At 44.3% G+C, this 60,837-nt stretch overlaps 2 protein-coding genes across 8 annotated transcripts; one reads left to right on the top strand and one right to left on the bottom strand.

Moving 5' to 3' along the window:
• Positions 1 to 2,204: 2,204 nt before the first annotated feature.
• On the bottom strand, positions 2,205 to 21,868 carry Las1l (LAS1 like ribosome biogenesis factor). Of its 6 annotated transcripts, none has more exons than XM_071606639.1 (15): positions 21,549 to 21,864; positions 20,694 to 20,819; positions 19,645 to 19,714; positions 18,771 to 18,852; positions 17,736 to 17,921; positions 17,459 to 17,505; positions 16,499 to 16,608; positions 14,178 to 14,263; positions 13,805 to 13,855; positions 13,277 to 13,483; positions 12,785 to 12,932; positions 7,164 to 7,735; positions 4,386 to 4,536; positions 3,751 to 3,953; positions 2,436 to 2,526 (listed from the first exon to the last, which is right to left on the bottom strand). In XM_071606639.1, exons 1-14 carry the CDS (start codon positions 21,752 to 21,754, stop codon positions 3,764 to 3,766), a joined length of 2,232 nt encoding a protein of 743 aa, XP_071462740.1. In that variant the 5' UTR covers positions 21,755 to 21,864; the 3' UTR covers positions 2,436 to 2,526; positions 3,751 to 3,763. The 6 variants fall into 6 exon arrangements, with proteins under 6 accessions (XP_027791580.1, XP_027791578.1, XP_071462740.1 ...); XM_071606638.1 differs by having other exon boundaries at positions 17,640 to 17,921; positions 21,549 to 21,863; XM_027935779.3 differs by lacking the exon at positions 3,751 to 3,953 and having other exon boundaries at positions 2,205 to 2,526; positions 17,640 to 17,921; positions 21,549 to 21,860.
• A 153-nt stretch (positions 21,869 to 22,021) lies between these two features.
• On the top strand, positions 22,022 to 60,464 carry LOC114093087 (voltage-gated potassium channel KCNC1-like). Of its 2 annotated transcripts, XM_027935781.3 has the most exons (6): positions 22,022 to 22,195; positions 47,538 to 47,607; positions 56,274 to 56,494; positions 56,742 to 56,896; positions 57,510 to 58,043; positions 58,275 to 60,464. In XM_027935781.3, the coding sequence occupies exons 3-6, from the start codon at positions 56,359 to 56,361 to the stop codon at positions 59,100 to 59,102; spliced, it is 1,653 nt and encodes a 550-aa protein (XP_027791582.2). In that variant the 5' UTR covers positions 22,022 to 22,195; positions 47,538 to 47,607; positions 56,274 to 56,358; the 3' UTR covers positions 59,103 to 60,464. The 2 variants fall into 2 exon arrangements, with proteins under 2 accessions (XP_027791582.2, XP_027791581.2); XM_027935780.2 differs by lacking the exons at positions 22,022 to 22,195; positions 47,538 to 47,607 and having other exon boundaries at positions 56,038 to 56,494.
• The last annotated feature ends 373 nt before the right edge of the window (positions 60,465 to 60,837 follow it).

Here is a 60,837-nt window from a genome sequence, read left to right as displayed (position 1 = left end):
CTGTTGTTGACTAATATAATATATGCTCCATTTCCTTGACACACATCACTGTTAAATGGATGCAGTTCAAAGACTTTTCTAATCAGTCTCTGATCTCTAATTAGAAGGAAAAGGTCCAAGAGCATTAGACTAAGTTTGTTTCATGGCAACTGCATACCCCCACCCCCACATCCACCATGTGAAGTCCTTCAACCTGACCTCTTAACTCCCAGGTTTAAGAAAGACAACTCTCTCTGGACCTGCACTAGAAATGAACTAATGCAATCTGATCCTTATCTTTAGACGAGTCTTTGAGGGCCAGAGGAAAGCATTATCCAGCATTCTATGGGACTTGAGACCTGATTTCAAGACTCACTAACCCTGGCATAAATCCACACCACTCACACATATAAAGCATGATACACATTAGAGAGCACTTTCAATCCTACTGTTTTGACATTTACAAGTCCATAAGGCAAATACTACCCTTCTTCTACAGATGAAGAAACTGTAATCAAAGGTTGCTCTCATTAAGCAGTGGAGCTTGCCTGGAACCCAGATCTTTGAGCAGCTTTTTCCCCTTTCCAAGTATATCTGAAACTTTTGTGTGCATCAGAATTACCTGAAGGATCTGTCAAACTATAGAGATTGTACCCTCAACCTTTCTGATTCAGAAGATCAGGAGTGGGGTCCAAATATTTTCATTCCTAACAAAAACCCAGGTGATGCTGACATTGTTTTAAAAAAAAAACTGATCTATATCAACCTAGTAACTGCTTTATGGCCATGGGCAAATAATTTCCCCTTCTATCTCAATGCACTTAAAATGAGGAGGCTAGACTAGAACCATGATTTCCAAACCTTATTTTAACAACAAAGCCATCTTTCAAAAATAATAATATGTAGAATCCAAATACATACCATAGTAAATAAAGTCAGGACTCTGGTGAAGCAGTGGTGGGGAAACTGAGAACTCACAGCACCCATTTCCCCAGACGCTGGGATACCTAACAGAATACATTTTCAAATCCCTTTCTTAGATGGTATTTGAGGGCTCTTCTACCTATGACATTCCAGTATACTAGAAAACTTAGCCCTTGCTATAGCGAGGAAAGAGAAACTTTGCATTAACCAGTATACAAGAGTGCACTGCCCATATCTAGTTCTTGGGTCCATACAGGAAAGGAAAGCTTAACTCTGTTGGGTTGGTAGATTCATGGACCCTTTGACCATCTGTGGACTAGCTCACTAGAAAAATGACAATGTACACATACACACCAAGATTACTTAGTTTATCCTTTCAGGTGTTATGGACTCTCTGGGGATCCTAATTCAGGTTAAAACCTTTATTGAAGAGCTGGGGCTTAGTGTTATAGAGTGATCCCCTAGCACACACACATGAGACCTTGGGTTGAATACTGAACACCTGGAGTGCTATGGAACCTTGATTTCACTCTGGTAACTGCATTTCCATCAAATCCTTCCTTGGAATTTTCAGAATGTTAAGTCTTCTCCTTCATCATTTCTTGCCACAGGAACTTGCAGATATCACTTAAGGTGTCAGATTATCACTTGGTAACTTTCCTTCCTCACCAAACTAAGGTTCCAAGGGTTGAGAACATAGTTTATTTGTCACCTATCTCTTGGCAGCTCAGGGCTAACACAGGGTAGGCACTGAGGAGACAGTGTGAGATGAGGACCCTAGGGTGACCACAAAGAAGGGGCTCTGGATCAATCCCTAAGGCATTACTCTAGTTCCAGTGCCCACCACAGGGAAGTCCACTCTATCTTTCCTAGGTAAAAGGATAATCTCTGGCTTTCAACTACTGCTTGGTGCCCAGTGAGGGCAAGACGAGGAGATAAACAGGAAAACCTGGATCTCCTTCCCACTGTCAGTAAGGCTTTGAGCAAAACCAGCCTCAACAAACACATTTCATTTGCTGGGTAGACTCTGTGGCCAGCAATGCCTCTCCTCTGAGGCCTAAAGCTTCAAAGTCAGCTGACTCCACACTAAAGCTGAGTGGTGCAGAAATGGTCAAAGGAACCAGGCAGAAGGTATGGGTGGAGTCTGGCTGTGGAAGCAATCAGAGCCAGTGGACTCAAGAGAATCCAGCTCCTGCTCAAACCCTAGTTATTAGTCCACCTTCTCTGGAGTCCCCACAGTAAAGGAAGAACTATTCTAGTCTGTTCCAGCACATCCTCCCTCATCTCACAAACACCAAAACTACAGTTGCCTGTTTATTGTTTTTCAAAACAAAGCAAAATAAAAAGGGGAAAAACGTTCAAAATTCCATTCTGGTGGAAAGATGAGTTGCCATGACTGATTCAGGCTGTCTCCCAATTGTATCATGGAACATCAGGTGGACTCTGGGGTGGGCTGTTGTCCTGGCAGGGATGGATGAACACTTGCATCAAGGCTGGCATCAGAAGAGCTGCAGGCCAGTTTTGAGCCCATGCAGCTGCCCCTGGCTCCAGAGAAGACCCTCAAAATTGGTGCTGCTATTGCTGCAGTTGCCACTGCCAACACCACAGCTTAGGCCCAGGGTGCTGTGGAAAGAGTGGGGGGGTCAGTGAGGAAAGAAGTCACTTTAGGCTCCTAGAGGAGCTAAGAGTACCTGATATGTGCACGTCTATGAGAAGGGCCCACCCTCCTGCCTGGCTTTTTATAAAAAAGACTGGAGCAAATCTAAAAAGTGATTTCAGTTGGGCTCCACGGGTGATTTTGCCCTCCCCACAGTTGAGGGAGGGAGGGAAGGAAGAGTAAACTTTTCAAAGAAAACACTATACAAAACCCAGTACATAAACCAGACTAAAGCCCATAGAGAGCTGTCTGGGTTAAGGGAAGGGGTCCCACACAACTTCACCCCCAGGAAAATAATGAAGTGGCTGCCTTAACAGGGCCTCCTTTCCAAATTCCTGAAGCTTGGGGACCCAAAAGACTCTGTGCTGGATCCCTCCCACATATAATACCTGGTTAAAGGGCCCAAGGCCAGGCTTGGGCTTTAGGGACAGGCCCAGCACCCATCCCATAATTGCAAGGCTGCCTGAAGGAGATAACTGCCCTCCCTCTCCCTGGCCCAGCTCAAAACACCCTTGCTTCCCCTGCTTCTTGCAGGTCAAAGGTCCTTCCAGCTGGATGAGGTGACAGCTGAGAACAAAGCCATCATCCTTCCCCTCAGGCAGATCCATGGTTATACTACTGCAGCTGAAAAAACCCTTTGAGATGATCTAGTCCCATCCCTCCCATCACCCACAATTTTACAGACAAGGAAACTGAGGTCCAGAGATGAGAAATGACTTACCCAAGGCCACATAGCCAAGTCAAGGGTGGAGCTGTGGTGGGAATGCCCAGCTCCAGCCCAGGAAGTGTAGGAGCTGGGCAAAATCTGCTTCCTTCTTGATTTAACAGGTTACTCCACCTGCCTATACCTTGATACCCCTGATACCCTGGTACTCACTAAGCCAGCTTTACCCAGGGCCAGGCTAGCTGGGACTAAAGAGAGAAGGGGTCTTTCAGACAGGTGAATCCCACTCTCATCTGGCTTCCCCAGCTATCTCCTCTCTTCTCCAAGAGGCCTACTGCCCCCTTGCCTCAGATACAGAGTCCATGGCATTGTCTTGAGCCTGGCCTGCTTCTGGGACCCCTGGGATCCACAGCCCTCTCCCAGAATGCCCAAATGAAGAGGGGCTCATCTCCCAGGGAGTCGGCAAACAGCACAGGGATGGACTATTAATTTCAGGGGCCCAAAGGGGTCTCTCTCTGGTACTCACAGGATTCTCCCGGTCACAGTGGCCCAGCATTCCGGAAAGTATAGGCCCTCTGGACGGGCTCCTTTGTGTTACCAGCATAGCCCTTCAGCAAGGGCTGCTTGCTTCCTGGCTCCCTGATGAGCCCAGGGCTCTCCCGCCTGTGATCCAAAGGCGAGTTCCGAGGGAGAACATGGAGCCCTGCGCAGGCCTTGCTACCAAAATGCCTGGACAGTACGGGGAGGCCTACTGATTATTCTATGCACCTTTGGACAAATCCATTCCCCTTTCTGGGCCTCAGTTTTCTCCTCAGGAACAGAATGAAGAGCATCTGTTCTTGACCTTTTAGGAAAGGTGGACCCTTCAGAGAATTCACTGAAAGCTATGGACCCCTCTCCTCCCAAAACACACATGCAAATGTGAGCACGTGCATACGTGTGTGTGCACGTGCACATACACAAACACACAAAAAAAAACTGGACCCAATCTGCAAAGGGTGCCAAGCCAGTGCTATGTGCTTACTTCAATGGCACTCTATTCTAGGGGCAGGGAGTCCTAGCAAGGGCCCAGCCACCTACCTACCCACCCCACTTTGTCTCCTCCCCTCTTGCAGGCAGCAGACAAAGGGGGTGAGAAATCTTGCTGCCATGGGCACTCACCCAGCTTTGCCTGTTGGGGGTTCCAGCCGCTGGTCTAGCACAGGCTGGTCCAAAAGATACATGGTGTCATAATTGTCCAGCATAAGTTCTGCTGGGTCCTCAGTCTGACCTGGCATTCGGCCTAAGGGGAACGTGTCCCATCGCACATCCTCTGTGAAGCAAAGAGAGGCATAAGAAGAATAGGCTTATGAGCTGTTAATCTAACTGGTGTACAGGACTACCCACCCTGTCCATCCAACCAGCCCACTCAGCCATCTCAATATGAGCTTTCTGCATACCCCCACCCTCACTCCTCTACATATATCCTCATAAGCATAAGTGGTGACATTTTGTTTCTGGTGGGTGGAGGAATGAACCTAAGGGTGCTATCACTAAGCTATATCCCAGCCTTTTTTATTTTTTGAGACAGGGCCTTATTTAGTTGCCCGGGCTGTCCTTGAACTTGCCAAGGATGGCCTGAAACTTGCAATCCTACTGCCTTACCCTCTGGAGTTGCTAGGATTACAGGTGTGCACCACAGCACATGCTCACCACACATTCTTCATGGCCCTTCTTCCTTCTCTACCTCAGGGTGGGCCCTCAGAGGTACCATGTCCTACCTGCCCCATTCAAGGTCTTCTTGCCCCAGAGGCTCATACAAAGAATACTTTTTTTTCCAGGAAAGGGCAATCTCACATGTCCCATCCCCTACTGCCTCCCAAGCATACAAAAGCAAACATACCAAGCCCTCCATTCAATAAATGTCCTCCATTTCACTCCCTGCCTTCCACACCTAACATTCACAGGTATACAAACCAGACAACTTCAAGTTCCCAACTTTGCACACATGCATAGACACAAAAGGAATAATGGCCGAGGGAAAGAAGGAAAGATTTAACACACTAGCTTTTTGTAGTTTAAACCAACAGCCTACCCCCAACATGCATATGCGCACGTGCATGCACACATGCGCGCATGCGCACACACACACACTCCACTTTAGGATGGACCATGCCAGGCCCTTCCTATCCCTGTCTTATTGCTTCAACATCCCCCATAGTATTATTTTAAATCATTCCTCCCCATCTTTACACAAGTACATCCACTATTTTCAAGAGAATCCTTTGCTAGTTAACTCTTCCACACATATTCTGTTTCTGACTTCTGACTTCCTGCATCTTCCTGACACTCAAAGAATTCTCCTTTTCATAAGGCCCCCTTCAACATTCTATAAAGTATCAAACCTGAACCAGCTGTTTATGTAACACATATAGAAGCCCATCCAAAAGTACTGTCTGCATATTTTAAACATGTATCAAATTATTACAGTGCATCCCATACATATGTACAATTATGTGTCAGTTCAAAACAAGATTATGGGCTGAGGGTGTACATTAGTGGTACAGCACATTTCTAGCATGTGCCAGGCCCTGGGTTCAACACCCAGCATTGAAAAAAAAAAAAGCTCTTCCTCTCTTACAAGCATTTGTTCCTGTGCTATAATACAGTTACCTTCAGGCACAGGTACCACTCCACCCATGGGCTATGTGACCTTACCATCCACCCCATTGCTAACATCCCCAACACTGTCTACATCACTTGCCTATCTGACACCTTGTCCAACTCCAGTCCTTCAACATGGACACACAGGCCATATCTAGAGGGCAGTCTCACACCATTTCATAGGCTCTCATCTCTCACTGCTACCATTTCTTTCCCTCATACAGATAACTCTTGGCCCTCATGGGTCTCAGTGACCCTGCCTCCTCTTCAAAAACAAGACATATGACTATGAGTGTATGCACACACAGCTACAGATACACTACGGCCCATTTCACAATGAGTTCTTCCCCTACTTTTTTGGTCCCTTCAACATATACACACAATTCTGCTTGTACAAACATCCTTCCTTTTGCTATTTACAAAGACATCCCCCATATACCCTTTCTTGCCCTAAGAGATATCTCTGTGCCACAATTTACCTAGTAGGTACATACACACCCCCAACACACACACACACACACACACACACACACACAGAAATAAAATGTGTTCACCCATCCCTAACACTCCTACCCAGGGCCTTTATACCCTAGCCCTTCCATAAACATCCACAGAAAGGCGAAAGATACAGCTCTCCCCATAAGCTCATTCACTGCCTTGTCTCTGGTTCCATCTCACTCCCCATCATGGCCACCTTATACCACTCCCAGGTCCAGCTGTTATCCCTCCCCCAGGCCATAGTACACAGGACATGCCCTTTTCTCTTGTGTGTATATCACCAACCTTCCCTGTACCTCCATTCCCCTAGGCTCTAGACTCATGACCTTGTGTGAACATCTAAAATCCATATCACTCTATTCTCTTCTTCTGATCATACTTCCTGTGTCTCTAACTTAATGCCCTGGGTTCCTTCAGGTGGCCTTACCAGATTTTGTTGTGTCTCACAACCAGCCAGACTCCATGAATATACAGAAAGTACTCCTTTCTTACTGCATATTGAAGCAGAATCATACGTATACTTCCTCCACTTCTCACTTTCTCCTGAGTGCTGCTGCCTGGTGGTCACACCCACGCGGTCCCCTCTAAATGTTCTCTACAAATGAAACAGCAAGCACCCAACAGTGGTCCTTGGTGCTTACATGCTCCATCCTCAGAGGGAAGAAAGTCACTTGTCATCCATGTACCTGACTTTCTCCCAAGCTTGACTCATACTGGCTACCTCCTGCCACTTTCCATCTCTTCCCTAGTTCAAAGAGAAACAATCAGTGAGGGGAGAATGCATATCAGGTTCCTTACCTGAACTAACTTGCCATGCAGAACCCTGCAAAGCTCCTCGTTTCTGGACCAGGAGCCTGGCATTCTCCACTGTAGGGGATTCCTGCACAGTAGAGAAAGGTCCCACCTCCATTCTGTCTTCATCTTCATCTTCTTCCTCGTCTTCATCATCCTCATCATCATCGTCATCGTCATCATCATCATCGTCGTCATCATCATCATCTTCATCACCATCTTCATCGTCATCTTCAATTCCCTCTTCATCTTCCAGGTTATCGTCATCATCTTCTTCATCGTCTTCTTCCATCTGGTCTTGCAACACTTTTTTCTCTTCCTTCTCTTCTTGATTGATATCATTATGGCTGCCCTGTTCCCCCTGCTGCTGGGCCTTTCCTTCAGAACAACAGTTAGAACCAGCTGGTTTAAGACCCCAGTATAGGCTATCCAGTGTGTATGGAGACTTCACGCAGGGGGGAGCCTCTGATCCCTCTTTCACCTGGCTGTTTTCTCCATTCTGAGTATAAATGGAACAGATGCGCAGCAGCTTCTCCTGCTCCCCATCTGGCAGGACCTGTCCCATGGCTTTGAAGACACTGAGGAAATGGAGGGATGGGGTAGGAAAGATTCAAAATCTCAAGTCACTTCCTACCCCAACACTCTAGGGTTTGAACTTGGTCCCTGAGCTTCTACACCAGCCTCTGAAAGGCAGTGAGTAGAGCACACAAAACACAGAAACAACAGGACCATGGAACCTGAATAAGTTCTTTGGTTCATCTCTGTACCTCACTTCCATTCTCAGTAAAATGAGGACAATAATGATACCTAACTTCTAGGTTCCTTGAGATGAGTAAATAAGAGAGCTCACATAGAATGCCTGGCACAGTGCCTGGCACATAGTGGGCATGCAATAAATGATAGCTATTAGTCTGTACTGAAACACTACATAGAAACACAAACTAGCCAACAGGCCTGTCAGGCTGGAAATGAGAATGGCAGATCCCTCTCTCCTCTGGCCTGGCTGAACAATCTGTCCTGAACTCCAAGGATATGCCTAATGTGTGCTGGGCTCCTTCTGAGTGGAACACAATATGTGATCCCTTTATGGAACAGCTACAGCCTAGCCTGGAATGGAAAAAAAGAAAAAAAAAAGCAGCAGTTGACAAGACAAAGCAGGATGTGAAAGGGAGGCCTGATGAGCATCATAGACCTTCTAGGGGAACTACAGGAATGGGGGCAGGCAGAGAGCACAAGGAGGGAGGAGCAACTGAGGGCAGGCTTTGTGCTGGAAGTGAGACCCAGGAGGACCAGACAAGAGCGAGCACACTGCATTGCTGCGTGTGGTGAGAGTATCCTGGCTAGAGGGCAAATCCTGTGTTGAGGATCTACACCAGGAAGAGAGAGCTGGGAAGGGAAGTGTGTGTGTTGGGGACTAGGTCGCCTGCCAACTGAGCACAGGTGAAGGCTGCCTGTCTGAAGATCACCATGGTCCCCATGGTGGGGGCTGGGGTAGGGCAGCATTGAGGCAGGGCAACCAGGGAGGAGGCTGTTTGGACAGCTCAGGCCAGAATCTGTGAGGGCTGGCCTAGGGCGTTGGCAGGGGAGATGAGAGGGAGAAGCTGGGAAGGACAGACAGACAGAGAGCAGGGCTTGGTGACCGATGGCAAGGGTCAGGCAGAGGGGAATTAAAGATGATGACATTGTGCACACAACAGACGGTGCTAACAACAAAACCACCAACAGATACAGTCGCTGGGGAGGAAGAGGGCAAGCCTTCCTCATGGAGCCTTGCATAGAAGCTAGCACCTACCAGGCACCCAGGCCCTACTGGACAGGTGGGCAGGGTGGAGGGATGGGGAGTGTCCTTCCAGGTGTATGGAGTGTGAACTGCATGGTTCATGGAGGGACCACGTGTCCAGTGGACTGACTGTTCTCTCAGCACCCAAGGATTGGTCACATATGCCGGGCCACTGGGCTGGGGGCTAGGGACTTGACTGAGAGAGTATCTCTGCGGGCCAGTTTTGTACTCCATGAGGACCTTGGTTCAAACTGAATTGATATTGGCTGGCTGTGGGAAGCTCTTGAAAAGCTTCCAGCTTTATTAGAGGAAAAGCTAGAGTAACTCTCTGCCCTCTCACTGTGGTCCATTAGTGTGATTAATAATAAATATTCTCAGGCACTCGATATTGGCAAGAAGCCTTATCACCACTGTTTGTTATTACCCACCCACCATCTCCAGCTATCCAGTCGGACCACTCAGGTGCAGGGTGATACAATCTCAAAAGACATTTCCTCCCTTGTGTATGCCTGGTCACAGCTCAGGACTGAGACAGTCACAGGTTCCAGCTGATGGAAAGAAGGTAGACTTCAAACTGACAGGACCTGGGCCCAGATCCCTGTCCCACTGTCCACTGTACAAACCATGTGACTTTTGGATAAGTCACTTCACTCCTCGGAGCCTCAATATTTTATCTGCCAAAGAAGGGTACCATACCTCCAACTCCCAAGATTGCTGTGTCAAACTAAATGAAATAATCTCTACAAAAAAACACAGCACCATGCCTGACACTTAATTGCCAGTGGTATCTTTTATTTTTTTTCTCTGGGGAAAACAAAAGCCAAGTTCTGTATTCATCTAATAACAGATGCTTTTTGTAACAGTACATTCTATTAGAGCATTATGAAGAACATGGGACTATAGACAGGCTACCTGGATTCTGGCCCCAGCTCTGACTTGCAGCATCATACCTGAGCACATCCCCTTTATCCCCACTCTGTGTAATGGGGTGATTAGGAATAAATTCAACTGGTTATCTGGAAAAGGCAGGATCTGTGCACAAGAAATCGTACCCAAGTAAGCCGCTGTTACTGCTGGCATGTGTCGCATCCCTCTGGTATGCTTGGGTTGGGAGAAGATCTCTGTGGTCCAGACTTCTCCAAGACCAGCAGCTTCCACTCTGCAGGCACTTAGGATTGGAAAGTACCTTGAAGGCCACCTATCCAAACCTCTCCATGCTACTCTTTTCACTCCCTCCCCCACCCCAGATACACATGCCGTGTTCCTTCTGCACTTCGAAACTTCCTTTATTCTTTTCTCTGCTTGAATTGCTCAAATGCTTCCTTCATGATGCTCTTCCTGATGCCTCCAGACCCTTCCGATTATCCTCCCAGTTTCCCACCCAGCCATGTCACTTCTAGTCTATAATGCACACATCTGGCAATGTCTGGTTCAGTCCCATCACCTGGAGGCCTTGCCTTGGCTGAATGTGTCTACAAGGTCACATTTTTTAACCATATAAAAACTATTGTGCCCAGATGCCATAAGGATTCAAGAAAGACTTGAACTCAACCAGGGAATCAGGGACTAAAAGGGCCTTGGCATCCAGTCTCCCACTTCATTCATTCCTCAGGCATAGGTCAGCTCCCACCAACGATAGCACTGCTGGCAAGGAAACAGCAGAGCAGTTTTCAGTTTAATGAGGCCTATTTGGTGCCTGGATTTGTATGGTGTGCTTGGGCATGATAGCTAATACAGAGCCCTTGCTTTCAAAGAAGTGTAATAGAGGGAAGGAGACACTGGGGGAAGTAGACACGGCAACACAAAATCTCAGATTTGGGAAATATTCAGGAGTCAACAGGACAGGGTAGATGGTGCTGCCAGGGGAGGAAGATCACTTTTGAGTTGGGGTGGAGAATAAGATGACCAATTCTTTTGGTTACACTAAAATGTCTGTGGGCCATCCAAGGGGAGATGTTCAGCATGCAGTTTATTTCGTATAGGAGGCTGAACCATGGGGGAGGGGAATGCCTGGGCTAGATAAAGAGATTTAGGCCTTAGCAATTTATAGGCAGTAGTAATAAGCACAGGCATTTCTAGGAGGGAATAGTAAACATTTTCAATGCAGTAAACACAGAAACTAACAAGGGCCCATTGGATTTGGTATTAGGTCAAAGCAGCTCTAGAGGTGAGTACCAAATTACAGTTGGTTGAGGAGTAAGAGGGCAGTGAGGAAATTGAGATTATTAGCTGAGGACTATTCTTTTGAGATCAGAGGGGAAGGAGTGATAAGCTGGTGATAACCCAACAGAGGGATGTGGGGTCAAAGCAGATTTTTCTTGTGTTGCTATTACTGTTGTTTTGTTTTAAGAGGAGAAAAACAGACACATTCATAAATTGAGGAGCAAGAACCAGCAGAGCAAGTGAGAGGCTGGGCTGAAGCCCCAGCAATGCTGGCAGAGGTGGCTCCAGAGCACAGGTGGAGGAGCAGGCTTTGAGGAGAGGCAAGGCCACCTCATCCTGAGACTGGCGAGGTTGACTGCAGCTGCAGATCAGTTCACGAGGGCTGGACCTCAGGTCGAGGGGGCCCTGTTGGATGCCTCCATGTGCTCGAAGAAGCTAGGGTGAAATGGGAGAGAGGGAGGGGCTCAAGGTAAGTGGTAAAGGTTCAGAATAGTCAGGGAATGGGAGAAAAAGTTGTCAGAAAACAAGTCAAAGTTCAGACAAGCAGAACTGAGGCCTGGCCCGAGATTAAAAATCATACCTCTGCAGTGGCAGCAATCCGCAGGGCTATGTTGCTTTCTCCAGCAGAGCTCAGCTACCCGGGCTGAGGAGCAGGGGAAGCAGAGTGGGGAGGATCAATCCCAGCATGGGGGTTTGCAAGTCAGATATAGCCAAAGGATGAGCAGAGTTGAGGGTGCTGATGATGAGTGGCTGAAGCAATCAACCACAGACAGGACTGGGCAGAAGCAAGGTCAAGGGAGGGAGAAAATGGAAGCATGGAGGTCTGGATGCAGGCAAAGAGCAGGTGTCATGGGATGTAAGGGTGAAAACTAGAAGAACAAGAGGTGGTGGTCACCGAGCAGGATGCTGAAATGTCAACTTTCAGAGGTGAAATAGCTCTGAGTGATGGAGATGGGTTGCTGAGCACAGTGGAGAATGAAAGTCACTGGAGTTGAGGAGCTGCAGTGTCAGATGGGTCACCCAAATGAAACAGATATTGCTCCAGAAAGCAAGAAGAAAAACAGGTGCTGAAGGCATCCATGAGAATGAGGGAAGTGGTTTTGGGTCATGACATGACAGAGAAGGAAAGAGAGACAACCACAGGTATTTACAGGAACCAGTACAATATTCAGTTTGACCATTAGAACCCAGGGTGGATTGAGTAAAGGGGACTCACAGGAGGTATGGTTACCATGACAGGCAGGGCCAGAATCAGAAAGATCTCTGAATGTTGAGCCAAGAAGCCTTCATTTCACCAGGAAGGCAATAGGGAACCACTAAAGTTGCTGAGTAACTACCAGAGGTACCTTGGGAAAACTAATAGAGGATACATCATTGGGCTTGGAGTCAGAGGACCTGGGTTTGATAGTAAACAGCAGCTACCATTTATTGTGCACTTACTCTGTGCAGGCCACTGTGCTAAGCATTCTCACACTGGACTCAGTTCAGCCAGGTCATAAATTGTATGATCTAAAAGGAAGAATACTCTATTCACTCCCAAGACTCAGTTCCCCCACATGACTATGGAAGGGGGACTGGGTTAGATGTCCTCAAAAGTGTCTTCCAATTAGGCCACTCTAGGGCCATGTGGCCCTAAAGCTTGCAGGACCTCACCCTCTTACCAGATGGAATTCAAGAAACTTACAGCTGAAGGAGTTGGGGACTGGCCCAGCAAGGTGAGCCCAAGCAGGACTCAACCACCTGGGGCCAGTCAAGGGAGGCAGAGCAGTTGAACAGCCTCCAGCTCCTTCTTGCTTCCCACTGTCTTGTAGAAAATCGGCGAGCATTCTTTCCTAGGAGAGAAGAGGGAGCCTGAGAAGAAGGAACCAGTGACCCCCACCCCCAGCATTTCACTTTGAAAAGTTTGGCTGTGCCCCTTCCATCCCCCCAGATTCCCTACCCTATACCTCCCAACTGCTCATAGCATTCAGGGCACTTTGCCCCAGCCCAGTTTAGTTGGCTCTGAGAAGAAAAAGGAAAGAGGAAAATTTGTCCACTGGCGCCCACAGGGCCCTCTTAGATGAACCTAAACCTTTAACAAGGGAGGTATCTGTCTGATGATTTTCAGCAGAGAGCTGAGTATAGTGGCACTGCCTGGGCTGCCTTACGCCCTGGATCTAGGGCTAGTCTCCCTCACCAGTTTTGGTGTTGGCCACGATCAGTTCAATGGTCCATCTAAGGATGTAGGTGGGCCGGATCCCACTGTCCCCCAAGGTTGGCAGCTCAGAGAACATCCTCTCCAGCAGGGCCTGCGTGAAGGTCTGGGAGTGCAGGCCCCTGAGCAGGGGCTGCCAGAACTGAGAGAACGGCTTTGGCACCAAGACGTCATTCAAGTCCACGTTTTCTGGTTTGTGAGGGACACCCGTTGACAGAGGGGAGGGCAATGGCAGCAAGAGTGAGACAGCAAGAGAGAGAGCACAAGAGCAAGAGAGGGAGACAGAGAGAGAGAGAGAGAGAGACAGACACAGAGAGGGGGGGAAAGAAAGCGGACGCGCGCGCAAGCCCCACCAACAAGAGTTGCCACCACAGAACAGAAGGAAAGAGAAGAGCAGAACATCAGGAAAAGAGAAACCAGTTAGTATCTGGCAACAAACAACTGACTCAAAAACAAAGTATAAAAAGAAAAAGAGCTCTGGTTCTAGCTTCATCTTTGTCAATAACTCACTGTGTGACTCTGGGTCAGTACCTTCCCCTCTCTGGACCTCAGTCTGACCATCTGTAACATGAGGATGTTGGACTAGATGACCTCGCAAGGCCATCCCAGTGCCACTGCTCTAGCTGTCTAGCTAGTGGCTAAATCACAATTAACATGGCACAATAATGGTGTTAAGACTCCCCCAACCCTATCCACCACACCCACCCTACCAAATTCCAGGCCACCTAAGGACAATCCCATATGTTCACATCAGCAGAGCTCCCTGTTCTGCTCAGCCAGGAGGGCTGAGAGGCTTCCACCCCCACCTTGGCACCCAGCCCACTCTGGTATTCCTGCCCAGGAAACAGAACCCTAGGGCTGCACTGAGCTCCTAGAACCTTACCTTCATATTCTATCTGCAAAGCTGCCAACTGCTCAAATGTGGGAATGAGGAAGCCGTCATCCAAGAAAGCATCCAGCACAGCATTCCTGGAATAAGAAGACACTAGTTTAGGCAGGTACAGTGGCGCATGCCCGCAGTCCCAGCTACTCAAGAGGCTGAGTTGGGAGGATCATTTGAGCCTAGGAGTTTGGGACTAGAGTAGATAAAATAGGAAAATCTGGACTCAAAAAATGATGATGATGATGATGATGATGATGATGATGATGATAAGCTGGGCATTAGTGACACATGCCTATAATCCCAGCTACTCGGGAGACTGAGGAAGGTGGATCACAAGTTTAAGGCATGCTAGGCAACTTGATGAGACCATGTCTCACAGTTTAAAAAGGGCTGGAGGCGTATAACTAAGTGGTAGAGGCCCTGACTAGCATGTGCTAGGCTCTGGTTCAATCCTCAGTACTACAGAGCTTTAAAAAAAGAAAAGGACACAAGTCTAGCAAACTGAAGCTGATATAAGACCCAGAACTAATGTTCTCTGGTTCTTCAAGTGGCCAAGGCAGCATTGGGGGAGATGGGGCAGGTGACAAGGGGATCTTAGACTTGAGCCTCCTGGGGCCAGAGCTGGGATCAGTGGGTTTTGAACATACATTTACCAAGCACATGTTGATCTATGACCTGTAATGAGAGCAGTAGTGGCTGAACAAACAGATGGAGACAAGTCTCAGGCCCACAGAGAAAAGTTAAATGCCTGGTATCATGATAAACTTCAGTTCCTGTAGTCTTTTGGTTTCCCTTGGCCATTCTTGATCACTCTCTATTCCCCTACACACGTACCTCCATCTAACTGGCTGCTTTTTTTTACATCTTAGAAGTAAAAACTGTGGGGATTCAACTGCTGGCTAAAATATGAAATACAATTCATAGGCCCTCTTCTTATTATTATTCTTTTTTTGTACTGGGATTGAACACAGAACCTCACACGTGCTGGGCAAGTGCTCTACCACTGAGCTGTATATGCTCCCAGACCTCTTTATTTTATTTTTGAGACAGGATCTTGTTAAGTTTCCCAGGTTGCCCTTAAACTTTCGATCTTCCTGCCTCAGCCTTTTTGAGTAGCTGGGCATAGGCTCTTTTATTAGGAACTCTAAAAACCCAGAAAAAGTAAGATGGGATAAAGTAGACTATACAGGTAATCTCTAAACCCATCTAGCTCAAACCTAAACCAGCAACAGCAAGCTAATTGCTCCAGAACTAGTGGCTTTCCAAGAGCCCCTTCCAGCTGACCAGGCCTAGAGGGTGGAAAATAGGTCCCAGGGTATTCCAAAACCTGAAGCTCCCTCCCTCCAGCAGAGTAGGCCTAAGGAGGAATTGCTGTCTTTTTACCTCTCATCTTCTTAGGTCAGTATCCAAGAACACTTATAGCAGCCAACCTAACTGCTCAGCACTAGCAGTCATACTATGTAGGGGCACAAGGATACTTTCCCCAGCTGCTGGACAACTGCTAGCCATCTCTTTGCTGAAGAATACAGCCAAGAATCCTAGGCTGGGCAGACACTGATAAAAATACCTTTGGAAGTAGTCTTATCCTGGGGGTAAAGAGCAGACTGCAGGGGCAATCCCAACCTACATTGCAGGCTCCCCTCCAGGTCCAGTCTGGTACCTATGCCATCTACCCACATTTTGCTCCATCCCAGATTCCTTCCTACTCTCCTTAGTCTATCATTGCCTCCTCAGGTTATTAGTAAAAGCTCCCCTTTTCATTTGAATTTAGGTAGAATGCTCCAAGAACAAGGGATGAGAAGAGGATGGGTAGATTCTCTTTGTCTGCTCTCATTAAATTGAACATTATTTCTTAGGGGGGGAATAAGGCTCATGGCCATAGAGAAAAAGGAGCCTAGGGGCCAGGCTCTGACAAGGCCCTTCCTCTGTCCCCCAAACTACAACCACCAAGGTTGATAGCAATTTGAAAAAATAGACAAGGGCTGGCAGTGAAGTACTAAGGATCACAGACTTTTCCTACTTGCCAAGAACACCACATCCCACCTGACAAAAAGAAACAAAGCTGGTCAGGGGATGGATGACAGTGCATATTCATTCCTCTGGTCATTCTAGTGACTCACTGTAGGCAACCCCAAGCTAGAAGCTGGCAGGGCCAGAGGCAGAGGATCATGCAAAACACGGGTCACCATGTGAAGGATCAGGATTATCTCTGGGATTTTTCCTACAGCAGGTTGGCAAGGTAGGATATGGGAATTGATTTCAGTGAGGCTGCTACCCTCTATCCTAGTGAGTACCCAGCCCCTGGTTACCTAGCTACATACCTGTTTTCCCATGAAATGCCCTTGAGCTCTGCCAGGATGCCTTCTACACATGGGGATAGTTTATTCCACGCCTTAATAGCCTGAGGTAAATGCCTAAATTTCTCCAGCACCTGTTATCAAAAAAGGTTCCATCAGAAAGCTGGTTCTGTCAAGGACCCAGCCAGGCAACCTACCCCCAACCTCTCCAGGATCCTTTCACATAAGACTTTAGGACTGCCCTATGGAGACAAGGCAGGGCATGCAGGGGTGGGCCCACAACTCCCCTATTGGCTCTACCAATAAAAATCACATGACCCTTAAATGCCAGGCTTTCTCCTCCTCTCCTCACCCTCCTCCTAATTCTTCATGGCTCCCAATAATCAAATACCCCAATACTTTGATATCCAATGGAAGCATTTGGTTGGAGATGGGCAGAAACCTTTGGGCAAAAGAGTAAGGAATGAGGGCAGACAAGGTGTTACAGAAGAAAGGGAATTAGGAGACCCAGATTCTTATTATGCTATATCATTGGCTTGGGTCTGTCCTTTATTAATTCACAGCTTCAATTTCTTCTTTGAAAAGGCAGGGTTGAACTAAATCGTTTCTGAGCTACTTCCCTTCCAACTAAAACAGCACCCCTCAGGCTTACCCATCTAGGGAAGCTCTCGGGCCCCACCTGCTGGTAGACTACAAAATTACAGGACTGTTCAACTACCCATTCCCAGTTGTTCCCTACCACCCATAGGGCAGATTATCCACAAACTTCATCATCTGCTCCCTTCCATCGATGTGGAGGATCATCCAATTGGACTCTGCTGCTCTTGTCTCCTTCCTAGCTTCCCCCCTCTCTTTCTGAGAAGTTCCCTCATGTTTTGCCACTTTTCTTTCAAATTCCTTCTCAAGACTTCTCAGGTAGCTGGCAAGAGGGAAGAAATGGCTGGGGCAGATGAGAGCATGCCAAGTCAAAGGAACTTTTCTTACCTTAAACTGCTCCTCTTCATATGATACCAGCAAGTCTCGGGCTCTTTCTGAAAACAGAATAGGGAGAAATATAGGATACTACAGCCCCTGAGGAAGTGCTGAGCCAGGGAAATAACCAGTGCTAACCTAAGCCTGAACTTTCCAGGCTCATGGGCCCCTTTTTGCCCCCATGGACACCTACCATACAACTCCTTATGTCTCAGGGCCTTTGCCAAATGAGCATCCACCTCTTCACTGACTTTACTATCTCCATCAGCCCTGACATCCAACTCTGCACCTTTCCCATCATCCTGAGGCTCTGGTTTCTGTTCTTTGATGTCATCAGCAGTGTTCTTCTCTTCTTCTTGGTCCTCTTCCTCTGTCTCCATCTTGTCTTCCTCCAACTCCCAGGTTTCTCTCAGGCTGTTCTCTAATTGATGGCACCAGAAGGTCTTCTGGAGCCAATCCAGAACAAAGTAGCAACCTAGAGGAGGGGAAGAAGGAAGGCAGGGCCATAGGACAAGCTGCAGACAAGGAACTAGTAGGTCTCCAGTCCTATGGGTTTCTAGCCTCATTTTATAAGCATTATGGAAAAGCCCTAGAAAGAGGCTTGGCTCCAAGACTCAAATCTCACATATCCAGATACAGTCTACTTCCTTATGGGTTATCTCCCTGTTCTTTGCTTTCTCCTATTCACCAGCAGTTCCTTTCCTAGTCCTAACACTGGGTCTGAAAATGAGAAGCCAAAAACAGCAAGGAGTGGTAAGTGAGAGGACTAGGATACTACCCCACTAGCTAGTTACATAACCTTTTGCTAAGTCTCTTCCCTTTTCTAGATCTCATTAGAAGAGAAAAGGCTAAAACAAGGGGCCTTAAATGGGATGAGATGGATGTCCAAAGAACTCCTGAGTTCATGATACTGTTATGGCTAATGCCTCTTAATTTGCATCTCCCTCCCCTTTATGGTGAGGCTATTGAAGTACCACCTCAGGAACAAAATTTAAGGGGAGGCCAAAAAACTGTAATCAAGGCATCAAAACAGTACCCTGCCAAGTCACATTGGAGCCTGAAGCAAAAGAACTCAGTGATAATAATCCTGCTTTTATTTTTCATATTTTGTTCCTGATACATTTTTCCACATTAAAATGCTATTTATTTTGATCTCTGAGCTTTTGACAATCCCTTAAATTTTGTGCCCAAGGTGAGTACCTCACTTGATTCACCGTAATTGCAGCCCCAATGCCAAGTAAGAACCTCCTCCCTATCCGTATATCCCAAATGTCACCCAGCCAGGCCCAGAGGGCTGATATTAGATAATCCTCTGGGTACTCACCTCTGCGGCAATCATTTATATGGGGCATTTTCTTGTGGGTTAACTCATGGCGAAGTTCAACAACCCAATCTGGAATGTTCACCTGATAGGGAGCATAGAAATTTAAAATAGTATAGTTGGAAGAGACCCAGGGATAAACTAGCCTGAACATCCATCCCATTGTATAGATAGAGACACTGAGGTCTTAGGAGAAGATTCTAGTCTCACAGAGCCAAGATTAAAAACCAGGTCTCTTGATTATTTTTTACTACTCTGTGGAGGCTGTCTTAAAAATAAGAAAAAAAAAAAGACACCCACCTACCCTAACCAATAACCACTCTCCTTCAACAGAGAGTTCTGTGAATTAGCATTAACAATTACCTTCTCCAGCCTCCCTTTCCCCTTTCCAGGTCCCTTTTACTCCTTCCTTTATCCCACACCTCCTCCAGGGAGTGTCTCTTGATGATTGAACATGCCTGCCCTCTGGGTCTCTGCACACTTTAAATACTCACTCAGGGCAGGAATATCTGGCATTTTCATGCTGCTTGGCTGAGCTCTCTCTTCCCTCAGACTGTCAGCTCCCTGAGAGTAAGTGTTGTGACTGCCACCTCTTTCCTGTCCCCACCCAGTGGTACATTGGTACATTCAGGCTACTCAGCTTCACTGGGCCATCCCCAGCAAGCTAGACTGGTCAAGTCCACTATACATACTGTGAGGAGCAAGGGAGCAATTCTGCTTCTTTTGAGCTGGAAGCTGAAGCTCTGGAGTTCTTGACAGGCTTGGTTACTAGTGAAGGGATGAGCTAGTCTGATTTTATATACACCTTACCCCATTCCCCATTTAGGGAGCCCTACTGAAGAAAGAGAATTAAGCAAGGCCATTTTATTATACGTACCTCCTGAGCCAGAGACTTGAGGGAGAGCTTGACAAACTTTGGCTTCCTCTCTGAGATAAGGTTCACAAACCTGGGTTTAGGGGGGAAATAAGTGGCATAGCCCAAGGAAAAGTTTCATCCAAAGCATCTTGTTGAATTACTGACAGCTTGCATTTCCACAACTTTCCACTAACTGTCCTGTTCTTAAGGTTGTTGCCAGCCAGAACATGGATAGTTCCATGCCCTCCAACATTTACAGAGTCTGCCCTATACTGAATCCATACAAATGAATAAGACACTGTTCTGGCCTTGCCAAGTTAAGATAGGATAAATAATCATGACATAATATTCTAAAACATAACATATCATAGATGTTAAAACAAAGGAAATTGAATATGGGGAGAACAGCTAATGGCAGAGAAGGTAAAAGGATGAAGGGAGGACCTCAAGGCAACAGGAGGGAACAGTATGAGAAAAAGCTTTGACACAGGAGAAAACTCAGTGGCAACCTTTTTCCTGAAGTGAATGAGACAGCTAAAACCACTGAGTCATTTTGTTAAGTCAGGAACTCCCAGCCCAAGTCTTCACTTCCACAACTCAGCAACCTTTCAGTATTCATGGGGGAGAGAAAAGGGAAAAGGGTGGTGCCAGGTACAGATGGGGGTAAAGTTAGGAAATCCACATTAAATCACACCCAAGAGCAATAAAGCCATTCAAAAAAGTTCCTCTGGGTGAGGAATTGAAAATCAGGTGGAATAGATCTACAACAATCACCTGGTGTAAATCTCCATCCCCCCACACACACACACCCAGCCAAGCATATATTACAAAAGGGAAAGGAAAATAAAAAAGAAAAGGCTTTCAAATAAAAAAGAAATAAAAAGAATATATTGATGGGGGCGGGTTTCCAAAAGTTGTCAAGTCAAGCAATCAGGCTGAGCCACACTCAGGGACTCCCAGGGCTTTTTGCTTCAGGTTGTACCTAAAGCAAGCCTTGTTTATCACATGCTTGCCCCACCTTCAGATCCCAAACCGCCCCCCCTCCAATTTCTACCCCATGCAGGTCTTACCTGACCAATGCCATGCCATAGAGTAGTCTAAGTTCATCAGTGCCCAAGCCACCAGTTACATCCAGGAGCTTACAGCGTATCAGGTCAGCAGTAGAAGCCACTGCCAGAGGCAATTCGTTGCCTAACCTAAAGGGCCACAGTCCAGCACCATCATAAAGATCCTTTACACTGGTCCACCCTCTACTTCAGAACCTTGGTTGTTGCAGGATATTCCCATTATATACTGGCCCAAGAGTGCATGAAGACACAAAACAAAAAGATGGGAATGACAGGGTAATGTCTGTGGGATCCAACACAGGGCATTAGGAAGCTGGCTAGGATGTATACAAGACATCTGAGAAACTACCTATCAATAGTTGTGTGACACACCCTTCTTTAACCTTGCAACCCTCAATCATTCAGCTAGAGAAGCCCTGTATCCCTTGTTAGTCTAGCCCCAATCTTATAAACTGGACAGAGACACCCCACTTGACCATGGTTTTTCAGGTAAGACCCTCTCCCACTTGCCCTAATCAGCACCAGAAATCCACACTAGGATGTTGACTTGCTCCTTAAGTCCTCGCTCAGGCCCATTGCTCTCACCGGCTCCCTCCCCAAGAAAGGGTTACTTAATGGAGGTAAAAGTCAAATCTCACAAATATGACAAGAGGTTTGTTGAGACACACCCTCTTACTTTTCATCCACCAACGGAATTTGTGCAAGAGCTTGCCTGCGACTTTCCTCCAGGCACTTGGGAAAGTGGCATCATTAAGCGATTTAGGGGAGGACTTGAGAACAGGGCCTTTTAGGAATTTGACCAAGAAGAGGTGAAGCACCACCAGCACGCAGGCAAGAGGCCTGAGCCCGCCGCCTTACCTGCTCCTCCACACTGTGATGCGGTTCAGCGCATACCGCTGCAACTTATGGTCATCACAGAACAGGTAAACCGTCACCTGCTCCCACTCCGCCCTGCTGAGCCAGGCGACCACGATGCTTGGAGCCAAGAGTGGCGACGACCCTTTCTCTTCGACGCACTTTCCGTACCATGCACTCCACACGAGATCCATCCCCTGGAGATCCATTGCTGACCCTGTCCCAAATTCCCACCAGAACTGGGATAGATGCCTGGCCCAGAGCCACCGCGATCCGCACAACTTCAGCTCAATGTGCTACCCTCACTCCAAAACGCCGCCGTCCCAGCAACCAATGTGAGAGAATGACCCCAACACGAGCCCGCCTCCCAGCGTTAGCGTAGCAAATCGAAACGTGGGATTTGGAGGCTGGCTTTACAGCATGTGTGATTACTTCCTTGCCGGCCGGAAGTGTTCTTTTCACAAAACAGCCTTATCGAGCTGCAAGTGTTTAGCCTCTAGGTTCCGTCAATTTCCAGGTTGCTCTCGAGTTTCTGTCCCTGACCGGAAAGGGTGTGTCTGGACTACAGAAACAAAAATTATGTTGCGCCCCTTGGCGGCCGGTGGAAGGATTGTGGTCTGCTCGTATACTTCCTGGAAATGGGCTTTCAGGTATGTTATGATTTCCGTAAATCAGGACATAATTCAGTAAAACACTTTGGACACACGAAGAAGGAATACAGAGAAAATACCCATATCGTTACCGTTGGGTTTAAAAAAAAAAATCTGCTTTCTTGCCATGCCCGCCTGTAATCCTAGAGACTCAGGAAGCTGAGACACGAGGAGCAAAAGTTCAAGGCCAGCGCTGACAATTTAGGGAGACCCTGACTCAAAGAAAAAAGGGCTGGAGATGTAGCTCAGTGGTGGATAGTCCTTGGGTTCAATCCCCAGTTCTGGGGCGTGAAGGCGGCGTGGGGGGCGGGGGGGGGGGGTGTCGGGGGATTTGCCTTCTTGGCAAATACCCAGGGGCCATTTTAAATTGGTACCAGCCTATTGCACAGTGATATGAGGCCCGAATGACTAGAATGAGAGTTATCTTCCACGGACAAGGCCTGGGTTCTAGTCTTATCTGAATCTTGCCGCTATGTGGTCTCTGTCCCTCTTTGTGTTTTAGTGTGTTTTTGTTGTTGTTGTTTGTTTGTTTGTTTGTTTTTCCATCTCTACTATGAGGGTTTTAGGCTGGTGCCTCGTTCTCTCCCATAGCTTAAAATTGTTGGATTTTTCTCTGCCAGCATTCCACTGCTGTTAGTTTCAACATCCACAAAACTATATATACTTAGTTTCTCAGCATTATTCCTTGGGATTTGAGGATTGTAGAAGGAAAGCATATCATGAAGCCCTTCTGATTTTACAGGTTGTCTAAAATATATTTAAGACTGTCTCAATCCTTTTCTCAGAAGTTATTTTCCAATTTAACACTTGAGAAAGAACAGTTGGCGAATTTTAATATTGCCAGGAGTCTCTTAACACTTTATAGCAATAAATCACAATTCATTGTCTGTATGTGCTGCTTTCTCCGGTCAACTTACCCTAGAATGTAATTTGCTTATGTATCTTTTAAGTCTGTATGTCTTTGCCCATCTCCTTATCCCTCCCTAGAACACACTCCTTCCTTCCCTCTTTCTGGCAAACCACTATTCACCTTTAAGATTCAGGATTCTAGTCTGTGGGGTGGTACATGCCTGTAATCCCAGCAGTTTGGGAAGCTGAGACAGGAGAATCCTGAGTTCAAAGCCAGCTTCAGCAACTGTGAGGTACTAAGGCAACTCAGTGAGACCCTGTCTCTAAATAAAATACAAAATAGGGCTGGGGATGTGGCTCAGTGGTCAAGTGCCCCAGAGTTCAATCCCTAGTACAAAAAAAAATAGATTCAGGATTCTAGCCAGGTGTGGTGGCACACACTTGTAGTCCTAGCTACTTGGGAAGCTGAAGCAGGAGGACTGCAAATTTGCAACCAACCTAGGCAATTTAGCAGGACCCTGGCTCAAAATAAAAATAACAGAAAGGGCTGGGGATGTGGCTCATTAATAGAGTACTTCTTAGCAGTGCAGGGCCCTGCTTGGTTCACTCTCCAGCACCCCACAAAATTTTGGAAGCTTTTATCAAATCCAGTTTCCCTGAGATAATCATCTGTGAGTCTGTGTAAGTCATGAGGAAGGATAGAGAGGGCCTTAGGGAATTTGCCATAGTAGTGTGGTCCTTTGCAGTTAGTTCATAAATAGTTCATGCCCTTCTCTGAACCCTACAACATTTTATATTTCATTCTACTTTCAGAAGGAGAGAAAGAAACACTTGTTGAATGCCTACATTGGGCCAGGACTTACAGAAAGTACTTGACAACCTTGAATTTCATCTGAACCAGCAGTAAGAGTTGATAAATCCTCCCACTCTTTTGTGTTCCAAAATTGAATTGCAAAGGACTACATTGCCCTGCTCTGGCAAATTTGCTAAGATAAAACTCTCTCCATTCTTCCTTGGGACTCCCTTAATACTCACGGATACCTCTTTTGTTTACCTGCCTCTATAAAGCTCTGAGTTTCCTTAATTGCCCTGTGTATTTTGTCTTTTCAATTAAGTTGGTTTTGTCTTCATTAATTTACAGATAAGAAAGCTGAACCTAAGCTACATGGTTTAAGATGGAACCATTAAGAAAGAAGGGAGCTGGGGAAAAAAATCAAAGAAAGAAGATGGGTACAGTGGTGCATACCTGCAGTCCCAGCTACTTGGGAAGCTGAGGCAGGAAGATCACGACTTCAACACCAATCTAGGAAACTTAGTGAAACCCTGTCTTAAAATATTTTTTTTATACTGGGAATTGAACCTAGGGTCATTTTACCATTGAGCTACATCCCTGACCCTTCTTGTTTTTATTTATTTTTATTTTTTTATTAGTTGCACATGACAATACAATGATCTTGACAATTCAGTGATCTTATTTTTATTTTGAGACAGGATCTCACCAAGTTACTGAGGACCTCACTAAGTTCCTAAAGTTGGCCTCAAACTTATTATCCTCTTGCCTCAGCCTCCCAAGTGGCTGGGATTACAGGTATGTGCTACCACACCTGGCTTCAAAATAAAATTTTAAAAGGGCTAGAGGGGTAGTTCAGTGGTAGAGTGCTTGCCTAGCATGCTAGTATATGTGAGGTCCTAGGTTCAATCCCCAGTAATGCAAAAAAATAATAATAAAATGAAAAGGGAAAAGGAAAAAAAAAAAACCTGTTGATTTCCTCTGAAGTCCATGCTCTGCTACAACCTTTAGACAAGGGACTAAATTTACCTATATTACAGATCTGCATCCGAACAGACAACTTCAATGGCAGGGGCCCCCACTTCTGTTTAATCCTTATTTACTAAATGATTCCCAAATAAACCACATCAACTCTCAGTAAGATAGTGTTGCAGCATTTTTCAACCTTTCTTTTTGATAAGTATTAAGAACTCAAGCCTCTTTTTCATAAAATAATTTTCTCTTGTTTAGTCTCTTTCATACTGCAGTAACAAAATGATTTAGTTCCCCTCTGTGCTCTAAAAGCAAAACAGCACTATGGATTCAAAATTTCCACTCAATCCCTTAATCTACCTAAACAGGGCCTCCATTCCATTCTTCAAATTATGTATTCTTCCATGAAGTACAAGCTAGTTGAGACAGGAAGGATCATCTATTTTAGGAGTCTATCACTATCATTTTTAAATTTTTTTTTAATGTTTTTGTAGTTGAAAAGACAAAAGAATGGCTTTATTTTATTTGTTTTTATTTTTATGTGGTGCTATGGATCAAACCCAGAGCCTCACATACGCTAGGCAAGCACTCTGCCACTGAGCTACAGCCCCAGCCCCTCTATCAGTGTCTTTCTAAGGCAAGTACTTTTCAAATATTTTGGATCCAGACTCATTGTAAGAAAGACATTTTACTTCATGACTCTTTTCACACATACATATGTGTAACTAAAACAAAAGCTAAAAAAAATACTTACATTTACTAAGTGCAATTTAAGCTGGCTATGGTGACAGTTGCCTATACTCCCAGCTACTTTGGAGCCTAAGTCAGGAGGATCACAAATTCAAGGCCAGCCTCAGCAATTTAGTGAGACCCGGTTTCAAAATAAAAAGGGATGAGGTTGTAAATCAGTGGTAGACCATTTTCCTAGCATGCACAAGGCCCTGGATTCAATCCCCAGTACTGCTAAAAATAAATATTAAAATAAATGAACTAGACAATGTGAAGCGCACTTTTAATCCCAGCTATTCCCAGCTACTTGGGAGGCTAAGGCTGGAGGATCACAAGTTCAAAACCAGCTTAGGCAACTTAGCAAGACACTATCTCAAAATAAAAAAGTAAAAAGGGATTGAGATGTAGCTCAGTGGTAGAAAACTCCTGGGTTCAATCCCAAGTACTGGAAAATTTTTTTTAAAAAATGCAATTCAGCTCTGGGCCTGGGAATTTAGCTCAGTTGGTAGAGCACTTGCCTAGTATACACGAGGCCCAGTGTTGGATCATCAGCACCACAAGAGAAAAATGCAATTTAATTCTGGTTTACTTAGTTTCATTTTTTTAAAAAAATGCTACTCATCATTGCCATGTAATTAGGTCATGGACATATACAACTAGCACCTGAAATTCAAAACATCCCCATATTCATCCTAGACACCCACCTAATACAATAATGAAACTACTCCTTACTCTCTATATAACATGACTTTGCAATTCATTATCATTAGCATGACATTACTTTTCCAGAACTCCCCTATTCAGGCAAATGGACATATTTTTCATTAAAAGATTATCACATCAACTCTTCAATGGAAAGCATCAACAGAGACTTTCAAATTCCGTAATCCTCTTTCCTCACCTCAAAATTCTTTCCTTGCTGTTTATACCAAACCTAAACGGTTCTATCATAATCCTTACCTAAATCTAATCAAGTCCCTGCATTGAAAGACCCACCTTGAGCATTACACTTCTCAAATTCTGGCCTGGCCTTCCACCCTCTGAGCCCAAGCTTTGCAAGATGGTATTTTCCTTTTCCCTGTAAGCAATAAACAGCTTTGTCTTATCAACAGCCTAGTAATATTTTGGAAGTCAGCACAGAATACAGATATAACATGGGGTTTGTTGTGGGTTGTGGGGAAACTTACAAGTAAGCAGAGGAGTGGCAGAGTACACATAGTCTCCCAAACTCTCCTTGTTCCATGGCATAGTCTGGTCATAGATAACCTATATGAACTATATAGTCAGAGTACAAGCAAAAGGGACCTGCCTGGTTAGGCAGACTATACTACTATGAGCACTCCAGGAGAACAGAAGCTCCACCTCTACACTGGGAAATTGGGCGAAGAGAACACCTACTTTCTCTAAGTAACAAGAAATGTATCAGTGATCTCTCAAATCAGGAACAATGCTAGGGAGTGTGCACACCCAGGGCCAAGGTCTGCATACAAAGGGCCCTAGGAACAACAGCCTTGCCCTCCAGGAATACTGACATCAGTGAAAAGAGAAAGAAAATGAACTTGCAGGTCATCCAGATTTATCTCTCATCAGTTGTCCCAAAAGTATTTCCATAAATGACTATTGGGTTGCAATCTGTAGTTTAAAAAAATACTTCTCAATTTTGGGATGATTAATATGTTCATTATATTGGTGTTGGCTATGGTACATAAGTGTCTGCATATAAGAAACTCATCAAATCTATCTTCTTTCTTTCTTGGGCTCTCCCATTGAGCTATACCCATTTTTTGCACTTAATTAAAGTTTGTAGTTTATTATATGAAAATTATACCTCCAAAGCTGTGAAAAATTAATTAGGGGGCAGGTGAGAATGAAGGTAATAAGATTGTTCACTCATCAATAATTGTTAAAGCTACTTTTTTTTTCTTTGAAATATCCTTTAAGTTTTTTTTTTTGTTGTTTTTTTTTTTTGTGTGTGTGTGTGGTACTGGGCATTAAACCCAGGGCCCTTTACATGTTAAGCAGGCACTCTACCGCTGAGCTATACCTCAGTCCTAAAAATTTCCTATGTAATTTTAATACAAATTTTGCCACACAAGTGTTCCCCCCCCCAAAAAAAAAAGAAAAAAAACTCTCAAAAAAGAATAACAACAAAATTCTGTCCTAAGAGCTGAACCATGGCTATACAGTTATAAAGAGAATGGAGAGTTAAAGTAACCTCAAAGCTCCAGCAGACACAAGTTTCTTTGGTGTCTTATGCTACTCTGGTGAGAGAATTTCTAATATCCTGAAGACTGAAATCTGAAGCTATATGGTAATTATGCATTCAGTAATTCATTGAAGAACTTTATATAGAACACCCATGTGTACCAGTTATTATTCTAGGCACAAGGATACAGCAACAAACAGAACAAATTCTCAACCCTCATGGAATTTACATTCTATTGGAAGAAAGAAAATAACCTACAAGAAACCCTGTGATTAACTATATGGTGAAATTTCATGTAATGATCAGAGCTATGAAAAAATGGGTATGGATAGATAAGAGAGTACCTGGAAGTTCAAGGTAAGCCTCTAAAAATGGGTTCAGTCTAGACCCAGTTTCTCCTGTCCGAGCTGATTGGTCTACTTCCTTCAATTTAAAATTGAAATAGCAATGCTGACTTCTGTACCTCATTTTGTTCATCTGTTTAATGATCCAGTGCTTCTCTGTGTTGAGACCTGTATATAGGGTTGAAAACCAGAGCTTGGGGGCCTGGTATCAATGAGGTGGAAATTGTTAAATTCTGATCCTCTACTGACCATGGTTTGGGAAATACTCCACTTAGGGAATTATGACCCTAGATGGATCTTGAATACTACTGCCATGCCTAATGTCACCCACCACCCCTTAATGTTATTTTATTTTTTTCAAGCAGGTTTTCATTTACAAAATATATAAATGGTTAGCTACATAAATTTGACTACATAAATATTGGGGATATTTCAAATAGTATCTTTTGTTATAATATTCCTTCTCATCTCCATAATCCATGCTGATATACAGTTATGTATCTTTCCCTGTACTCAACCAAATATCCCTAGGCATAGGTGCACATATTGTTTGTTTTCCAAAATGGAATCATTATATAGAATTTTCTGAGTATTACATTCAACAGTATCTCCCTTTTGAATCAACTGTTATAGCTACACTTATTTTTTAATTTTTAATTTATTTTTTATTTTTGTGCATTGCTGGGGATCAAACCCAGGTTTCAAGCATGCTAGGCAAGTACTCCACCACTGAGCTACACCCTCAGCCCTCAATTCTTTTTTAATGGCTGCATAATACTTGGTAGCCCTGTTAGGAAGAGTAAACAGGCTCTTTTAAAAGAAGCCTTGATTTGTACAATTTGCTTATTTCCATAGTGTAAATTTCTTGCTGTGGGATATTTTAAGCTACTGATGTAAAATTACTAAATGCAGAATTGGGAAGAGATTCACACAATTGGCTTTAACCTGTATGAACCAGCTCAAGAACAGCACTGAAGGTCAGAAGTGGGGATTAAACCCACAGCCTCCCACATGCTAGGTAAGTGCTCTACCACTTAACTATACCTCCAGCCCTGGGCTCAGTCTTATCATGCCAAGACTGCAATATAGCCAAACATGGTATAAAACAAAACATCTTTCAGGGGCATTGCAATATTGTAGGAAAAGAACTGGATCCAGAGTCAACCAGTCTGTCTTTGAGCCAGATATGGGCCACTATCCAGCTCTTTGGATCTTGACCTACTTCCTCTACCTCTCCCAGCCTCAGGGTCTTGGGGGTTGCTTTTGATTTGCTTGGGTTTTGTTTGTTTGTTTGTTTGTGGTGCTGGGGATAGAGTCCAGCACTTCTCATATGCTAGGCAAACACTCTACAGCTGAGCCACCCTCCCAGCCCCTGAGTCTTTAGTTTTAGCATTTATTGAGCTAATAATATCTACTACTAGATTATGGCTTCTCAAACTCAATATTGTTTACAAGGGTTTTGGGGGAGTTTGTCTGTTTGTTTGTTTGTTTTTTGGTAGTGCTGGTGATTGAACCATGCTAGGTGAGTGCTCTACCACTGAGCTATATCCCCAATCGCATTATTGATACTTTAACCCAAACAATTCCTTGTTGAAGTTGCCCTGTGTATTTTAGGATATTTACTAACATCTCTGGCCCCTAGCTCATAGTAGTACTATGCACTACTAAGCACACCATACCAGTTGCGCTTTCTCACTTCTCAGATATAACAATGAAAAATACCTCCAGATATTACCAAATATATTTTGGGGGTAAAATCTCCCAGGGTTGAGAAACACTTCCCTAGATCATGGAGTTATTGACAGGAATAGACATAAGAAGCACATTACAATTTGTTGTATTTTTGTTTTGTTTTTTACAAATATTTAGACTTTTGATTAGAGAAATACAGAAACATACTGGTTTGTGAGTCAGACAAATGAAGGTGTGGGATAATTATGCCTTCATTTGGAGAGATGAGAAGAAATGGATGAAAATAGAGTGACCATTTGTCCCAGTTTGCTGGGTTTTTCTGTGATGCAAGACTTCTAGTGTTAGGTCCAGGGGAAAACAAGGATATCACTCTAGTTTTTAAAAAGTCATTATGTGCCAAGCACTACATGCTATGTGTACTATATGCTAAGCACTGTGCTAGCTACTTTATACATGCTATTTAGTCCTAACAAACCTGTGGTGAAAGTAATATCCTTATGTCCTTGGAGAAGCAACTGAGGCTCCATGCAGTAGGATGGTCTAGCTAAAATCATAGGCATCTGGGTAGGTTCCCTTAAAGCAGGTGGGAGTGTTTCAGAACTCCCAGAACTGTAGAGGTCTTCATTCTGAGGTCTTCCTCTATATTTCTTTTCTTGGCCCATAATACAGAAGCCCTGTCAGAATGCAGCCAGTGACTTGCTGGTGATCACATCAATACACAGTTCTAAACATATCATGGCCAGACTCTTTAGAATGAAGTGAACTGGTGTGAGCCTCTTGTGAATATCAACAAAATCATCTCCAAGGGTAAGGAAATGGTCAGGAGCAAGGGAGGAGTCACAGGTACATTCATTTGCAAAACAATCTTGGTTCCTTCTTAGCCATTGACCCTTTAGTAGAAGGTGGGAGTGGGAGAAGTGATCAGAGCAAATCCCCTGTGCCCTTCCAGAGCTCACATTTTCTCAGTGCCCCATCATTTTCCAAGAGTCATCAGCATTACTTCCCAGCCCCTAGCAAAAAGAGAGTTTTACCCCTGGAAAACTCTTCCCAGTTGCCTGGCATCAAAAGACATTCCCAGGCCTTTTGGAAGGAAGCTGTCTTTCTGAAAATGAGGAATTTCTTTAGGGAAGTCTGGGGCTTTCTCTGCTAATTATGGGGGAATGTATTATCTGTCTGTGCTCTCCTCTCTGACTGCATTTTTGTGTCCTGAACAGCTATCCTTGTTATAGCCTTAACAACTTGAAAACATACTTGCATTTGCTACTGGTACTTCCAGTGGAATCCATGAGTTGCTCGTTTCATTCTAATGAGTAACTTTTGATAAAAGGCCCAGGATTTATTATTATTGTTGTTTGCCTAACAAGAACTGCCTACTGTCAGCACTGTTTTACCTGTTCTCTTGAGTCCAAGGCTACCAGAGAATAATGTTCTTCAGTATCCTCCCTCCCACTCCTATTCTCTGGCCTCCAGCCAGCCAGAGAGATTTCAGAAAGGGCATGAGGAAGTGTGCTCACAGAGATTCACTCTTATACTTCAAACTTTTGATGCAAACTCTCCCAGACACATAGACTATTGGAACTAGAGGGACCTTCAGATATCAGCTAGTTTAACTCAGTCTAGAATCAGTAAAGCAGTGATCACCAGAAAGGGCCAGGGTACTAGATCTCATAGCTGCCAAAATCTAAATTATCTTCAGAAGATTTCTTACTGTCTGAATATTATCCTATCCCTAGAGCAGACAAGGAGATTGAAGTTCTAGCAGGGAGTCTGGCTTCTTGATACCTTGATCTAGCAGAAGAGTGTTCTGCTATCCCCCAATCCATGAAAAGGTCAGTGTTTGTACTCAAGTGCTTACTCCCCTGCAGGAAAGCCTTGGAGTAGGGAAGGAGGAAGCCTGGTCATCAGAGGGTTTGTTGAGTTCACTGTTGTCTCAATGTCTTTCACTGCCAGGATTTTTGTTGTAGTTCATTTAGCTAGCTTGAAATAATTTTTAAGTTGAATAATTGACTTTTCTCTAAGGTTTTTGCTTCTACATCCTTCTTAAAGTACCTCCACAAACCAACAGGCAGCAGTATGTGTTAAGATTAAGGATCCAGGCAGCCTCTCTAGTTTTATTTTGTTGTTTCCTGAATGTGTGGGTTGTGATTTTTGGCACATGAATACAATATATTGTCCTTGAAACTTTTATTCTTATTTTTCATGAAAGAATGAAATAAAGAGCAGGAACTTGGAAGACTTGCAAGTGAGGATTCCAGCCCCACCTTGAACTAATTGCATAAACCTGGAAAAGTTGCAGACTAGATTTTCTAGCTGCAAAATGAGGGTTTATCTTACTCACTTCAGGAAGTTGTTGGGAGGATTATAAGAAATGATGTTGATAAAGTACTTATCATAGTGCCGAGAACACACACACTTAATTTGTGTTCAATAAAGTGGAACTATTAATGTTGTAATATTCTGTGGTGTTCCGTTAAGAGCACTGAGACCTCTAGGTACATTGCCCTTACTCACCTAGGAAGCAGTACTCTGTTCCCATAATACCTGTCCTTGCTTCCCAACCTCATCCTCTTGTGTCCTCCAAACCCATTTTGGGGAACGGCTAGGATAATGGGAAGCGTAATGGTTAAACGTTCTCCTTGCTTCCTACTACGCTGGATATGTTGCTAGTATCATGGGTATGTATAGTTTTGCTTTTTTCCCTTTTGTGATATTCAGGGATATTTGAATAAATTAATAAATCAATGAGCTCCCAAACGCAAAGGACTGAGCACTCAAACTCTTTCTGATTGTAAATGGGTTTGAATTACTTCTGAAGAAAAATGGAATTTGGAATTTGCTTTTTTTCTGCCTGAAACTAGCATGTTTTACCAGTATTATATCTTTGTATTTGTAGTTTATTTTATGATTTTTAAACACTTCTATAGGCATTATCTAGTTTAATCCTCCCTCTATCCCTGGAGGAGGAAAATCAACAGCCTATTTTATAGACAATGTATCTGTGGCTCAGACAGGTTACATATCCTACTCAAGGTCACATAATGTGTCTTTAGTGCATGGGCAGGGGTGGCCAAGTAAACAAGACTTCTGACAGTGGGTTCAGTGTGCTTCCAAAGACATTCCCTATTGCCCCTCAAATTTTCTAGAATCTATGACCACACTGTCTCATATCTTTGAGGCTTCTGCCCTGAAGACATAGGCCAATCTATACATTCAGTGAATCCTAAGTCACAGTGCTGCCCACCTTCACAGAATTTTTGTGTATGGTAGCAGGGTGAGGAAACAAAGAGGGCTGGAGTCTTGAGATTATGAGAATTTGTTTGCAGAATGCTTCAACCTGCAAATTTCCTAGGGCCTTGAGATCCTTCTCTGTCTATTGGCAGTCATCCCCCTTTACCCATTCCTCAGGCTCCAGTTACAATTCTGGCTTCTTTTACAGGCTAAGCTTTTACATGTGCTACAGATTATCTTGAGAACACAGGACAGTGTCCCATAGTGTAGGAACACCTCAACAGCATGTTGGAAGCCAACACATATGCCATGTCACCAACACATATGCCAGCAGAAAGTGAGTACTGGTGGGGAAAGGGTGATGAACCCTAGCCAGCAGCAGCTCTGAAGAACACCTCTGAACCCACAGTCCATATTACATCAGTGGTTTCTGGGGATTGTGGAAAAATGACCTGGGAGAGTACAAAAGGCCTGACCTTAGAGTCAAGAGAACAGGATGGGTCATAGTCCCACACTTGCTGCAAGGCAAGTCAACTGCATCTTTCTGGGGCAGAGTTTTCTCCTCTGTACAATGTGAGAACTGCCCCACATGATCCCTCAGGTTCTGTCACCATTGAAATTTCATCACCAGGGCTAGGCATATAGCTCAGTGGTAGAGCTTATGCTTAGCATGTGCATGGCTCTGGGATTCAATTCTTAGCACTAAAAAAAAAAATTATCACCATTCTAGTCTTTGATATTAGTTCCTCTGGGATTCTGTCCCTTCAGAAGTGCCGAGCACAATGCCTGGCATTTAGGAAGTCACATATTATTATATAAACTACCATTTATTCCTCATAACAGCCCTATGAGTTAGAAACTATAATTATAAGCATTTTGCAAATGGAAGAAAGGAAGCCCAAAGTAGATATGTCACATTTCTAAGGTCTCATAACTAGTAAACATTTGGAGTTACCAGCTATGTGATCTTAGTCACGCTGCAGACGTAGGTCCCAAATATCAAAAGTTGCCTCTTTTCCCACCATGAGAGGTATAGAGAGGGAATCTAAAGGTAACTCTTGTCCATGCTAAATCTGATGAGGTAATCTGATTCAAAAGCACACTCTCTTAATTCCTGTGCCATTGGCAATCCCAGAAGCACTTGGGGCCCAGGATGCCAGAGAATAAGGAAGAATGCCTGAGGGAAGGTCTTCTGAGGAGTCAGTTCTATCTTCCCTTGAGACATGGTGGGAAAGGTACAGAGTTAAGGAATTCCACAGAATACAGGAGCCTGGAAGGGTCAGAGACATAATTCCTATCCATTATAGCATGGAAAGACCCCCGGTAAGCTCTTTTCAATCCCAGTAGCGAAACATTTTGAACAAAGCTTCCTTTCTCACCTGCCCACTTGCCCCAGCCTGGCTCCAGAGTCAGGAGAATCTCTCATAACAGGGTCCCTCTACCCTGTAAAAGGGCCCCTGCTTGGATTTATACAGGCAAGTCTTAGAACAGTGCCACCTGCCCTTTCTGGATAATAATAACTCATGGATTTATAAGGTAAATCCTATTTTTCTTTTTTAAATACTTTTCTAGTTATAGTTGGGGACAATATCTTTATTTTATTTATTTATTTTTATGTGGTGCTGAGGATCCATCCCAGTACCTCACACATGCTAGGCGAGTGCTCTACCACTGAGCCACAGCCCCAGCCCTTAAATCCTAATTTTCATATACATATATCACTTTGTTTATAAAGCACTTTCTCACATACCTCTCTTGTTTTGCTGTTTTGCTTTTATGTGGTGCTGATAATCAAACCTATGGCCTTGCAAATGCTAAGCACATGATTAAGTGAACTGCATCCCCAGCCACATACCTTTCTTGATTCTCATAATAGCCCCGCAAAGAGAGTCTTTTTCCTGTTTTGTCACTGAAGAAACAGACTCCTCATTGAAGGGACTTGCCCAAAGTCACACCATCTGCAATGTAAATTCCAAATCCAGACCAGTTGTCCCTTTTCCCACCATGCTTGGAATGAAAGGGAATCTAAAGCTAACTTTTGTCCATGCTGGATCTGATCGATGCTCTTCAAGAAGAATTTGGCAGCAAATTCTAAACCAGGTGACCACACTGTGGACTCAGTATGCACTCTTCTCAGGGGGGTGAGAGTCTGTGGATACTTGGCCTCTGGGGACAATCCTCTGTCCTTACAGTTACCATCTCCCATCTTCACTTAGGCCTTTTCTGAAGTTGTTTCCATAGGGGAGCTACCATTAGGCTCATGCGAGAGAGAACTCTGAATTCTCTCCATCCATTATATAGTTCTCTCCCACTGTTTCTTTGCAATAGTCCCCTTGCTACTCTTGAGGGAAAGATAGTTTACTGTGCAACTGTAGCTCTCCCATAGGAAATGAAGATGGCTGAACAAGTAGTGGTGTCTGGGGCTTGCATAAGGAGCTGTAGAGTTTCTGTGCCTCTCAGTGCCTATCTTTTAGGGACAGGCATATAAATTTGAAATCTTTCACTTTCTCGTTTCCAGGTATTCCAAGGAGTTATAGGAACTGAATTCTTACTCACTATTACTTGTGAACTAAGTTTCCTTGTGGTGTGAACTCTGCTGGCCTCCCCAAACAGGTCTGTGAGGTGGGGTGGGTGGGCAGTAAAGGAGAGGATGCTAGCCCTCTTGCCATTCAACATACTAGGTTGAATGGGCCTGTCCTTGCAGAGCCCCCAAGAACCTTCAGCAGAAGTGGGTTGGATGCATCCCACTGTTCTGCTCTTACCATATGGAAGCATGTCTCCAGGATAACCTTTCTGCACTGGTTTGTCTATCTTGCTGCTGATATTGTATTCTACTTTCAAAACAGCCACTATATATCTGGTTCCTTCTCTCCTTTCCCTCCTCTACCCTGTCCTTCCCCATTTTTGTGGGTTGTAGGAGACTGAAGTCAAAAAACCTGGATGTTGGCTTCTTTCCTTGCTCTGAGAATCAGTTTTCTCTCTGTCTAATGTGTACTTACTCCAACCTAGATTGAAACAGAAACCTCGCTTCCTTCTTGTGGCTCTGGTAAGATGATTAAGGACCATGTTCTTCTGTCTTCAGTATGTTCCACAGTCTCAGATGAGGATTGTAAAAGTGGAGATTAATATTCACTCATTTAAAAAATCATTCTGGGCTGGCCAGGGTGGTACACACCTGTAATCCCAGCTACTTGGGAGACTGAGGCAGGAAGATTGCAAGTTCAAGGCCAGCCTCAGCAATTTAGTGAGACTATGTCTCAAAATATAAGGGGCTAGGAATTATCTCAGTAGTAGAGTGCTTGTCTAGCTTGGGTTCAATCCCAAGCATGGCAAAAAAAAAAAAAAAATTGGAAAAAAGTTTCTCAGAGGAAATGATATTTGGGCTAGACCTAAAAGGATGAATGAACACAGGTTGGCTCAGTGGATAAGGGTAGAAAAAGGAAAAATCAAGTCTGAGAGAAAATCTGGAGTCAATATTCCAGGTTTCTGGAAGCTTTAGGGGCAAATCTGCTTCCTTGTCTTTTCTTATGTGGTACTGAGGATTGGATCTAAGGGAGCTGTACCACTGAGCTACATACCCAGCCATTTTTATTTATTTATTTTAATTTTGAAACAGGATCTCACCAAGTTGCCAAGGATAGTCTCTAGCTTGTGATCTTTCTGTCTCAGCTTGCAAAGTAGCTGAGATAATAGGTGTGTATCACCACATCTAGATACAAGGATCCTTACAGGGAGGCAAGAGGGTCAAAATGAGAGAGGTATTGAACAAATTGGAGATCAAGAAAAATAAAATAATTTTTAAAAGGGTTTAGGATGGAGCTCAGTGGCAGAGTACTTGCCTAGCATGTGCAAGACCCTTGATCAATTTCCAGTATGAAAAAAAGTTAAGAATCCTCATAGTTATATTAAAACCACCTAGATAATCCAGGATAATAATCTCTCCAGCTCAAAAACTTTAACATAATCAGATCTGCAAAATCTATTTTGCCATATAAAGTAACATTCACAGTTTTAAGGTTTTAGAGCATGGACCACTTTTCTCAGAGGCATTATCCAGTCTAAACAACTAATTAGATGGGGGGATGAGGAAATGGAATTGTTTAGAAACTTTTTACTCTTTATTATTGAAAATTTTATACACACACAAAGTAAAAACAGTAGTGTAATATATCTCCATGTACCCATCTTGACAGTCTCGTTTCAATCATCTCTCCCACTCTTGGGGCAAGAAGATTTTATTTTATTTTTGTTTTATTATTAATAATAATAATAATAATAATAGTGTGTGTGTTTGTGTGTGTGTGTGTGTGTATGTTGCTGGAGATCAAACCAAGGGCCTCTCCTGAATGCTGAGCGAGCACTAAGCTGCTACTAAGCTGCATCCCAAGCTCATGAAAGACTACTGTGTACAGTGTTCTGCCTCTAGTCCTTGCTGAAGTAAACTGTTTGGCACTAGTGAGAAAATCTGTTTGGATTTAACCAAGATACATTCCCACTTTGACTTTAACCTTGTCTATCTCCTAGTAAAAGTGGCAAAAAATTTTTGATTTTGGCAGTACTATACTCACTTTGCTGGGGGGAACAGTAGGTAAAAGTTATTTCAAAATCAACTGGCTTTAAAAAAAAAAAAAAAAAAGCAGTATGTGGCCAGATGTGGTAGCACACACTTGTAATACCAGCTACTGGAAAGACTACAGCAGGACAATCACAAATTGGAGACCACTTTGGGAAACTTAGCAAGACCCTGTCTCAAAGTAAATAAGGGATGGGGATGTGGTAGAGTGCTTGCTAGCATGTGCAAGGTCTTGGGTTCAATCCCCATACCAAAAAATAAAAAGCAATATGTAAACATAAAAAAGTATTTAAATGATGTAAACATCCAGGCTTCCAGGTTGGGTAATCATTGATAACAGTTGCTTGTGTGTTACTTCCAGAAAATATTAGTGTTTATGCAGATCAACATGAATGATGCTTTGTTTTGTTACACAAATAGACTCAAACCAGACACACATTCTCTGTTTTGTTTTGTTTGATTGAATGTATTTTGATGATGTGTTAGTCAGTTTTCTGTCACTGATGAAATACCTAATAAAATCAACTTAAAGTGAGAAAGCTGTATTTTCTTTTAGGTTTTAGAGATTTTAGTCCCTGGTCTGTGGCTCTATTGCTTTTAGGCCTGTGGTGTGGCAGAACATGATGGTGGAGGGATGTGGCAGAAGATACCTACTCACCTCATGGCAGCCAAGAAGCACAGAACATGAGGAAGGGGCCAAGAAAATGACAGCCCCTCAAGGACATGACCTACTTCTTCCAACTAGTCCCCACCTCCTAAAGTTTCTACCACTTCCCAATAATGCCATCAAGTTATGAATCCATCAATGAATATTTCAGTCCACTGATGAGGTTAAAGTCCTCATGGTCCAATCACTTTCCAAAAACCCCACCTCTGATCATTGCTTGCACTGGGGACCAAGCTTTCAACACATTAGCATTTTGAGGACATTCCAGATCCAAACCATAAGAGATGGCTTTCCAAATCAGTATAAATATGTTTACATTATTCTTTTTATAAAGCTTGTAGATGGAGGTAGAATTTATACCTTAATTTAATTAACCAGTCCCTAAATGATTAATTTTTAGGGATTTTTTTTTCAACAATTTGCTTTTACAAACAGTATTATAGTGCACATACATGCAAGCACAGATATGACACATCAGCAGGCTACATTGCTAGGAGTATAACTCTTAGGACAGAGTATGCACACGTAGCTATTTTGTTGTTGTTGTTGTTGTATTGCAGTGCTGGGGATTGAACTCAGGACCACTTTACCACTGAGCTACATACTCAACCCTTTTTTATTTTGAGATAGGGTCTCACTAAATTGCCCAGGCCAGCTTTGCACTTATGATCCTCCTGCCTCAGCCTCCCTAGTCACTGGGATTATAGGTATGCCCCACCAAGCCTGGTTGATTGTTCTTTTTCTGTGCATTCCCTGATCATGCCCCTTTTCTCTTTGTATTATTATTCACCTTAATTTTATCAATTTATATGATATCTTTGTTATTGAGGAAAGTTTCAGGTATTTTAAATATATGTTCCTAGCCAAACATAGTGGCACATGCCTGTAATCCCAGTGGCTTCGGAGTCTGAGGCAGGAGGATCATAAGTTCAAACCAGCCTCAGTAACTTAGTGAGACCCTGTCTCAAAATAAAACATAAAAAGGAGTGGGGATGTGGCTCAGTGGTAAAGCACCCCTGGGTTCTATTCTTGGTACCAAAAAATAAATAAATAAGTATATGTTCCTACTCTATTGCTTGCATTTTATGTGTGCATATGTGTGTGTGTGTGTGTGTGTAAAATGTATCAACATTTTGCATTATAGTTTTTGTATTTTGTATCATGTTTAGAGTTTCTTCACTCACACAAATTAGGCAAGTTTTGCCCAATTTTCTTCTTATGCTTAAAGTTTATTTTTTGTTTTTTTTAAACACTTAAGTATATCTGAAATTCCCTTGATTTATACTTAACCTTTCAAGCTTAACACCCCTGGATATGTTTTCTTCAGGCTAGTGTTTTCAAACACTTGCACAAAAGGACATTTCAGAGAAATGGCAAGTGCCCTTGAGTTCCTGAGGATCAGGGGAGAAGATTTGGTGCTAGCTACAGTGTCAGATCCAAACCATAAGAGATGGCTTTCCAAATCAGTATAAATATGTTTACTTTATTCTTTTTATAAAGCTTGTAGATGGAGGTAGAATTTATACCTTAATTTAATTAACCAGTCCCTAAATGATTAATTTTTAGGGATTTTTCTTTTCAAAAATTTGCTTTTACAAACAGTACTATAGTGCCCATGCATCCAAGCACAGATGTGACATATCTTTTTTGAAGCCTTATGTTTTACCTTAGTCATACCAGTTTTTCATTATGGCTCATATTATATTTGTGTTTCCTTTAATATAAAAAAAAGAAATTTAAATTGTTTATCTATTGAGTAAAAGCACTACCCCCAAGAAGATGGGCCATTCCATGTTTAGCCTATGCCATAGCCTCCTGTGGCACTGGTCCTATTGTATTCTCTGGGGAGAGGGTTCTGTTCAAAGCCTCAGGCTCTTGGTCTATAGTCAAGGTGCAGTGCCATTAAGGGAGTATATACAGCCAGTGTTGCCTTTATTAATTTTCTAAGGCTGTTTTTACAAGGTACCACAAACCAGGTGGTTTAAAAACAACAGAAATGTATTCTCTCACTGTTCTAGATCTGAAGTCTGAAATCAAGGTATGGGGTTTCTTTCTGGAGCCTCAGAGGGAGAATCTGTTCCATGCCCCTCTCCTAGCTTTTGATGGTTTCTGGCAATTCTTGGCATTCCTTGGTTAGTGGCAGCCTAACTCCAGTCTCGAACTCTGTGTTCACATGTGTTCTTTCTGGGTGTCTGGGTGTCTTTCCTTTTCCTATAAGGACACCAGTCATATTGGATTAAAGGCCCACTTTACTCCAGTATAACCTTATCTTAGACTAACTAATCCACAACAATCTTATTTCTAACTAAGGTTACCTTCTAAAGTTCCATAAAGGACTTGATTTAGGGGTGATAGGAGATACTATCCAAGCCAGTACAGTGCTTTTTGTTAGAAAGTACTGGTTCAAAGAACAGGGTGACCCTGGGTTATGCCTGCCAAATTTTTTCTGACTACTCATTATACTTTCCTATCAAAGCCCTCACTAGGCACAGTGGTACATGCCTGTAGTCCCAGCAACTCTAGAGGCTGAGAGAGGAGGATTGCAAGTTTGAGGCCAACCTTGACAACTCAGTAAGGCCCCCCAGCAACTTAGTGACTCTGTCTCAAAATAAAACAAAAGGGGCTGAGGATGTATCTCATTGATTAAGCACCGCTGAGTTTAATCCTCAGGACCAAATTTTTAAAAAAAAAATATTTATTTTTAGTTGTAGTTGGACACAATACCATTATTTTATTTATTTATTTTTTATGTGGTACTGAGATCAAACCCAGGGCCTTGAACATGCTAGGCAAGCACTCCACTCCTGAGCTATAACCCCAGCCCCAGGACCAAAATATTTTTTTTTTTAAAGTCTCCCCATAACTCTTTGCTGGGAATCAAACCAGGGCCTCCCACGTGCTATGCAAATGCTATATCAAAGAGCCACACACCCAGCACAAAAACCACTGTTTATTTTCTTTATTTTAAACTTTTGTTTGAAAGAGGGTTTTGCTATGCTGCTCAGGCTGGTCTTAAATTCTTGAGCTCAAGTAATGCTCCCACCACAGACTCCAAAGTAGCTAGACTACAGGTAACATCACTATGCCCAGATAAACTTTTTTATTATGGAAAATTTTAAATGTATGCAAAGGTAGATTAATTTTAAATGTATACAAAGGTAGAGAGTAATGGATCACCCACCCATGTATCTATCACCCACCTTCTGTGAGTGACAGATTAATGATTAATAGTTTCTCCTTTACCCTCCAACTCAATTATCAAAGATATATCATTTTATTCATGTACATTTCAGTATTTCTAAGACATAAGGTCTCTTTAAGAAACCTATCCATTATCTGGGTGCAGTGGCACACACCTGTAATCCCAGCTTCTCGGAAAGCTGAAGAAGGAGGATCACAACTTTGATACCAGTTTCAGCAACTTAGTTACACCCTATCTCAAAATTAAAATTAAAAAGGGCTGGAGGGGTAGCTCAGTGCAGAGCACCCTGGGTTATATCTTCAGTACCACAAAGGAATTAACAAAATAAAAGTTGATTTTGACAAAAAGCATATAATTCCACCAATTTCAGTTCATACTAGAACTTGTTCTAAAAGAATCTTCTGGTAGAAAATAAAATACCTGGCTTTATCTCAGGAAACGTTTTTAGAAACCCAATTCATGTGGCTTTGCTCAGGCCTACAAAGCTGAAGGATGGATAGTGATGATCCTCTTCCTCAAACCCAGCCCATGCCTAGCGCTTCTACTTCCAGATGGCTGACACTGTCAAGCATGCTTACCAGCATCTTTCCCTGTCTGTTTTACTAAAGTAAAGGAGACTATGCTGAAGCCCACCTCTCACCTGGTGGAGTACCATGTACAAGAACTGTTCTTATGGTTATGGAGTTTTCTGCCACCATCACCAGGTAGTAGGTTTGAGACCTGAATGGTCATAGCCTGTGGGGTATAGGCTTCCAGAAGGGAATTGAGTCAGATATGGTTGAAGATTATTGATAAAGTCTCCTCAGGATTGAGGCTGGAATTCCTCGTATGTTAGAACCTAGGATAAGAGGGCTTTGGATTTCCAAGTGTTTGCCAGAGACCCACAGTAAAAACTGTATTTTACCTCTCCTTTCCCCCTACCCCTCTCTTTCCTTCATTCACTTTCTAGATATCACACACACACAGACACATCTTAAGTTTTATGAAACCGATACTTACACTCACCATGTATGATATATTCTGAACTTATCTATTTTCTCTACTTTATTCACTAAAAAAACTGAACTTGTAAACATTATTTCAAAATTACCTGTAGAGATTTTTGAAATGAACTGTAGTAAATGCATTGCTCTAAGGAAGGCTTAAGAATTCAGTCCTGGGCTGAAGATGTTGCTCAGTCACATTGCATATGCAAAGTCCTGGGTTTAGTCATCCCCAGCACCAAAAATAAAATAAAATCCATCCTGCTGAATCCCTTTGCATAACAATTCTTTTCTTTGTTTTTTTGTTTGTTTTATTATTTGTTTTTGTTGTTTGTTTGTTGTTTTGCTATTATTGAGGGGAAAATCAAATTCAGCATGGCATTCAAGGCCCTTCAAAATCAAAGCCTCTACCAATTTTTAAATTTTCCCCTACTTTCTGCCTCTCCACTCCCCCTCTTTTTTTGGGGAGGTGCTGTGGAGAAAACCCAGGGCCTTATGCATGCTAGGGGTAGTGCTCCAACACTGAACTATATCCCCAGTCCCCCTCATGTTTTAATTCATAGATCCTTTCATTTTTATGGAAAACATGCTGTCCTTTTATGCATCTGTGCCTGCTTTTTTTTCAGCTGGAAATTGAATCCAGAGGTATTCTACCACTAAGCTCTTGAGCTATATCCCCAACCCTTTTAATTTGTTTTGAAACAGGGTCTCACTAAGTTACCTAGGTTGGCCTCAAACTTGAAATACTCCTGCCTCAGCCGCCAGAGTAGCTAAAATTATGAGTATCTGAGGTTATAGGTGCGTACCACCACACTCGGCTTTATCTATACCTGCTTTTGCCCATGGCATTTCCTCCACTGGGACTGTTCTTTATCCTCTTTACCTAGAATACTCCTCGTCATTCAAGATCCAGTTCAAGGGGCTGGGGATGTGGCTCAAGCGGTAGCGCGCTCGCCTGGCATGCGTGCGGCCCGGGTTCGATCCTCAGCACCACATACAAACAAAGATGTTGTGTCCACCAAATACTAAAAAAATAAATATTAAAAAATTCTCTCTCTCTCTCCCTCTATCTCTCTCACTCTCTCTTTAAAAAAAAAAAAAAAAGATCCAGTTCAAGTGCCCCCTTGTCTCTGTGACCTGGTCAACTACCCCTCTTTTGATCTCCACTATCATGCTATGCATCCCTATAACAGCACACATTTATGCATGTATGTTCTGTACATGATTATAAGTATAAACACTGCCACATTCCCAAAAGGACTCATGACAATGATATAGAGTATACTATGATTATTTGTTCATGTGTTACTCAGTGCTTTTATCTTAGAGATTGAGTCTTAATCTCCACTATGCTCCTAATGCTGAACACAGTGTCTAGCCCAGAGTAAAGGGGCTTTGGAAATGTTTGTAGAATGGATGAAAAAAATGAATAAGTTCTCTGCAGCCTGGGCATTCATTAGACCTAGCTTGTACCAGGTATGGTAGCACATGCCTATAATCCTAATAACTCAGGAAGATGAGGCAGGAGGATTACAACTTCAAAGCTGGCCTCCATAACTTAGTGAGACCCTGTTTAAAAAAAATTGCTGGGGAAGTAGTTCAATGATAGAGTACCTTGAGTTCAATCTCTAGTACTGTGAGGGAGTAAAAAAAGACCTGACCTAATTTAATTAAATGGTGCTGCTGGCCCCCAGGATGATTATGGATATAGCTCTGAAAGACAATAAGTGCCAACTCCTGTATCTGCTCCAAGGTGCCCAAGCTACTGCTGGAAAAATTGGAAAAGAGGTCATCCCTAGAGAAGATCTGGCCAACAGTCCCTACTCAGAGTCTCTGGATTTGAGTTGCTACCAATGCTTCTTTCCCAAGCTAATGAGGGGCTTGAACAATAAGAGTTAACTAGCGGGGGATGAAATTTGGGCCAGTAAAAAGGATACATAATTTCTGACAGAAGCCAGGGAGCATCTGGTAGAAAGAAGATTCTGTATCTGGACCAATTCCTTTTATACCAGTCAAATATTCCCTTAAATGAACCCCCAAGCTCTTCACAGTTATCTCCTTACTCTGCATAGAACCTGGAGAGCTAGAACAGAGTAGGCAGTATTCACTCTCCCTGGGTATATAGAACGAGAGAAGTTAGGTATCTTGCTGCATTGTCACATAGCCCGTGGAGATATTACCTACCCTTCTGCTTCCAGCTCAGGAGACCCTCACTCCCGACCATGGTCATGAGACAGCCACATCCTTTTGTCTATCTGTCTCTTTCAGGAGACAAATACCATGTTTGAGGTACTCTTTGGCCTGGGGTACTAAGAAGCCATAAAGGCTGTGTATGCTTGCAATGTGTTCACTTTGATCACCCGGATCAGTTGCATCTTTGTGGTCAACATGCTGGATAGCTGCCTCCCATTGCAGGATTTCATTGATTTCTCAGAATTGTGTGACAAGTAGGATGAAAGACCAGCAGGTTAGTGGTCATCACAGGAATGTTAAGGAATGGAGGAAGAGGTGTCTTCTAAAGGTTAGGGTTAGGCCCCCAGAGAGGGAAAGTGTTTTGATGAGATCTGAGGGACCAGTTGGCAGAGTCTGGACTTAAACCTGCCTCCTGACTCCAAAACTAGTGTTCTTTCCTTGTTTCCAGGCCTTATATTCATAGAAGACTTTCACTGTCCACTTGTACACTCTCACACAGCACTACCTTGTTCTCATTCTAAGCTGAGGTCATGCGTCTTGGGAGATAAAAAGTAAAACAAAAAGAAAAACAGGAACAGAAAGCAATATTCTGGGTACATGTAAAGGTGGTTCTGAAATGTGTAGGTAAGCACAGAGGGTAAGAGTATATGTGACTGTGGTTTTGTTTCTATATATCATTGTATGGATGTGCACAGGGATATGGCTGTGTGTATACAAAGGAGGTATGAGTGTGATGGAATGTAGACATATTTAGCCCAAAGAGAATGAGTGTGAATATTGTGAGTGTGGCTGGATGTGTAGGTATAGTTTCAGTTGAGTGGGTACATACATAATGTAGGGTTTGTCTATATGTTCAGAGGTGGCCAATCCACGAACCAGAAGTTGTAGATATTTTTTATTGTATACATGTATGTGTGTGTGTGTGTGTGTACACGTATATCTGGGGAAGGTGCATGTTTCTGACCCAAGAACAGGTTGAATGTGAGTATGTAATAGTATATTATGGTAAACTAGAGTGATTCAATGTGTTTGTGGGCCTGAAGAGTGTTGGTAAGTTATTCAGAGTTGTGAGTCCAAGTGTGTATCCTGTTCCTCTGGACTTGGGAACAGAAGTTGAGTACTATGAAAATTAGGCTAGTATATCTGGCCTGGAGCTGAGGATCATGAAGCTCCTAGAAACACATCCTTCATCCTCCATAAGGGGGAGGCTGAACTGTCATTATATTTGGAAATTTGGTGGGAAGTCTAGAGGACAAGAGAATGTTATCTTACTCCATGATCAGGTTTGCTGTAAGTTCATTTCCTTGTTCTTTCTTCCCGCTCATGGACTAGAATAAGAAAATGCTGCCTTTTCCCTGCCTCCTCCTTCTCACAGTACTCACAGTGTCTATTAGCAGCAAGCTCCAAATTGTCATCTAAAGTCACTGGATCATCTATTCCCTGTGGTAACTTGATGCTTGTTTTTCCAGGAAAGTCAGAGCCAACCTTTCCTCTTGGGGCTAAGCTTATTAAATAAATTCCTCAATAAAATCCTTAGTTGGTTGAAACCCACAAAACTGCCTTGTTATCTATCTCCTCCAGGACCCAAAAGTTTCCTGTTTCATCTATCCTTTTTACTCTCCCCTTCCTACTTCCTCTGGCTAGGCCTGGGCCAGAGGCCCATCTTCCCCCCTTCTAGAAAATGGGAGTCGAGAACAGTATGTGTCTAGGAGAGAGGAATTGCTGGGGGAGTTCATAGCTCAGAACTAGAGCCAGAGCAGCTGCCTGGGTCCCTCATGTCAGCCCCCTTTCCTTGTTCCATAGACTGTCAAAATCACCTTCTACTACCATGCCAATTTCCTGCCATTGTCAGAACTCCAGAGGATCTTTTTCCGGACAGACTGGGATGAAGTCCTGCAGGCTCTGTAAAATGTCTGGAAGTACTTTGTAAGGAACATTTAATGGTTGAAACTGGACAAGGTTTTAGCCAAGGGCCTGGGCTTTGGATTCACTTATGCCTCTCTGGGCTCTCTGAGACCTATGCCAGAGACCCATGGCATGGCAGCTAGGACCTGGGTTGGCCCAAAGGTAACTGAATGTTAGCCCTGGTCATAAGTCTATCCTTGCCTCCTTCACGTAAATGGAGAACACATTATTGTAAAGCAGATGTAACTACTGGTAGCAGCTGATTTACGTAGAGCTTCAGGAAGTCCTACATGTCAATATATAGACCCCATAGCTTTCTCCTTTACATCAATATCACCTTTCAGGTCCTGACAACCACAGCCATCCTTCCTATACTCTGGGTTAGAAGCAACCTTTAATAGTCTCACTCTCCTCGGCCTCTACCCTAGAAGTGAAAATATGGGAATATAACTCTAGCTAGAGAGTTTGAAAAACTTAGGTTTGATCCTTCCCTGTTCTGTCACCTTAAGCAAATCTCTTTACCCCTCTGGCTTCAGTTTCCTCCAGCTATAAAATGAATATCTTGTAACTTGCCCTGCTCACCTCCCAGGGCAGTTGAAAGGCCATGCATGATCTTTGAAAGATTCATATAAGCGTGACTTCATGCAAAATAAGCTCGATGACACGGGCTAATTTCCTTGAGAAAGTAGGCTGTTCAGAGCCCTGAACAATGTATCTGGACAGTGATTATGTTTGCAGAACTATATACAAATGACTGTTCTGGTCTTGAGCTGACAGCACAGTTGATTTTTGAAATATTCCATACAACCCTTCTTACAACACATTGCCTCTTTAGGGAAATCCTTAGTTCTGACCCTAAGCCCCTTCTCAAATTGTTTCTGCATTCTTTTGGGGTTTTGAGGCTGGCTCTGGTTGCTCAAGCAACATCTGTGAGCCTCTGGCTTGAAGGAAAATGACTAGCCAAGATCTTCTCTTAACCCTTTCCTTCCCTGGCTTTTGCTTCTTTTAGGACACATTGTCAACTTGTTGCCTGTTATTTCCAGGGCTCTGGAAGAAAAGTGCAGCCCTCTTGTGTGAAGGTAAGGACTGAATGTTGGGTGATCTGGATTGATGGAATGGAGACAAAGAGACTAAGGGTGTACGGCGTCTTAACTTGCTTTTCAGGATCCAAAATCAGAATTCTGTACCCTAAAACTACCTCTTCATCATCTTTTGATGTGGGTGCAGGAACAACTCCTAGATGTCCCCCACTAGACTACCAGGATTCCAAAAATGTAACACTGGGAAGTATTCTTTTGTGTTAAGCATTCATGGTTACAGAAGACTTTGGTACCCTTATTTTTCTCATCTTCCCTTAAGCTAGAGGCATATAGGTGTGGCCAACTTGCTGGAGTAACTTCCCTTTCAGTTTCTTCACCTCCAAGGCAGTGGTGGTAGAGAAGGAGCAGTGACCTAGATGGGTCCTGAGATCCCTCTTCAAGCTGTGAGTTTATCTCACTAATGTATACTTTAGCAGGGCCATATTTATTAGGTATTCTCTTGGTGGAGTGTTTTCATGGAAGCTGGGAAGGGGGAATCACATTTTGGCCCACTACTCACTGAGGAGGCAGGCCCTATCTGCCCAGTTGTTGAGGTGCCATCCTCCAATTAGACTAGATAGCAGCACTACATGGGGTACAAGTGGGACAGGGAGTGATTCTCTAGCAGATATTCAGCCCTATGCCTTTTTTAAAGCTCCCTGTGCACAACCTTCTCCCCTTTGTTTCCCCTTAACTTCTTTGGTCCCTTTACTGTTACTCACTACTCTCCTTCCCCAACAATCCTCCCCACCATTCTTGTATTGTTTAGCTTCCTGCCTATCACTCTTTGGCCACAAACATCTGAAATGAATACTCACAAATGTATTCAATTAAATTGGCTCTACAAAAGATGTCTCTCTAACTCCTGGGGGAAAATGAAGCAAGGTAGAGAGGATGCAGATGTTTTAGAGTGATGTATTGTTCCCAGGATCTTTAGAACGCAGTTGAAGGGTCAGTAAGGATTTGGAGATCTTGCCAACCTCAGTTGAAAAAGACCCTACACCTTACCTTTTCTTTACCTTCCTTTCTGTTCCCTGTCCTTGCTCCTTATAAAATCCCTTGACCTCCTTTGCTTTGAAATAGACTGAGGCCTCCTTACCAGAGGGTGTCCTCTAAGAGGGGGCCAGGACAAGAAACAGGAGAACTGCTTCCCTCAGCATGAAAATAGCTCTCTCCTTTACCCCATCAAAATTTTCCCTAGATTAAGAGAAGGAAAGGAAATAATTTCCATTCCTATGCTTTCCTGGGTCTCCCCAGAGACAGAGGGTTACTGACAAAGACAGTGAGTAGATGGTGAGTATATAGGCTGGATGAGATGGAGCCCCTGCTAGCAGAGGGGCAGCAGTGTATAGAGAGTTGAGTCCTAGATTAGGAGTCAGAACCCTTCATATTTCCATGGGCATAGTAAGGAGGGAAAGGGGAGAAAGAGAGGAAGAAAGCAAAAACAAGAGAGAGGGAGAGTGAGAGAAAGAGAGACAAAGAAAGATTGAGATCCCATAGGATCCTGTTCTTGCTTCTCAGAGATGGGATCCAGGCCTGTCAAAGGCAGATGGGCAGAGGGAACAATGGAGATTGTGGCACAGGAGTGCCTCTGTCCTTTCTGCTGAGCATCAGGTGAGATGAGAATACCAGAAAATCAAATGAAGTCCAGACTTATTGTCTCCATGAATCAAAAGTCAGGAGTGGAAAAGCAAAACCTTTAGTTGGAGGAACTGTTTATTTTGTCAGTTTTATGCCAAGAAGCTTGCCTGATTGTTTTCCACTGAAGTAATCAGGTGAATCAAGTTGACCAAAACTGACCAAATGATCTGCTTAGTTTTAATGTCATGTAGACACTAACTTCTCCCTGGGCTCCAGTTTTCCTACAAGTAGTCTTATGTATAGCAGCTTTTACTTATATAATAACAACACTGACAAAATTATTTCTAGGGCTAAGTTCTCTGGTTCTGGACGATCCTCTTTCCCTGCCCCCAACTCCAAAAGTGCTGCTCAAGCTGGAAGGGATCTGGATTCCTCTCTTTTATTTCAGTTTTTACCATTCTGGCAAAGAATGACAAGTTTATCTGCAATGTGGGAACCACTAACATGGATAGTCTGAACAAAGCTACCCTAATGGAGCAGTACTCAAAATTGGGATAAGACCCCAGTGCTGCTGCCTGTTACCAGCACCCCAAATCCTAAGTCCAGCCTAGCTGGATATTCTTTAAGTCTTCTGGGTTCCATTAAGTTGGCTAGGCTTCCCTTTCCCTCCCACCTCAGCTCTACCCATCTCCCTGATCCTCACCTTGGCCCTTATGCTTTTATAATAAAGATTTATTTTTAACTTTCCATGGTGTGTTATTTATTCCCTATGCTCAAAAGCGTTTTCTCTCTTCCGCTTGATTCTTGATTTTGTTATAATATAAAAAATGTCTGATACAAATAAGAGAGAACTATGTAAGAACCCCAAATTGGGGAATAGTAAATACCCCAAATGTCAGCTCTTCTCTAAACTCAGCCTAAACTCTATGTCTCTAGTTAATGCCCCATACCTAATAGGCTTTGAAATTTTTGGTGATTTCCAGGTTGTGGCAGGAATTTATATACTGCTACCCCTCACTGAAAATGGGAACTATGGAGTGGAAGGAGTAGGGAGTTGAACATTGTTGACTACAATGATCTGTGATCCCTCTAGCACTGAGATTCTGAGTTAATTAACTTCATCTCTCTGAGCCTCATTTTCTTCATTTGTAAAATGTCCTACCAACCTCACAGAGCTATGAAGTACCAGTTAGATGGCCATCCAGGTGGAAACCTGTCATGGCCAGATTGCCCCTGTGTTCTAATTGAGTGTTAGACGTTGAAAGTAGCTGATTGATGTACTATATGGAATCTCTGTGTATATAAATGGCTTAGATGATAAGAGGTAGAACCATTTCACCTCCAGAACCAGCATCCTCAATGGCATCATGTGCTCTGGGCCTATGGAGGAAAATGGATGAAAGAGGAACTTGTGGTCTGAGTCCTTGGGGTGGGGAAGGGTGTCTTACTTTATTCCTAGGAGTTCCTAGCCAACCAGGAAATTGATTTTCAAGATCATTTCACTTAAACATCAGTTGGCTGCATAAATTCTACCCAAGCCCACAAAATATTCTTCGGCCCCCTGCCTAAACCTCTTTTACTGCCCCCCCCCCCACCGATGCTTTCTATTTTCCATCCACAATCATCTTTTGCTCCCCCTCACCCGGCTTTCTAAGTACCCCTCCCTCTCCAGCCTGCCAGCAACCAGCTCACTCAAGGCCCCATCCTTTGGACAGATTCCTGGAACTCACAACCCAGATGGGAGAGGAATGAAGAAAGATTCATTTACCCCAGGACTCTTGCCTGATTTGTTGTTGGGCCTCTGCCTGATTTTCAGTCATCTGCCCCCAATTTCATTCCGGAACCTGGCTAGGGCCAGGCCTCATTTTCCTGGCAGCCCAACTCCTCCCCCCTCTTTCCTTCCATCCAGGCATTCAGCCACAGACCAACTGTGGGTCAAGTACAACGGCTCATTCGAGGGGCCAAGCAGGTGGCCCTGGCCTACATTTGGCCCTAGGGAGCTTCTTGTTTTCTCCTAAACTTCCAAGAATCTCCATTCCCAGATGAAGCATGCTGTCAGATCTTGGCAGATGACAAAACCTGTCCTCCTTTCCCTCTTCTGCCTGAGACTAAACCTCTCTTTCCTCTGATGTACAATATAGAAGATCCTGCTAGGATCTGGACCAGGAAGGCTTGAGGGTCAACTAGAGTGCAGTTCTCTGTGCAAAGAGGAAAATACTCAGCTTCTGAATCTCCAAACTAGCATGTTAATATTCCCATTATAAGAACCTGAGGTAGTCCACCTCTCTATCCCTGATCCTTTGGTCTTTGGATCTGCATATTCTGGGGAGAAAAGCCTATGCCAGAATGTGAAGGCACTTCTTAGCAGCCTGGATGTGGCAAGGAAATATTCAAAATAGCAGCCAACCTAACATTAAAGACTCAAAGGACAGATTTCTAAGCTGGTTCAGGGAAGAAAGGTCTAGGTCCCCTCTTCCAAGTCCCTTTTATGGAGTGGCACATATCTGTAATCCCAGCAACTTGGGAGGCTGAGGCAGGAGGATCACAAGTTCAATGCCAGCCTCAGCAGCTTAGTGAGCCCCATCTCAAAATAAAAAAAAATAAAAATGGCTGAGATATATCTCAGTGGTAAAATGCCCCTGGGTTCAATCCCAGTATGAAAAAAAGAAAACAGAAAAAAAAGGAAGCCCAACTCTCTGACTTCTAAGCTGAGTGCTATCCTACTCCCAACCCTTATTGGTAAAGACATAGTGATCATGAGTGGATCCTGTTTCTTTCCTGCAGAAACTGGAACCATGTGCATATCCGGTGGGTTATCCCAGAAGGTAACTCCCATGTCCCCTCATCCTTCAGGGGAAAAGGGAGAGCAGGGTGTGGCTGGGAATTCCACTTTCGAGGAATAGGACTATTAGGTGAAACTAAGCCTCTTAGCCACTGTGTGGCACCATTTACCCGCTTTTCTATGTACAGTTAATGGCTGTGTGCAAAGCAAATTCAATTTAAAAACATGCAAACTTTTCAGGGATCTGGTTCTGACTTGGTTAACAATTGGATGAGGGTGTTTGGGCAAATCCTGTACCTTTTATGAGCCTCGGTTTCTCATTTTGTGAAATAGGAGGCAGATGAGGGTCACTCAAGTCCCTTCCAGCTTCATAATTCTGCAAGTATGTGAGTATACTCCCAGTAGTCATTGAATTATGCAATTTTGTGCCTTGGGGCCACACAGGGTGAGTACAGAATAAAGCACAAAGGCCAGGGTATGTGTAGAGCTAAGATGAGGAGGGGCATCAGGGAAGCAGGAGGGCTTGGCAACACACGAACCTGGATTTCTCCTGAGCCTCCCATGGTGCCAAGAAAAAGATGAGGGTGCCATTCATTTGCTGAGTAAACACTAACTGACCACGAACTTGGTGCCAGGCACTGTGTGATGGAAGTGAAGTTGGGGTATAGGTGGGAGTGGAGTGGATGTTGGGTGGGACACTAAGGCGAATAAACCCCCAAAGTGTTTACCAGCCAGTGGGGAAGTAGATAAGTAAACAAACAACCAGCACACAAGAGAGAATGGAGCCTCTACTAAAGAGAAACACAAACTGCTGGATGTGGGGAGGAAGGAGGGATAAATTCTGACCAGATAAGGAAGATTTCACAGAGAAGGAACCATTTTAACTTGAGTTTTAAAAGATGAACAGATGTCTATGAGGGAGGGGTTAGACAGAGGAAGATAAGGAGGGAGAGGGAAAGGCAGATATTCTGGAAGATGGGAGATAGGTATATTTATGTTGTTTTGGGAAAATAGGGACTAGTCTGAGGTGCATGGATGGAATGGAAGAAGAGTTTGCAAAAATGGTTTGGGGCCAGATTCTGAGTTTATGGAGCCCTTTTCACATGCCTAGCTATTTTCAGAGTGTAAAGGACAGGCTTCCAAGATGTGCACAGTTTCAGGCCTTAGGGAAGGCAAGACCTATTCCCTCATGCATACACAAAGGTACAAAAAAAATTAAACTGAATGGGGCAGGCAAGCCTGATTGGAAACATGGCACACATCAAAAGAAGTGAGAGCCTGGAAGGGTACCATGAGGGAAAGTACTCTTCCTGTAGCACGTATTCCACTCTCCTACTCTTCTTCTGAAACTCAGATGGTTAGAAGACCTGACCTATAAGGAACAGGAAGAGGCCCTGTTTTAAGGAAGGGAAAGCCATCCTAGGAGACCTGGCAAACTTCCCATTCAGTGACTACATTTGCAGGACTCCATCTCTAGTTTGTTTCCCAGTTAGACCTTATCAACCAGGGACAAATAGCGAAAGGCCTGAGGTATCACAGGAGCTAGTATCTATGCTATTAGGATAATAAACTAGGTAGGATTTATGTTAGACTTAAGGAAAGAAGAAGTCTGTGTTCTGAGAAGTTCAGGAGTTCTGAAACCATGAAAGATTAGAATATGTTTCTTCAATAGCTGATGAGTGCCCACTTAATGTCAAGCACACTGCTGGAGGAAGGAATGTAGTGAGGGAGGTTGTACTTTGTTCCACCCTTTGGGAACTCACAGTTAAGATGGGTGTACTATACAGAATAATTCTCCCACAAAGATGGTCACATTCTTAAGCTCCATGAGTTATGGGTATACTATATTCCATGGAAAAGTGAAATAAACATTTCAGATGGAATTAAGGCTGCTAATCAGATGACCATAAAATACAAAATGATCCTTAATTATCCAGGTAGATTCAATATCATCATGAGTCCTAAGAATTGGGAGAAGGCAGCAGGAATGGCAATCAGAGGTATAACAAGGATTTACCCTTATGTTGCTGACTTTTAAAATACAGAAATGTGGGGCTGTGGTTCTGGCTCAGAGGTAGAGTGCTTGCCTGGCACGTGTGAGGCACTGGGTTCAATCCTCAGCACCACATAAAAAGAAAATAAAGATGTTGGGTCCACCTACAAGTAAAAAATAATTTTAAAAATACGGGAAGGGGCCACAAGCCAAATGATGCAAGCCGCCTGTAGAAGCTGGAAAAGGCCAAGAAAGAGCTTTTTATCCTAGACCCTCTATAGAGCCTCCAGAAAAGAATATAACCTTACCAACAACTTGATTTTAGTCCAGTGAGACCTGTGTTAGATGTCTAAGGACCCCAAAAAATAAATAAATGAGTAAATTCATGTTATTTTCAGCAACTAATGGTGTGGCTTATTTTTTGTTTGTTTGTTGGTTGGTTTTGGGGGGGATTGAATACAGGACCTCTCATGTGCCAGACAAGTGCTCTACCACTGAGCTATATATCCCCAGCCTTTTTTATTGAGACAGGGTGTCACTATATTGCCAGGACTGGCCTCAAACTTATGATCCTTCTGCATCATGAGTAGCTGGGATTATAAGCATGTATCACCACACCCAGCTGTTTGTGACAATTTGTAACAGCAACAGTTAGAAAACTAATATAATGTACACATACATAATAATATTCTAGTATGAAAAGTGTTCAAAGAAAAAAAGAAAAAGAAAGCATGTTGTGAGAAAGCAGAGGGCCAGGAGCAGTGGCAAATTCAGGTAGTCCTAGCCACTTTGGAGGCTGAGGCCAGAGAATCACTATTCAAGGCTAGCCAGCAATGTAGCAAGACCTTATCTCAAAATTAAAAAAAAAAAGGAACTGGGGATGTAGCTCAGTGGTAATGAACCCCTGGGTTCAATTCCTAGGAGAGAGAGAGAGAATATGCAGAAGACAGGAACCTGTCTTAGAGGCAATGAATCAAGGAAAGTTACCCAAAATAGTTGACAATAAGATGGATATGGAAGAAAATGCAGTTTTTAGCAGCTGCAGGAGATGAGACACTGTCTTGAAGACAGAGACACTGTGTACAAAAGTACCAGGCATGAAAGAGGCTGGCAGATTTAGAGAATCAAGAAGCAAAAATGGACTGGAGAAGAGGATGGGCAGGATGTATGAAGAGAAGGGGGCTTACAGGGGTGACAGAGAAAATTGCTGCCTCTACCTTCTCCACTCTGAAAGTGCAAATTGCCCAAGTTATTGTCTGCCTTTCTTAACTGACTTAAGAACTTAACTCTAGAGCCAAAGCTTGTCACAGCAAAACTCAGAGGCCCCTGGTACCACTACCCCTTTCTCCATTCTAGCCATAAAGTCCACTAAGGGGACCATACTCTTCCACCAGCTCCACAGCAAGGCAGTGACCAAGAAGGAAGAGACAAGAGCCTGATTGCATGTCTAAAAACTCTCAGTCCATCTGGGGCCTGACTCTGAGGGAATGGGCTGAAAAGGAAGAAGAGAGGAGGGTATTGTTTTGTGGTAGAAATCTTCATTCCTCATGGAAATTTCTGGAGAGGCATGGGGGCTGGGCCAGGGGGTGGAGGTAGGAGCTATCTTGGAATTTAGAATCATCTGGGTGCTCCATTGGCAAACTCTCTGTAGCAAAATATGAAACTGACTCAATCCTGGGGAGGGGTCCAGGAGGCAGGGGTGAGGCAGGACAGCAAGAGGAGGGGATGTGGTTTGTGTCCCCTCAAAGGGGTTTGGGACAAGGAGGCTTCTCTCTTGTTCCTCTAACCTTCCTCTTCTTCCATCCCTACCCCCACCTTGGCACCAGGGCCTCTGGAGCAAAGGGAAGAAAAATGAGTGGGCAGAAACAGCTGGATGCAGCCAGGAGCACATCTGGCCTCCCTGGGCCTCACTCCCCCTTCCCCCAACACTCTTTCCTCCTTTTCAGGTTTCTGATGGGGGTCTATAGTGGAGCTGGGGGGGAGGGTGGGGAATTACAGCGAGGCTGGGTGGAGGTGGGGTTGGGGCGGGGGAGAATGTTGTTCTAAATATTAGCTGGGCTTGTGAGGTGGCCTCTTGGCTGGAGCCTGACCACCTAACTTCCTGTTTTTCCTACAGCTGCCTCCTCCCCTCCCTCTTCTCTGGGCTGGAACTGAGCCGGGGAGGAAGGAGGAGCAGCAGAGTTGGCCAGGGTCGCTTTTCTGATTCCCTGCAGGCTGGGGGCCAGGACGGCCTCCCTAAGCAAGCAGGCGGAGGCACATATAGCCCTAGGTCCCGTCGTTGAATCTCAGCACTTGCTCCTCTGGCCACAGCAGGAACAAGAGGCTCCTGGAAAGCCCCAACTTCTCACCAGCTCTTCTATGAGCACACCCTGGTCCCAGGGCCTGAGATTTCTCCATGCAGGAGCAGCCAGAAACTCCAGAGGCGGCGGCAACGCCGGACACACCACCCGCCCAACTGCCTCCAGCCCCACCGCCCAGCCAGCTGCTGGTCCCTTCTCTGCCAGTGTTCGTGGACCACGCAAAACAACCAAGTAAGTGAGCAGGGACTGGCTGGGTGAGGGAGTGGGGTTTCTTGGCTGGGGGTGTCTTCCTGTGCTCCTTTTTTTGCCCTCAGGGACAAACATGGGAGACAGGCAGGCTGTCTGTCAGGGTTCGGGGACACTGAAATGTTGGTCTGAGTAGGTGTTTTGACAACTCCTGGTTTGCCCTTCTGTGCTCCTTTTGCCCTCTCTCTCTCCTCCACCCCTCCACTCTGTTTTTTTCCCTCTCTCTTCCCAGGCAAGGAACTCATTAAGCCCAAAGCAATTTTAGGGCGCCCAGTAGAGAGACCTGCAGAGGCTGCTGCTGCTGCTGCGGAGGCTGCTGGTGCTGCTGCTGAAGAGTGCCCGGCATTGGGCACCAGGGGAGTTGGAGTCAAAAACCATCGCTGTCAGGTCTGCCGGCCCCCCAGCCAGTTCCTCAAGTCAGGCACTTCCTACTCCCTGTGGAGACCTAGGGATCTCTAAGGCCCTCCAGCTTCCCCTGCCACCTCCATCTTCATTCCTCATTCCTGGTACTTAGCCTCCCTTTGTGGCTTCTCTTTTTATTCACTTCTCCAACCAACCCCATCTCACCCTACCCACTCCCTAATTTTCAAGGTGACATTAGAGGATTAAGAGAGGCCCCTATCCCTATCTTGATCGGTTAGTCTGCAATTGCCTGTCTGTGACTTACCCTGCTGTATACGGTGGCACAATTGTTCTCTCAGAGCCACCAGGAGTCTCCCAAGACCCCTGACTGACATCTGTTTCCAGGCTAGGCTGGTTTTTCTCCTGGAACTGCTAGGCCCAGGAGAGACTCTGGCTAGTCACTGTGACTATACCTGAGAGTTTGCTGTCCTCCTGTTTCCTGAAGACCCAGGAGGATCTTGGGCAGCCTCTCGTGGGTCCCTGGGCTGCCACATCACTTTTGTGGCCCTCAGCCCCCTCCCTGCCCTGGCCAAGCCAAGGAAGGGAGAGGAAGGCAGGAGGACCCTGTCCTAACCCCTGTCATCCCTCCTCTTGCCAGCGGATCCGAGCCAGCCGAGAAGCAGGCTCACGGTTTGCCATGGAGGGCTTGGATGATAAACTGATCCTGAACGTGGGGGGCATGCGCCACGAGACCTACATCAGCACCGTGCGGGCCTTCCCAGGCACCCGCCTCTACAAGCTGACCGAGCCACCCCCGCCTGGCAGTCCAGCTGCTCAGGGTCCACCGGTCCGAGAGTTTTTCTTTGACCGTAATCCTGAGCTCTTTAGCTATGTGCTGGGCTACTACCGTACTAGGCAGCTGCACTGCCCCAATGACGTTTGTCGGGATGTCCTAGAGGAGGAGCTGGCTTATTGGGGCCTGGCGGAAGCGCCTTTGGCACCTTGCTGCTGGCTCAAGCTAAGTGGCAGGGAGACCCGGACCCAGGACTTCCTCTCCTGGGAGGCCTGTGAGAACGCCCACCTAGATGAACGTCTTCTGCTGAACCCCATGGAAGGCCAGGGACTGCGGAATGCTTGGAAGCCATGGCTCTGGGTGCTTCTTGATCAACCCCAGTCTTCCCTAGGAGCGAAGGTAACTCATTAACAATGTGTAGCACCTTGTTATACACTTTTATCTATGAAGGGCCTGGCCCTGCCAAGTTGCCACAATAACTATGCACTTGGCATGGGCCCAAATCTATAACCCCCCCAGGAAAACTTGAGGGGGTTTCCTTAAAATGGAGGGGGAAAAGGGTGGAAATGTCGGTAGAGAGGTGGGGATGACTGGTAAATGAGGTTTCTGACATTCATCTTTTTTTCCCAGTGCCTTTCCCTGATCTCCACACTCTTTGCTGTGTGTGCCCTGGTCATCTTCTTCCAGGAGACAGAGGTTCAGCTGGATTACTTCTCTGCCAACTTCACTCCTATGGGACATGGGGCAGGGGTGGGAGGAAACCAGCAGCAGCAGCAGCAGCAAAACAATGGTCTTGTTTATCGCCGTGCCCCCCACCTGCTCTACCTGGAATTACTCTGTGCCCTTTGGTTTGGAACTGAGCTTTTTGCTCGAGCCATTTCCTGCCCTGATAAGGTGCGCTTCCTGTGTAGCCCCCTCAACCTGGCTGACATCTTCTGTTTGTTCCCTGTGCTGGTGGAATTAGTGGTGGGTGACAAGGCTGAACGGCAGCCTCGCCTTAGCCTCACCCTTGGGGCCATTCGTTCTCTCTATGTCCTCAAGCTGGTTCGTCTCCTGGGTTTTCTTGAAAAGTCCCTGGCCCTGAGAGTCCTGGTTCATACTCTCCATTCCTCCTGGAAAGAGGTGTGTGCCTTTCTCCTGATTTGGGTGGCTGAAATCTTATTCTTTGGCTCACTCTTCCTCTATGGGGAGCTTTTGGGCATGTCAACCCCAGGACAGAGTGAGCTCCACTTTGGAGACATCTTTACCTGTCTCTGGTGGACTGTCATAACTCTCACCACTGTCGGCTATGGAGACATCTACCCACTCTCTGCTATGGGCCAGCTCACTGCTGCTGTCACAGCCACCGTGGGCATGTGCACTGGTGTCTTGCTGGTGCCTGTGCTCCTGGTCCGCTTCCAGCGCTATTATGCTGTAGCCCTGGCTCGCCAGAAACTAAGGCCCAGTGGGATCCTATAATAGGCCCACTGGTCAAGAAGGGTGGAGCCCACCTTCCTGTACTTCCTCTTGCCAGTTTTTGGTTACAGATTAGGATTTCTGGCTTTGGATTTGGCAAAGAATCCTTCAGGAGCAGCCCCAGGTCATGACAATTCCTGCTAGTCAGGATCAGATAAATATCACCTATAGGTCAGACTCCTCATCCTCATCAAGGGAAGAAGGAGCTTAGGGACAAGGCTAGTTAGTTCTTACATTCCCCTGCCCCACCCTAGGCCCTTCTCTGAATACCAGAATGACCAGGAAGGATAGAGTGTAGTTCTTCCTGGATTGGTGCTATATCCCCCTCTTAACTAGATCTCCCTTCACATTCACTCATCCCTTTCTGCCCAACTGGACCCTAGTCTAGATGGGAGACTTTTGCATGATGGTAGCCATAGTATATCAAGATTGGTTGCCCATGTCAATGGTGATTGGCTGTGGGTATCAATGATAATTGTCTGTGAATATCTGACAGCAACTGGTTATGGGTATTGATGACAATTTGTACTTTCAGTGCCCAGAAATAGCCAGATTGTAGCATTGCTCTCTCTCTCCTTACTGCTCCTGGGACAAATGTTCCTTAGAGGCAGAAGGAGGCCTTTGAAGAGTCTCAGAGACTCCAATCAGATGCGGGTCAGCCACGTCTGGACCCGAAGCACTCTTAAGTCCATGACCTCCTCATCCCATTATATCCTTGCCCAATTCTGCCTCATCCCCTCTTCTCCCCATCTTTGATTTTTTTCATAATATTTTAGATTTAGTATTAGCCATCATTAATCAAAATATATTAGTCAATATTAACCACAGTATCTCAGTCATGATAACAGTATGTAGTCACTAATAGACATAAAATGTTATCATTGCATATTGTTTGGACAGGAATGAGGAAACTGGGATTGTGGACAAGAGTACACAAACAATTTCCTCTTCCATATTTTTTTCTTTTTTTTTTAATTTTACTCCTTTACAATTCTTTTTTTTTTTCTTCCAAATACTTTTCAGTACCCACAACGGGTCTACCTCCAATCCTCGCTGCTATTGAATATTCCCACCTTCCAACCTCTTCCTCTTCTTTTTTTTTTTTTTTTTTACTACCTGTATGCTCTTCCCTCCTGGCTTTCCCATGGTGTTCCCCACCATGCACCTCTCTTGGAACTGGCTTCCAGGAGAGACAGAAGGGACCTACTCAGGTCTAACTTCAAATCAAGCCACTGGGTTGTCTGAACAAGTAACCCAGGCAACTAGGCAGAGCCGGGAGGTTGAATTGAGCCCTCACTGTTGCTGAAGCTGTGAGCATAATTCTGTTTACAAAACTTTTAAATAAAATATTCTTTGATATCTCTATTCCATGGTTGTCTGTGCTTTTTCTGGGGGAGGCATGCGGGTATCAGCAGGGGTGGATTGGTACAATAAATGACAAGAACATTTAGGCAAATTATTTGATAGGGTAAAAAGCAGTTTGCTGGGCTGAGGCTGTAGCTCAGTGGTAGAGCACTTACCTAGCATGTGTGAGGCACTGGGTTCAATCCTCAGCACTAAATAAAATAAATAAATAAAGGTCTATCAACAACTAAAAAATATTTTTAAAAAGATCGGTTTGCTGTCTTCCATGTGTCTGGTCCTTACAATAAACTGTTATTAGTCACAGATACCTTGACTGGGAGAGGAAAAACTTTTTGTTTGTATTAGGAACAGGTTGGGGAAGGGAAGAAAACAG

Source organism: Marmota flaviventris, chromosome X (genome assembly GCF_047511675.1).
Source record: "Marmota flaviventris isolate mMarFla1 chromosome X, mMarFla1.hap1, whole genome shotgun sequence".
Lineage (NCBI taxonomy): Eukaryota > Metazoa > Chordata > Mammalia > Rodentia > Sciuridae > Marmota > Marmota flaviventris.
The sequence above is the reverse complement of the archived record's forward strand: the minus strand, read 5'-3'. Positions and strand labels throughout refer to the sequence as shown.

Bases quoted from the DNA above. Each gene is read 5' to 3' on its own strand.
- Las1l (XM_071606638.1), bottom strand. From the start codon at position 21,754: ATGGATCTCCAGGGGATGGATCTCGTGTGGAGTGCATGGTACGGAAAG. The intron at 7,736-12,784 runs GTAAGTTTCTTG...CCATTTCCTCAG, and splicing joins AGTCCCCAACTCCTTCAGCT to TGTCTTCAAAGCCATGGGAC. The intron at 4,537-7,163 runs GTAAGGAACCTG...TTTGCTTCACAG, and splicing joins TGCATGGCAAGTTAGTTCAG to AGGATGTGCGATGGGACACG.
- LOC114093087 (XM_027935781.3), top strand. From the start codon at position 56,359: ATGCAGGAGCAGCCAGAAACTCCAGAGGCGGCGGCAACGCCGGACACA. The intron at 56,897-57,509 runs GTCTGCCGGCCC...TCCTCTTGCCAG, and splicing joins TCAAAAACCATCGCTGTCAG to CGGATCCGAGCCAGCCGAGA. The intron at 58,044-58,274 runs GTAACTCATTAA...TTTTTTTCCCAG, and splicing joins AGTCTTCCCTAGGAGCGAAG to TGCCTTTCCCTGATCTCCAC.